Raw genomic sequence first — 63,203 nt, 5'->3', positions numbered from 1 at the left:
AAAAAGGTGGTCGAGCAGTTTCAGGGCCGAAGAGATTACGAGAGAGTTGCAGTGGGAGAGAGATCCCTTGAGGTTTGTCCGGAGGGAGGAGGGTAACTTCTTCAGGTTAGGCATCCTTAGAAGAGGCTTCGCAGTGGGGTTACATGGAGCTTATTTTTTAAAAGATTCCCAAGGCCGTAGGATTCCTTAAATGTTGTCAGAACAGGTCATGCCTTTCTCTTTCTGCCTCTGAATTGATTACATTGAACTGCAAAAAACCAGTCCAGCTCGTCCCCGCCTCCCTAACCTGTTCTTCCTCCCACCTATCCCCTCCTCCCACCTCAAGCCGCACCCCCACCTCCTACCGACCAACCTCATCCTGGAAGGAATGGTAAAACTGTGCAAATAAGTGTTTTAAAAAAACTTTTATCCACAACTTTGGCTGAATTTCCCCTTTTCAATATCTTTGTTGTTGCCCAACTTTTGTAATTGGAGTAATAAATGACATTTTTTATTTCCTTTAGAACTCAAGCGTTAGCGTCCATTGTGAACAATCAATACATCCTCCTCAATTCAGAATAATTGTTCGATGTTTCATCATCAGTAATAAAAAATATTGCAAAAAATTCACATGGAATGTTAGCCTAATCCCAAGAATATGCATGCTATGAGGAATAAATGTTAGTAGTAATTCCTAGCAGAATCTCTCTTGAAATATAGGTAGTCTATTCTGCCAATATGGTTAATAGAGCAAAGGTCTTAGTGGACTTAAATCCAATTTTAAAACATGCTGTTTTGCACGATAGTAAGTTCCAGCTGATTTCAAACCTTTTCCCTATTTCTTTAAAGGTGACAAAGAAATTTTAAGTCACACAGCATCATTAAAACAAATGTTTTGAACTAGTTGAATTCACACCTGGACAGCTGCTATCACTGTTCTCAGACTGTTTTGTGTCAAATGTCACACTCAGCAAGCAGAAATACAAGCTGAGCTATTTAAAAAAAAAATGTGAAGTTGAAAAACCAAAAGCATTGCTCCAAAATGATCATAGACTCCTAAAAGTTAGTAGTACTGTCAAAAATCTTAATGTTATTTCCACCAGATGACATTAATCAAAAGGTCACATTTTATTTGCCGATGACAACTGTATTATCCTTCTCTCACTTGTGTTGGCATATTGCCTGACCAATGTATTTATGAATTTGAATTTTCTCCAGTTGAACAATGGGAAAACTGATCGGACCATGCTTTAAAGGGTACTACAAAGCTGCAATAATGTTGGGGAGACTGAGGAAATTTATTTTTGTTTCACAGAGAGCAAACTGTTCCTGTCCAGACGCCTCGTTCTGTACTTCCAAGATGTTTTGTTCTTAATGCAAGATTATGTAATCAGAGTCTCTGTAAGAACACTACAACGAAGAAAGTTTATAAATATTGTTGAGTGTGCAGTTTAAGTATCTTTTTGAATTTAAAATGGTTAAAATTTCAGACTGGCCTCAGACTTCAGTGATTGAACATGTATTGTTGCCACACTGCCTCAAAACTAGGTACAGACAAATTTAGGTATTTTCCAAACAACCTGTTCATAGATGTTATTACACACCTCTGGAGTAGATGGGACATGAACCTGGGCCTCCTGGCTCAGAAAGGAGGACACTACGATTGTGCCAAAACAGCCCTTGTATGTTCGCCTCTGCGCTCATGCTTCAACTATCACCAGCCCACACCCTTATCCATATTTGCCACTTTATTGTATTAATAATATTACACCATACTTGATAATCATTGAGAATAAAACATAATTTGTAAGTGTACCTTTCATTGACCATGATAAATAATAAAGGCTTTTAGGTTCTGAGTGACAGCTTGATCCCATTAATTGAATGTGTTCTGGCCAATGACATGGCTGTTCCTACGCCGGGCAAAATTACAGACTGGTAGTCGACTAGGTTCAAACTAAAATTTCAACTAATTCAGCAAATCAATTCTATGTTTGAATTTAATGCCACTAAAAGTTTACATTTATTCAAAACATTCCCTATTACCAGAAGGGTCAAAAAGGTTACTTATGATTCTGAAACAAAATTTACCAAGGGCTGAATTGTTTTTTTTTTGGCTTTGTCCAAGTTGTGTCAAGTTTTTTTTGAGAATTTTCCACCACAAGCACTACCCTTTTTCTCCTCACGGTCTCTTAAACTTGCCCCATCGCTACCAGCCTACCCCTATGATATCCCTTACGGACAATTCTTGCTCCGTCTTACCACATGTTGCTCTCAGAACAACTCACCACTCGGTGGATATCCCAGAATTCACTGGAATGTTGTGTACACACTATTTTGAAAATGCTGTTGTGCACCTAGCTAAGTAGTGTCAGTCTAGAACTGCTCAGCTTGCTCTACCACTTTCACTAATGCCTGCAACATCTTGCCCCACTTGCTGTCATCCACCACAGCTTTAAATCACTCAGGATACCTCTCCACCTACAAATATTAACAGCTGTCACCCATTTTCATTTCCCTTCATACATTTTCATAGAGCACAGAAACAGAGCCTTTGGTCCAACCAGTCTATGCTGAATATAATCCCAAACTAAACTAGTCCCATGTGCCTGCTCCTGGCCAATATCCCTCCAAACCTTTCCTATTCATGTACTTATCCAAATATCTTTTGAATGTTGTAACTGTACCCACATCCACCACTTCTTCAGGAAGATCATCACACACACAAACCACCGTGTAAAAAAAATTGCCCCTCGTCTTTTTTTTAAATCTCTCTACTCTCACCTTCGAAATGTGTCCCCTCGTCTTGAAATCCCCTATTCTAGGGAAAAGACAACTACCAATAACTCTATTTACACCCCTCATTATTTTATAAACTGCTATCAAGTCGCCTTTCAACCTCCTACAGTCCAGTGGGAAAAAAAGTCCCAGCCTATCCAGCCTTTCTTTATAACTCAAATCTTCCATTCTAAGCAACATCCTGGTAAATCTCTTCTGAACCCTCTCCGGCTTAATAATATCCTTCCTATTCTGGGTGACCAGAACTGGACACAGTACTCCAGAAGAGGCCTCATCAATGTCCTGTACAACATCAACATGACTTCCCAACTCCTCATTCCAGGAGGAAAACAGCTCCCAGTAAGGCAGAAAGAGTCAAGGTAGATGGTGGGCTGTCCAACATTCAGGTCCTCACCCCTGAAATGAAAAGAATCATAACTGACTGCCATGAATGGCTTACTGACCATTTCTAAGCCCGTTATGGAATCAGAGGCTGCCCTTGATTTAGTGTTCCAGGATCCTCTGAATGAAGGCTATTCCTATTTGCTTGACTGAGGCTTGATGACAGCTTTCAGCCAGCACAAAACAGCAAGGGGAGGCAGAAATGCTCTTTACATCGAAAGCGGCTCAGATAAGTAAACATGACAGTAAGCAAATATCCAGGAGGTGTAGACTGGTCCAGTCTATGAGCTGATGATTTTTGCTGCTGTACCCGAGATGCAGCACTGAAGTGCAAAGCATTCTGTAAGTGGATCAGAGATGTGCCATGAGGGCTTAGAAGCTCACAAATATCAAATTCCAAAGAAATTATGTATGGATGTGTGGCCAGTGCCCATGGAGCAAGCCCCAGGACGCTGGTGTCCAACATGGAGCTCTTTCACAGCAAGCAGCGAGCTTACTTCACCATTTCCATGTCGAGATTTTTCAAGGCCCAGTTTGTTTGGCAAGATGGAAATTAATGAGGCAGGTTGGTGCATCAAAAAAGTGTTTAACAGGCTTTAATGACCAATTGGCAAATCATCACTGCTTTGCAAGGACCTTGCCACTCCATTTGTGAAAAGCAAAAAAGTTGGAGCAAAATGTTCTAGATAAAAATGGGTTTTGCCGGACCTTGTCTGATTCTGCCACAAATCTCACCATCGCCCACATCACCCAGACCTATTCTGCCAAGTTTCGGATCATTGAATTCCTGGCTGAAAATACATGTACTTGTTTGGTACCAAATGAGGAACACACATCAATAAGTACATATCCCTGATTATATCTTGAGTTATATTTAATAATAGCCAACAATCAAACTTAGCAAAACTCCTCAATGTTACATGACTTAAAAATAAACATCAGTAGCATACATCAAGACGGATGCAAAGCTGGTATCTCAAAATACAACAGAATTCAATGTCAAACCATAATGCCACAATCAAAAAAGGCTTTAGTACCATTGAAAGTAAGTTATTTTTCAAAGAGGATTTCAGTTACAATTTCACAGTAAGTCCTTAAAAATATCATCTGGAACATTTGTCTGTCTATCACAAAGGGACGATAATCCGAAGTACTAAAATATTTACATATATGGAAAATAAAATTCCAGTAAAACATAAGGATCAGGGAAACTACTAACTGCTGCATTTGTATGGCAGCTTCATTTGGGAGATTGAGTATTTTATCTTTTGCCCCACTAACAATGTTGTTTTGAACTCACTATTGTATGTAAAAATCATATAGCAATAATCCATTTTTACAAGCAATAACAAAATAAACAATGCTTTGAACCAGCTGAAGGAACTAGTCAGCAAACTATTAGCACGGATTGCCTTCTTTACAAATGATGAAAAATTACAACGTGTTTCAGTTTGGAATGAAATCTTAAACTGGAACATTAAAAATGTCTCCAAGATTTTGCAACAAGAAGAGAGAGGAAATCTTGCCCTGAGCTCCATTTTATTTACAGCTATGCCCCATTAATGGAAGATGTAAATATTCAGAAGTATTGTTAGGATTCAATCAAAATAGGACCACATACTCCGTAATCCTAATGACATGGAAGTTTGCTATTTGGTGGATATGCGCTAACAAAAACTACATGTTGAAAGGGAGATTGGCTGCATGTATGAACAGCTGAAGAATTCATTCATTAAATGCTACTCCTATACGTCAGAGACATGCTCATATTACCAATCTGGTTAACCAATTCAATGTCATTAGGAATTGATCTATATTTCATGTCAATGAAGATCCAAGTTAACATATACTGATGTGTTTTCTAGAAAAAACTCCCAATAATGGCAACTGATGATAAGTTAAAGCAGCTGCCCATGATTAGAAATACATTAGTATTTGTGAAATACAAAAAAAATTTACGTTAGATGGTAGATGAAATTTCATATTTATTAATTTGTATCATCACACTTTGCATGTTACTTCTAGTTTAAATAACTGGCATCATCACTTTGTCATACTCGAAAGCCACCCTAGTTTAAAGAGGGATGATGAAGACGACGACGACGACACATCATCATCTTGAAAAGCTGCCAGTTGTCGGAATAAGGAGCCAGGTCCCTGACTTGCATCTTCTATGACAGACAAGGGAAGAATCTGTATCAACAAAGACAAAAAGGTTTCAGCAGTACAACCTGGATACATTTACTGTTCAATTTGCACATTATAGCAAGACAGCAGAGCTACCATTAAGCTGTATTATTCGCAAAGCAACAATGTGGTTGCAATAATTATATCAAATCAAGTAGCTCAATTAGCAAATGCACAAACACTCAAGCGCCCATTCTCAATCTTCAATCCTCAAAAACCATGGAAGAAATTCAGCATTACCAATATACTCCCTTTCTATCCTTGTAGAAAGGATACTGAATCCTCTGAGCAAATTTTCTGTAAACAGCAAATGATTTGTTTAGAGTTCAGATGGCTCATATGTTTCAAAGCTCGTTATTTTATGCACACTTTCTTTTGTGAACAGGAAGATTAAATAATCTAATGTCACTAACATGCAAATCAGAAATTAAGCTGATTTGTTACGATTCAGTACCCTTATTTTTGGAGTAATATAAATTATGGAAATAGGTAGATGACATCAATGAGACAATTCCTTGTATTAATTACAGCAAAATGATAGCATCTCCAGAATCCAAGAGTGAAAGACTTCAAGTACTAAGAACTTTGGATTAGTTCTGGTTAGTCACACAGCTGTTCACCCGACAGAGTAAACTAGATCTATGAGACCAGTTTTGGCTCCAAATAAAATTTCCATTGGCTCAGGGTACTGAACAGAGAATAGCTCATCCTTGGAGTCAAACCATTTTCTACGTTTGGTTTTAACAGCATTCAAATTTCCCCAACCATCTTCTCATTCCTAGCAAGTTCGTAAAATGTGAGACACACAGTATTAACACCAATAGCCACATAAAAGTAAAAACTGAAAGAACTAAGGATGCTGTAAATCAGGAACAAAAACAGAAGGTACTGGAAAAGTTCAGCAGGTCTGGCAGCATCTCTGAAGAGAAATCAAAGTTAACGTTACAGGTCCGGTGACCCTTCCACAGAACAGTCCTGCTGAGCTTTTCCAGCGACTTCAGTTTTTGAGCCACATAATGTGCTCAGTTTTTCAACAGTGCCAAGAGTAACCTATCAAAAGATTACACACAGGAAACAAATATGAAGCATTGGCAATCATTCGTGGCAAAATCACTCATTTAAACAAAATGACGACTGTTAACAGCTCACATCATAAACATCTTGTGTGCATCATGAGTAGTAAAAGTAACAAGCAAATAGGGCACTCCAGAGTGTATCAGTCATCTATGCTGTGTTAACTAACCAGTGTTATAATAATTAAACAGCATTTTGATGAAGCTATTTCCTGCCTTGTTGATGCGTTGGAATTAGAAAAACAGAAGAACCTTTTAAATGAAGAACTTCCATCTCATTGAGGAGTCAGGCCAATCCCCATAAAACAACATGATATAGAAACTTTGCTCACACTTCAACAACTGTAACAAATTCCACTGCAGCAGCTGAGGCAGTCCATGACATTGTAAATAAAGCAACATTATTATTAAGAAAAATTAATGGATCATTTAACAAATTTCAGTTTCTGAATCAGAGTTGGCATTAAAAACTAAACAGTTCTTCCTTCCACCATATGGTGTATACCAGATTTTGTTGAAATTTGTCCTTTTTTTTTTGAGATAAATTGTCTACAGGCAAACTAGGAGGTGAAAACAGTATCTCTCCCCAACTTCAGCAGCAGATGTAATTAGCAGTGCCCAATACTGAGATGGGTCACTCTCATCTCAGACAACAGATAGAAGAAAAAAAGATTTGAACTTAGTACAGTCCTTATCTAGGTTCACTACATGGATTCCAGCGATGAAGGGTTTGTCTTATGGGGAGCACGTGCTAGCAAGAGCGCGGGCACAAATGAGAAAGACAGACAGAGACAGAGAAAGAGACAGAGTGCGCGAGCACACATTGTCTATACTGCTCAATAAAGTTCAGAAGAAGAGAATGAGGGGACATCTAATTGAGGTACAAAAGTTCTGAAGGGAATTGACAAAGTAGATTTAGAAAGGATATTTCCTCACGTGGGACAATCTACAGCAAGAGGCCATATAGTTTCAGGATAAAGGGTAGCAGATTTAAAACAAATACGAGAAGAAAATACTTCTCTCGAAGGGCTGTGAATCTCTGGAATTCGCTATTCCAGAATATGGTGGATGCCAGATCATTGAGTAAATTTGAGGAGGAGACAGACCACCTTTTAATTAATAATGGATTGAAGGATTATGGAGCGCACGCAGGCAAGTGCAGTTGAGACCAAGGTAAGATTAATCATGATTGTATTAAATGGCAGAACAACCTGCAGGGACTGAATTGTCCACTCCTGCTCCTCGTTCTTATGATCTCGTCTAAAATCTTCCCTTTGCACAGCCAACAGCTGAATGGACTTCATCACTAACAACATGCATTGATAAAATGGCTGTGCGTGATATCAATGTAGATTCTTGTTTGGTTTCAGTTAAAAATCACTTTCATACCTCTCACATGCACTGAAACAAGCTGAAGGCAAAATAACAGCCAGCAGAAACTCTTTCAAAAGAACAAATGCACTCCAGTACAAACATTTTCCACAGCAGTAAATTAAACCAATTAACTTGGATCAGAAACATCTAGGCTGTGTGGTGAAGATCACACCACGGAAATATTTTACACTAGAGTGTTCAGCTGAATGTCAACTTTAGAATACAAGTAGTAATTTTGTGGTTCTTGAAATTTTAATCTTTGGCACAATACCAGATGTTACTTTTTTTTGGATACAATGCTGCATGAGAGACATGTGCAATTTGTAAACTAGTTTAAAAAAAAAACACTCCTCAAAAGGATTTAGCACACTCAATCATAGGCAAATATTAAAGTCTCAACCCTTCTACAGGAAGAGGGGGGAAAAGATTGCCCCTTGCACCAAGCCTGACTAATTCTATAAAACATGAGTAATCAATTGATGACAAGTTAACCTTGCGAATCAGTTAATTATTCACAAGTTCAGCTAAAGAGCTCAATCGATACACACTAAAATAGTACACGAACAAACAGCAGAAAAGCATCACCAAGGATACATTATTATATTCAGGCAACGATAACACCAGTGCATTTAAATTTAGCAGAATATCAACTTCAGTTTGTCCAAAAGCTTAAAGCTATCAGATTATGATACATTAAATGTGTTCATGGTTAATTGAATGGCATTTTCTTGGATTTATTACACATGGCAGAAATTGGACTATTAGACTGCATTTAAATCCATGGCACTTGTGTTTCTCAAGTCTAAACTGTGCTCATGGAATCGAATCATGAGTTTAGACAAAATACTTATACGTTTTTGTCCAATTTGGAGTAGCATCTGATTTAATTTTGAAGAAGGTTTTTGTTAATCACAAAATCTGCAGAGTTAACCAAGGATTAAGAGAGAGTTCCATAAAATCAGGCTCTGCGACAGTTTTATACGTTAGGAAATACGAGGATCATCTTTCACCAACTTTCCCAAATACACTGTGGAAACCAAGATAAATAAAAATGATATAAATAGGAATGTTTTCAAGTTAGGAAATGACTGAAAATTTTTAGAAATGATAGATCAAGAAAAAAAATACAGATTTAAAATTTTGAAATGCAGCAGAGAATGTGAAAAGCAGGAATTGGGGTAGAGAACAAAGTGGAACTTTTTTTAAAACATTAAACTGTTTAAATAAGCAAGTCAGGATGACTGCTATAGCAAAGGATTTATTCTGATACTTTTAATGTTATGCTCACTTCATGTTATGGTTTGAGCTGAAAACTGAATGTGAGTCTACCAGAGAAACAGGAATCTCTGGGTTTTAAAACATTGAAACTTACACTTTGGTTGATTGGAAAAGTTGAGGCTTCTTAGCGGTTTACAATGAAAATTTAATTCAAAGTAGGATATAGTTTTAATTTAGCAAATTTACTCTTAAACAGGCTTTTATTTTTACAGCTTCACACTAACACTGTGCAATCACTCACCACAAATACACTGCTATTGATTGTTACCTGACAATAATACTGTCTACTGTATAGTTACTGAAACTGCAATGCAAAGCTAAGTACACTGCACACAGGGTGATTAAATACCCAATGAAGCTTCAAGAAAGTTGCAGCTGTGACCGCTCAATATGTCAACTGAAACTCAATTTACAGAAAGGCATTAAATTAAATAACACTCACTTTATAAAGCATAATTTTTACTTAAATGTCATACTTGTAAGACTATGTACTGTAGAATCAACAATAAAAACAAAATACTGTAACAATTTAGCAATCAAAATTGCCCATGTTTTATGTGGATCAAGAGAAGAGTCAAAGATTGTATCTGTCAATATGACACACTTTTCCAATAAATCAATATCTGGTCTGTACAAAAAAAATGGTTTGCCACCTTTTCTGAATATCTATCAATTTAAACATTAGTATATTGTTATGTTACTATGGCTTTAAGAGGTTGTTTTGTCCTGTTTTTTTATGGACGAGAGGTTTTAAGATAAAGGCGATGAGCAGTCTACTACAGCCACTGGAATAAACAGCTTGTGAGGCCTTGGGGTTTGGAACAATAGAAGCAGCCTGAATGGGTGTGGCCACACACACTCAGAACCAGAATTTTTAGCTTTAGTTTTCAGCAGTTGCTGTTGGGGTCTTGAGGTGGAAAGTTCACTTTATGCTGCAGGAGTTGCATGCCAGACAATCTGTTTTCTGAATGTGCCTTTTGCCAAGGGTACATTTATGGGATGTGACTATATTGGAACAATTAATTAGCAAAAGTTACTATCTATTATTCTGTTAAATTTTCCAATAGAGTTAAGTTATTCCAATTTCTTCTTTCTTTTGTTGTGTTTTAACTATAGTGGATGAATAAAGCAAGTTTTGCTCTAAATCTGGTAGTTTGACCAATCGAATTGCATCTGGAACACAACACTTTACATTTACCTTTAAAAGAAGAAAAAAAGTTGGGGTCTAGGCTACCTTCTTAATATATTTTGGGGGTGGGGTTTCTGCAAACAATCTGGCAGAGTCTGCAATGCCATAGTGCAGCTCCTAAGCTCCACATCAGGCCATGTTTAAAGGAGTTAAACACCAGGGCGCAAACCATCATCTTCCACAACAGAAGGATGCTAAGAATTTGTCAGAATATCAGCTTGTTATCTCAGAGGAAAAGCAGGTCAAGCTACTAAATGCAAACAAACTTCAATAAAGGCATCCGAACATATTTTATAGAAGCTGAAGATTTAGACTAATACTCTGAACCACAAGTCTATATTTTCGCTTTTATGTATATTTATAAATAATACATAACATTAAAAGAAACAAAACAATTAAAACTTGACCTGATTCTTAACTTCATTTCCCTGGACAGATGATTTAGGCTTCCGTGAACTTGACATACTAAGTGGTAACAAACCAAATCTGGAAACAAAGATTTATAGTATTGACATCACACACAAATTAGTTTACCTCTAAAGACAAACAATTATTGATCACAGCAAGTGAGAAAACTAATATGCATTAACTTAGCTGAATTGCTGGCCTGCTAATTTGTTCAGTGTCAAAGCAGAAATTGAGAGCTTATTTTTGTTTCAGCTACACATTTCACTTTTACCAAAGTCAGTTGACAAGCAGGCACATAGGGGATAGAATTTCTCACCAAAACCACTATGTAAAGTATAAACCCAGTGGTCGATGCGTACTAGCAGCATTATTCATCAAAATGTCATGTTCTTATTCTACTGGACCACTTAAAAAGGAACATTTTTCTGATACATTGGGACGACTTAATTTGAGAACTTCAGTTCGTGCCATCGACAATCAATATGATGCTTGTATAGTGCTGAAAGAGAACTTTAAAAATCAAGCAAAATTGATTTAGTGCAGATCCTATATTTACACGGCACATTTAACAATGTAAAATATCCCCAGGCATTTCACAGATGTGCTATCAAACAAAATCTAATCAGTAATCCTTCAGGGCAGACATCTGCTAGTTTCCAAATTGTTAAATTGTTACTGTCAAAGCCAATTTGTATTCATATATAAAGCAATACAGTTTCACTTTTTTGACATTCAGATTAAAATCAGATCAATCATACATATTTAACAACCTTAAAATTTATTGCAATTCTCAGCAGGAAACATGAAAATCTGCCGAAGTGTTCCACAGAACAACCCATTCGTGCCATACAAATGCAATGAATTCATTTACCTGATCTGACTGGAAGCCAGTGGTAAGATGTTATGAGGTTCTTGTGAGTTAAATGGTACACTTCTACTGGTGTATTGTTTCTCTGTGCCGGTTAATAACCCAAATAACACCTAAACAGAAAAATGTCTATTTACACAGTACTTTTCCACATCAATACAACATCTTCATGTCAGACACTCGAGGTCACTGAAGTTTTGGTGCATCACAGCACTGCTTTGGAAAGTTTTATATTTCTAACATGGTTATAGAGCTCAGGTATTCAATTTTGGGAAAAGACTTCCGGCCAATAAAATACATTTTCTGGAATTAGGGATTTAAGAGGACACTTAGGATACTGAAGGACAAGGAACCAACTTTGATCAGAGAGATTCGGGGAATGCAGAAGTAAGACTTGATACAGCAAAAATCAACAGATCCTTCTTCCATGCCAGATTTCTTAAAGTGAACTAGTTTCACTTGCCTGCATATCCGTCTAAACCTTTCTTATTCATATGCCTGTCCAAATGTCTTTTAAAATGTTGTACTTATACTCGCCTCTACCACTTCCTCTGGCAGCTCCCTCTGTATACGCACCATCCTCTGTGTGAGAAAGTTGCCCCTCAGGTCCCTTTTAAACCTTCCTCCTTTCACCGTAAACCTACGCCCTCTAGTTTTGAACTCCCCTACCCTTGGCTATTCATCCTATCTACACCTCTCATGATTTTGTAACATGAGCCCTCAGCTTTCTACACTGTAGGGAAAAAAGTTCCAGCCTAGTCTAGAGTCTCTCTCAGAAAATAAATAGTGGTAGAATATAAATAATAACATTTGCAAAATTTAAATCAGGTAATGCGAAATATAGTGCAAAACCTGAAGGAGCGAAATGAGCAATTACAATAGCTTTTCCACTTATCATAGCATTCATGTATATTTTCTGATAAAGTATGCATTTTAATTCTACTTTCTGTACCGTACCTCAGAAGGGAAACAAAAGCATGTAACTCCATTCCTTTATCATACAGTCAACCCTGTGCTTTTGGGACCAGTCAAACACAAATTATGGCAATGGCATGGCAATGAACTTACCCTTCCTCAAATTTGCTCATCAATTCAGATTAATTAAGAAACTGACCCAATAGTCCAGCCAAATTTGAAAAAGACAAGAAAAAGTTATCCTGAACTTGGCTACTCTCTACTTACTGAGGTTCTTTGCGAAAGTTTGTTCAGATTGTTGTTAAGGTGTGGAGTAAAAACATCCAAATCAAATGGATCAATATAGCTTTCCAATGTATCAGCTACTTTCTGAACCCTGATTCAGAAAACAAAGAAGCATATCGACCTTAATACCTGAATTGTCCAATATCACAAGCATATAAAAGTAAGAATATTAAGTGGAATAACTTTGCTACTTAAAAGGAGGTTCAGTACCTCGGGTCCTGCTGGATCCTACTGCTTTTTACCTCTTCATTTCTGGCCGTTAAAATTGAACCAAGATACCGAAGATCAAAAAGCAACTGCAGAGCTCTATTCTGGGTTAAAGGGAATGCAGAATCACCCTGAAACAGAACAGGAGAAAAAAAAATTAAAAAAAAAAAAAAAGAGTGCTGCCAAAGTAAGCAGGATCTTTGGGTGTAATCAGGAACTAGCAATTTTGAAACAGCATTCACCTTACTATAAATCAAACAAAAGAAGAATTATTTGGGGCTGTACAGAGTTTTATAAAAAAAGTGTGTTGTACTTCACATAAGGCTCGGAGTGAACTAGATGCGTTTAGAGAAAGTTTAAGATATTCTGATTCTGTGTCAGGATTACATACTTTATCCCAAAAAAATGGAGATTAGAAGGGTGCAGTAGTGATTGTAACAAGGTCAGCCAGATGGAACTCACTGAATGAGTTCCTCAACTGGGGCTGTTAATGCGGTCCAGTCAGGGGGCCCTGGCTGACAGATAAGGAGTGTCAGAGGTTCTCTTCACTCAGAGCTGGCTCAGAAGGATTTGGATCAGTGTCAAGGACTCTCCATGTGTAAAATGAAGGGTGACTTGGTGATGGAATAATGGCCCCTGAGGAGTTAGTTGAGGTGGCATATAAAGCTTTGGAAATATCATAAGTTTAATCTTTTGTTGCAGTAAATTTCTGAAAATAATACTTTGGAATATTCTTAAGAATTATTCCCACACCACTAATGTGACTTTAGCAAAAATAATACCAGTAGGATAATGGTCAACATCACAATCTCTTATATTTGAATTTAAATGACAAAATAAAGACAATGGTCTGTTGTGTGGATGCAAGATCTGCAAAGTTAAAGTAGTCTGTTTTTAAATATATTTTCATGGGATGTGGATGTTGCTGACAAGACAATGCCCATCCCCAACTGCCCATGAATGGGTAGCTTGTTAATTAATTTCAGACAGCAGCTAATAAGTCAACTGGGTTGGAGTCACAGTGGTCAGAATGGCAGATACCCTTCTCTAAAAGGCATGCATGCATGCATGCAGCTTTTTTTGAAGGACAACCGGTAATATTTTAAAATTATTTTCGCTCCAAATCTTATTAATGGAATTTAAAATTCTACCAATTGTTATCGCTGGATTTGAACCCACGTTTCAGCTGGGCCTCTGATTACCAGTTTTATATAAACAATTGCAGAGAAATCAGCAACTAATCCTATACAAAACATACAGCAAGTTGATGTGAGAATTGCTATCACCACCGTGAACATAATCAGTGTTGGGTAAGAATGGCTACACATTCAGTCCCTGGGGAATAGCGAGACAAAAGGAAAGTAAGTTGCACTATCCCACTGAAATTAAAGATAGTGTAGTTTTTTTTTCACACGTTATCAATCAATAAATGAGGATTGGGCTGTTTCCTATTAATAAAGTGAAGGACCCAATTCTTCGTGTTTACTCATAGAATCTCTACAGTGCGAAAGCAGGCCATTCGGGCCATCTGGTCCACACTGACCTGCAAGAGCATCCCAAACAGTCCCCTACCCTATCCCTGTAACCCTGCATTCACCGTGGCTAAACCGCCTAATCTACACATCTCTGGACACTATGGGACAATTCAGCATGGCTAATCCACCCTAACCTGCGCATCTATAGACTGTGGGAGTAAACCCACGCAGACAAGGGGACAATGTGCAAACTCCATAGACAATCCCCCGTGGGCGACTCACCAAACTGATCTGAATAAAAAGCAAAAGGATGGACTAAAAAAGGAATTGCAGACAATGACACATACCGAAGTTCAAAAAACTAAGAATCACAAATCTCACTGAAGAGCATTTTACCTCTTAGGATTTTGCCCTAATACTTTGTGTAGTTATATTGCAGTTAAACTACTAATTAGAGCAATACCAACAATGACCTGGTAAGGTTTTTTAAAAAAAATACGCACCTTATCTAACTTTGCAGAACACAATGTTTCATAACCAGTAAGCACCTCATCCAAACAAGTCTTCAGCAACTCCTGAAGCGTAACCTTAGGAAGAGCGTGACCTCCAACCCGGTTTACTTCTTGGCATAACTGAAAGAGCAGCGACTGTACATACCAAGACGGCTGGCAAACAAAAACCAAAAGACACAAAGCTAATTCAGTGTCAGAATAATAGTTGATTGTTCTTGAAAAGTTAAATTACTGAAGATAATCAACATCCCAAGTGGTATAGTGATTATAGGTAGTTCTCGTATAGGTAGTACGATAGTTGCGTTCTTGTGCAACCTTGCGCTATAGAAAATCGCATCATAAAGGAACTTGCTTTACTGTACAGTAAAAAGTTCACATTATCCAAACAACGTTCACTATTCATCAATCGCGTTACAGCCAATTCGCGTTAACGAAACACACGTTATAGCGGAAATACCTGCACTGGAAAAGTAAACATGGCAACCAAAAATTTTCACTTCTCACCTCTCAACACATTTCTTGAAATTAAAATGCAAGGAAGAAAAATACGCATATCGTTTGCAAGTTTACAAAAGACCAAACTGCAAAGAACTGTCATTTTGACAGACCATCTATAAAACTTTCCAAATAAGCTTTTAGAAAATTATTATTACTTGGAGCAGTTTTATCATTGAAGAAGGTGTCTCAGAGAAGTTACTAAGTTTGATAGGAGGAAGATGAGATGAGTGAACTCCAACAACAGTGGTTTGATCTGACGTATCTTAACAATACAATCATATCAATTATAATTAATTCAGTTCCTTTAGTTAAGCCTTGCAACAGTTGGAAATTTCATTAAAAGCTCAGCAGTACTTGTGAAATACTTGGAAACAGACACAAAATGTCAAAACAAATTACAATTCTTTGATACAACTGATTTTTAAAAATGGTGTTCCAATAAAGGGATGGAGTGGTACTATAAATTAAGACATTGATTTTTACTTCCAGCACCTGGAGGCAAATCCACGAAGACTGAACTGCCATTTATGCCAACCTGAATACAAATCAGGTGGAGCAGTGGAACTCGAGGCAACGGCTCAGAACGTATAAAATGATAAGCATACAGGCAAAACAAAAGGTAGATCAGCTAATATAGACAATTATGGAATGTTGGACATAGGAAGGAGAAACACAATGTGCATATCTCACAAATAGATATGGATGAAGGGGAAATAACCTAGGAGTGTGAATAGACTTGACATTAACTATGTCCTATGAATGTTGAACAGCCGTCAACAAAGCCAAAAAGGATATTGAACTACAGAACCAGAATAAAGATTGAACCTTGAGGCATGTAATTGTAAAACGTGGATAAGATTGTTAAGGATATAGAGAAAATCAAGCCAGAATACTACTTTAGATTAAGGCATGGCTACCAAAGTGAAGAAAACTAATCACACCAAAATCCATCAATTTCAGGAGAGTTCATTTTCTCAAGGAACAGCTTAGACTATGAAGGGTGCATCCAAACAACTAACAGCTGTGAAGTCAGCATGCAGTAAGCAGTCACATACAAGACCAAAATTCTTTCAGATAGTAAACTAGGGAAGTTAAAATACATTGATTATCCTTTGTTTTTAATTTACATTTTCAAGTAGTGAAATAAGTGATTGGATTAAGATTAGATTTAAAATATTGAAAGTTTTGAAGTATATAACTTTACATGTTGTCATTATGAAGGAATATAATATTCCACAAATATAAAACTAGTTTTTCCAAAACAGCAAGTTTGTAACAGTAATTATGAACTAGCAACACATGAAAAACCCGTCAGATTTCATTCAATGAAGTTTAATTTTTTTTCATAGGTTTTTATGCCAACAGCATTAAAGGAGTCAATTCATTATTTTGGGATTACATATAACAGGGACCTAAACAGCATACTGTGGAACGAATAACAGCCTTTAGACTGTGTTCATCAGTGGATATACCCTGTGTTAGAAAGGGTTCCTCAAATATGGGAGCATGATTAACCTTTCTGTACAGACTTGGATATTCAAGAGTTACAAGTGGTGAAGTGAACAGAAGACCAAGCGTTCACAAGCCCTTCTTTTCTTTCCCAACTCTGGCTATTTCATTAAACTCACAACCGGACCGATCAAGTCTCATGGGAGGAAGAGAAAGAACCAGGCTGAATGGAACTGTTGTCCATCAGTAAGGCATGTTTTCAAGCAAGGTTAAAAAAAAAAAAAATCATGTCACGTATCCTAAAATAACTCATATTTGTAATCTACCTTCTTCATATCAGGGCCCCATTTGCTCCCAGCTTTAAAAATCAGTAAAGATGCAAAAGGCTCCTTCTTAAATGTAATGCCCAATTCACAATCATCAGATTGAACAGTTCAATCTTAGTGTAATAATTATTTATATAATTTTACATTTCAATCCTGTATTGCGCATATTGTCAGGGTTTATGTTCTCGTTCATCTACAGTACCGATAGATTAGATTACAGACATCTGTGGTTTCACATTACTTTGAGCACTACTTTTATTGCCTCAGAAATAGCCCAGCAAATTCCAGCAGCAGTCAAGCAACAGTTGTACTTTACTATAAATAACAGTAGGGATCATTAATTGTGAACTAATGAACATCTCACACTTCGTGCTACTTTCTGCAATTATTCTAAATTCTACCCTAATCATCATCAGAAATAAAGAATGTGCGTCATTGGTTAAAATTCTCTCCAGTTTACAAAAGATGAATGACTCAACTCAACAGTATTGGAATAAAACAAAGAACCATGGATAATGAAAATCTGAAACAATAGTATTGGAAACTGGGGTCAATTTCTACCCATCTCGAAAAAATGTTGGGATTTAATTCATCGTACATACAACAAAATCCTTATGAGAAAATAATAATTATTCATCCTAGTAATTGTGGCTACCATCATCAACCCAACTTCCGCCCACCTTGGCAACAAATTCAGTTAATTTTGAAATGACCCTTTACATTTTTTTTTTGGGGGGGGAGCGGATGGAGGTGGAATGAGGGAAAGAGCAGCGAGACAAAAAGAGAGTGAAAAAAATAAGTAAGTGCCAGAAGAGAAGTCAACATTTAGAAACTAACCTCTCAGTCTTACTGGTAAAGTTATCAGAATAATTAAATGGAGGCTTTATCAAAATAAAGTCAAAAATCAGAAAATGCAGGTATTAAGAAAGGCCATAAAAGTAACTACAAGTCTGTTGTGTTTTAAATATAGAGAAGAAAAAGAGATCTCTAACGAGTTCCAACACAGAAAAATGAACAATTATTCAAACCTGTACAGGAAGACGAATTTTGGATGTAACACTATTTCCAGCTTCTGTTTCCTCCTGAATTTCAATTTCATCCCAGTTGGTGGCTGTAGATAAAATGGCTCCAGCTGTATGAGAGAGCAACGTTCGAGTGAAATGGTAAACAAGAGCCTTAAAGAAAGAAATCAAATTTAAGTGTTATAAAGGAACAAGACAACCAGGAAATACAAAGATTCATTCTTACATCAATTTTAAAGTAAAAACTGGTGTTTGTATTCAGTTGTAACAATCAAAATGTACCATGATTTGCAAAACACAATATTAAATCTCAGTATAAATGTGCCCATAATTCTAGAATTTCACTATTTAAGAATTACTAAATACTACAATCTTCACATTTCTAAATATTTATCTAATCCAGTGAAGAATAACACAATCATCAATCCAAACATTTTGCAGACAGCTGTATTTAAAAGTCCTCCATTCATGACATGTGGCCTTCAGTTATTATAAACATTTACAGCCAAGCCACTAACACCTCTCAAGACAGTTCATTTCATAAATGTTGCTCAGGCTGAACTATAATTAATCAACACCCCTATAATGGCAGAGCCCTTAGGTGCAACCAACTCTCCTGCATGATCATTAAGCCACATGAAGTCATAGCAATCACTTCGTATCGGGTGAAGATTGTAGAAACCAGATGCTGTTAGTAGCGTACTAATTGCAAGATCACGCTGATTTTAAACTGATCACTCAGCAAAATTCTCCTTGTTTTACTCAGCATTCACTAATGAAATCAAAATTTTACTTGAGTGACAGTACCATTGCTCTCAGAAGTGTTTACCTTCCAAATCCTGTAAATTATTCAATTATTTGACAGTTTTGAAAGTTGAAAGTTAACATTATGATTCTCAAAAGCCAGTTTATTACACTACCTTTTTCATTATGATGCAAAAAGCTTTAATTTCAGTAATCTAAAAGATAATAGGATAAAACTTTATCATTGGAATAGGATTCCTTCATGTAAAGCTTAATGCGACAATGTGGATATATTGATGAGTATATTATTAGAATAAAATACGTTACGAAGGTTTGAGTTCCCAAATTCCTGTTAAAATGATCTTTTACATTGCAACATGATTTTGATAAACAAGATGGAAGATGCAATAAAAGGAAAGCAAGCAGCTGCCAGCCCATACAACAGAAACCTTCCTCCTTTTGTTCTCTGTCTCGAGCATTCAGTTACACAGAGACTCCTCGGTAATGGGAAGTGACTGGATCGGTGTTTCAGATTTTTTTTTATAAAATTCCTTCCAACAGTGTTGGCAATCACTGACTCGTCTATGTCGGGACACCGTGAACTTCACTATTGATTTATATCGTTATAAAAGCGGAATGAAATCAGCAGCAATAAAACCACATTTCTAATACAGATCCATCACTTGTTAATAAGCATTGATACAGCAGCAGATGTGGACAATGGACTCATTATAAAACACACTTTCTGCTGCAAAAAGAAGAATTCCAGGCAGACTCTTGAAAGAATGATCAGTATCTCTCACAATGAGATAACAAATAGAACAGATTAGGTGCTAGTGGAATTGTTCAAAGTGAACAAAAACCATGAATATATATGTTTTAGATGATGAAAATAAGTCAGACTAAAGAAGAAATTGACCATTGTTGTCTGAGATTTGCACAACCATAAATTTAACAGAAATGGCTTATGATAAATTTTAAAAATGTACTATATGCAATCCATTCTTCCAATTAATATTTAATTGCCAATTTTTCACTCAATCTCCAGTCTGACGCTTCCACTGCATCTATTTTCCTAGGTACATTTAATTCAAAATCACCAACTTAGACAAAGGAAAGCCAATGGACTTGATCTACTTGGATTTACAGAAGGCCTTTGACAAGGTGCCTTACATTAGGCTGCTAAGAGCCTATGGTGTTAGTGACAAAGTACTGGCATGGATAAAAGATTGCCTTTTGCCAGTCAACCAGAGGATAGGGATAAATGGGATCTTTTTCAGGACGGCTGGCAGACTGGTGGAGTTCCACAGGTGTCAGTTTTGGTACCACAACTATTCGTGTCACACATTAACGATCTGGATGAAGAACCTGAGGGCATTGTTGCTAAGTTTGCAAATAATATAAAAGTAGGTGGAGGGACAGGTAGGTGTTGCGAAAGTGGGAGGCTGCAGAAGGACTTGCACAGGGTAGGAGAGTGGGCAAAGAAGTGGCAGGTGGAATACAAAGTGGGAAAGAATAAGGTTATGCACTTTGAGAATAGAGGTGTAGGCTATTTTCTAAATGGGGAAAGGCTTCAGAAATCTGAAGCACAAAGGGACTTGGGAGTTTTCACTCAGGATTATCTCAAGGTAAATATGCAGGTTCTGTTGGCAGTTAGGAAAGCAAATGCAACATCAGCATTCATTTTAAGAAGGCTAGAATACAGCAGCAGAAATGAAATGCTGAGGCCATATTAGGCTCTGGTCAGACCATATTAGGAATATTTTGAGCAGTTATGGGTCCCAGATCTAAGGAAGGATGTGCTGGCCTTGGGAGGGGTCCAGTGAAGGTTCACAAGAACGATCCTGGGGATGAAGGGCTTGTCATATGAGAGGCAGTTGAGGACTCTGGGTCTGTACTCCATAGAGTATACTCTAGCAGAAATATTAGTAAATGTTCATACTGCCTTCCTGCCCCACTCTTTCTAAACTTCGGTTACACTTTTGAGCAGAAATATGAAAATCTGAATTCAAATAACTATTTTCTTAAAAGGGTTTCTAATGAATAAAAGCAAAAAAAAACTACCAAAGAAAATAGGTAAAAGTAGTCACTTACCTTTGATATGGTAACATTCCAAATCCTGTAAGCACTAGTGCTCTGTTGCAACAGCTGATCCTTTACTTCCTGCCACTTGGCCTGTGCTGGTTTCACTTCTTGTGCCTTCCCCTTGCCCAGCTTCTTGACTGGACGGGGTTCACGTACAAGCTGATCATTACTACTCGACCTACCCCAAATACACTGCTTTAGGTGAGGGCAGAGTTCTCCTATGGATTGACATAACCGTGCCATGAAAAGAACAGCATTGAGATTGCAATCCTTCGGAGAGTATACGCAATTTTGCAATCCTTCTTCTGCAGTTTTAAGCTCCACTTTCACACAGTCCAGGATATATTGTACACAAGAAAGGCAATGTGTCCGTAGCATTTCTTCAACCTTAGCTGTATCAGCGTACCTATCAAATGCGGAATTCTGTAGCTGCAAGGATGAGTGGTCATTTGAATTGTCCTTAACAGTAGAAGAATCTGGCGGAAGGTACATGACTAAATCATCCAATTTAACTTTTAATTTGGAGTCAAGTGCAGAACAGAAACTTTGAATGCAAAGTGTGAGAGCTTGGGCCTTCATGGAGAGTCCACTCTTTACAAACTGGCTACGATTTGCAATGCTGACCCAGGCAGTGTCTGATAAAAGGTCATTACTGCTCTCTGACCAAAGAAATGCAGCAACATTGTACTCAAACTCAACAGCTTTATTCAGAAGAACATCGAAGTTCTTAACATGAAGATCCTGCAGAGCTGAAACTAACAGCTGCTTGGAACTGTTCGAGATGGAATCCAGACCTTCTTTTGTCAATGCCTATTAACAAAAAAAATTGAAAAGGGTTTCATTATGTGTCTAGTAGAACCAAGATCCCCAATGCCACCCACAACAACCATTTTGTTAATGTTACTTAAACTTAGAATTTTACAAACTAAGATACAGTGTTCCTTTATTTTGATCTCACTTTGACACTAAGTATTTTAAATACAATTTTAACAAACTTACACACTTAAGCCTTAAATGAACACCAAACTAAAGAAGGCGCCACTGCAGCAGCCACCAAAAGCTTGTCAAAAGATGTAAGTTTCACAAGTGATCTTCATGGAGGAGAGGAAGTTAAAGAGGCAAAGAATTTTAACAGAGTTCCAGATCATGGGAGACAACAAGGTGCAGAGCCGGATGAACACAGCAGGCCAAGCAGCATCATAGGAGCAGAAAGGCTGATGTTTCGGGCCTAGACCCTTCATCAGAAATGGGGGAGGGGAAGGGGGTTCTGAAATAAATAGGGAGAGAGGGGGAGGTGGATAGAAGATGGATAGAGGAGAGGATAGGTGGAGAGGAAACAGACAGGTCAAAGAGGCGGGGATGGAGCCAGTAAAAGGTGAGTGTAGGTGGGGAGTTAGGGAGGGGATAGGTCAGGCCAGGGAGGACGGACAGGTCAAGGGGGCGGGATGAGGTTAGTAGGTAGGAGATGGGGGTGCAGCTTGAGGTGGGAGGAGGGGATAGGTGGGAGGAAGGACAGATTAGGGAGGCGGGGACGAGCTGGACTGGTTTTGGGATGCGGTAGGGGGAGGGGAGATTTTGAAGCTTGTGAAATCCACATCAAGTAGATGTTCACCTGCACATCTGCCAATGTGGTATACTGCATCCGCTGTACCCGTTGTGGCCTCCTCTACACCGGGGAAACCAAGCGGAGGCTCGGGGACCGCTTTGCAGAACACCTACGCTCGGTTCACAATAAACAACTGCACTTCCCAGTCGCGAACCGTTTCAACTCCCCCTCCCATTCCTCAGACGACATGTCCATCCTGGGCCTCCTGCAGTGCCACAACGATGCCACCCGAAGGTTGCAGGAACAGCAACTCATATTCCGCTTGGGAACCCTGCAGCCCAATGGTATCAATGTGGATTTCACAAGCTTCAAAATCTCCCCTGCCCCTACTGCATCCCAAAACCAGTCCAGCTCGTCCCCGCCTCCCTAACCTGTTCTTCCTCCCACCTATCCCGTCCTCCCACCTCTAGCCGCACCCCCATGTCCTACCTACTAACCTCATCCCACCCCCTTGACCTGTCCGTCCTCCCTGGACTGACCTATCCCCTCCCTAACTCCCCACCTACACTCACCTTTACTGGCTCCATCCCCGCCTCTTCGACCTATCTGTTTCCTCTCCACCTATCCTCTCCTCTATCCATCTTCTATCCACCTCCCCCTCTCTCCCTATTTATTTCAGAACCCCCTTCCCCTCCCCCATTTCCGATGAAGGGTCTAGGCCGAAACATCAGCCTTTCTGCTCCTATGATGCTGCTTGGCCTGCTGTGTTCATCCAGCTCTGCACTTTGTTGTCTCGGATTCTCCAGCATCTGCAGTTCCTACTATCTCCAGATCATGGGGCTTGGATGTAGCAGACAAAAGGTACTGCTGATGAGACAATGGCAGGGGGTTCATAAAAGAGCAGTTCCTGAAGAACCGCGTCTGGGAGAGACAGCGGTTGGAGGAGGAGGAGAGTTGCAACATTAAAGGAGGGGAAATAATAGTGATCGGGTGGTGGGAGTTCATGCATGGAATTTTAGCGCAAGGATAAGAATTTAAAATTTGATTTCTTGAACAGACTGGGAGCTAATTTAGATTGGTGCAGACAGAAGTGAGGGAAGAGCAAGTGCTGGCGCAAAAGACATAATATAGTTACAGATGAAGTAAGTTTTACAGAAGGAAAAGTATAGATGGGTAGGTGGGAAAACTTTGGGATGGGGTATGGAAGTCAGAAGGTTGGATGCTTTTCAACAGTGGATAGGTTAAAGCAGAAATGGTTAAAATTACAGGTGTGGATGCACTTGTTCTTCATGATGGAGAATGTAAATTTGGAAGCACAGCTTAATCTCAAGTAGGACATCAACATGGCAAACAACCTGGATCAGCCCAAGAAAGTGACATCTCTGCAGAAATAAAGATAACAACCTTGCTCCTATCTTAAACACGAAGTGGCTTTGTTCATTAACTTCAGAAAATGTGAAGAGTCATCCCTGGATGAATCAGATACTCTGCATCTCTTTGTTATGCTAAATTGGACAGTCCAGTGGTTGGCACTCCAACAGTCCAGATGGGAAGGTTAGGAAGATTGGCCATACGAAATTGCCTATAGTGGCCAGGTATGTGCAGCTGGGTAAATGCAGGGTTACAGGGATTTTGGATGGGTGGGGAGCTCTTCACAGGATCGGTGCAGACCTGAAGGGCTGAATGGGGATTCTAAATTGCTGGCAAATGAAAAATAAAACATAACTTCTTGAACATTTTAGAAATTGTAATGTAGACTAATGCAGATGTAAATTAATTCTCTCAACAATGAAACCAACTTCTGTGATTATTACAAGGGCCACAAAGAAAGTGGATCATATCCTTTCCTAAATACACAGATCCAAGCATAGATTTATAGCATGAGCCAATGTACATCAGTGATTTGAACAGTGAAAATAAAATATAGTAACATTATTGCAAAATTAAGCAGCCAGACATTCAGCCCACCAAGTCTGCATTGATTCCACAGGATCATGGTTGATCCGCCACCTCAATATCATACTCCCATTCTCTCCCCATATCCCTCGACACCTTTAGTGTCCATAAAACTATTCTTTCTTAAATACATTCAGTGACTTGGCCTTCAAAATTTTGTGGCAAAGTATTCCACAGGTTCCCCACTGAAAGAAGGAACTTATCCTCTACATAACACTGAATGGCATTTCCAGTAACCTGAGACAGTGACGCCTTGTTCTAGTACATGCATGGAATTTTAGCACAAGGATAAGAATTTAAAATTTGATTTCTTGAAAATTTTGTAAATTTCTGAGATCTCCTACCATGCTTCTGAACTTCGGTGAAGATAAGCACAGTTAACATAATTTCTTCTCATACTCAGTGAGAGAAAGAACCTAAATCTCTAAAAAGCACAACGCTTGCTTGCATTTGATAGGAGACGTCTTGATGTTAACTACCTGTAACCTGTCAAGGAAGAGCTGCTGAAGGAAGTCCTCCCAGAACGAGAAAGGTTTCTCTAATAGTCGGCTGCACAGAGTTTCCCAATTCTGACTTATTGATTCACTAGTTAGGAGTTCCCACACTGCATCTCGAATTCCAGCAAGACCCTTCAGACTTTTCACATAGATCAGCAGGTTCCCAATTCCAATCTTTATATCATCCTTACACCTTTATTTAAAAAAAATGAAAGAAAGTCTAGATCAGGTGTAGAAAGTTAATTGCATGTAATCTAAATATTATAATTAAACATAGCATATAGAACAAACATTTTGTTTTTAAAAACTACCTCCTATTTGCAAGATCTAAACTTATATACTTCTGTTAACAACTAGCTTTTGAAATTGCAATATTGGTATCCTGCATTCAGTTTTGCTGTTAAGTCTCAACATTTGTGTCTTTGCAATTTGAAAATTTGCTTATCCACACAAAACGTTCTGTACACCATTTCATCACAACCCAATGTTTGTTTAAATACAGTTGTCATAGAAAAAAATTTTGCAGAAAATGACAGATTATTTAAATGAATGGAACAAAACGAAGACATGGAAGATATGCACGTGCACTGTCTGTAATGTTGCTTATTTGAGAGTGTTTGCATGTAGGTTTTCGTTGTCATGGGGTTGGTTAGCTCAGTTGATGGACTGCTGATTTGAAACGTATAGTGACTCTACCAATGCTGATTTAATTCCCATACTGGCTGAGGTTACCATGGAAGTCCCGCCTTCTCAATGTCTCCCCTTGCCCAAGGTGTGATGCTCCTCAGGTTAAATCATCACCAGTCATCTGTTCGCTAATGAGCGCGCAACCCTATGGTCCAGGACGATGGCAACTTTACTCACATTCTCATTGCTATGGCAATTTCATTTGTAATTTAATAAGGGCAAGTGTAACATATTTTATGTTTGTTTTATTTAAAGTAAATTCCAACAGGGCATCTCTGTTTTTTAAAAGCACTGTTTTATCGTCTATCTTCTGTAGAAGAACTTAACACCAGTGAATGGCAACATTTTTCTGTACTGGCTATCATAATGGAGATTTCAAGATGGGGGCATGTTTTTAAGGTGAGAGGAGAGATTCAAAAAAGACATGAGGAGCAAATTTCTTACACAGAAGGTGGTTCACATGTGGAATGAACTTCCGGAAGAAGTGGTGGATGTGGTACAATTACCATGTTTAAAGACACTTAGATAAGTACACGAATAGAAAAGGTTTGGAAGAATATGGGCCAGGTGCAGGCAGGTGGGACTATTTTAGATTGGGATTATGTTCAGCATGGACAGCTTGGACTGAAGGGTCTGTTTCCATGCTGTATGACTTTATAATGCAAAAACATGATCTAACTACTAGATAGCTCTGTAGAGCAAAATTCTAAAATCCTTGCCATTCCATTACCAACTTGTACATAAAACAATTTATACACAACACTAATGGCATGGAAATTTGTGATAATGAAAACGATGCTCTTATCCAAGATAGGTGCTAAAGCAGATGCCAAGAACAAGCTAAGCATGTCATTATTATAATCCTATACCGGTGGTAAAAAAGTGTGTCTGTAAATAAAATTTCCAATCTAGTTTATTGCTGTGTACATTTCTCTCTTACAACAGAATTAGTTCACATCAGTTTGACTCAATGGCAGCACACTTGATAGGTGAGGTGCCATGGGCTTAAGATAAAAGGACAATATAGCATGCATTGTGAGGAGGAAAGTTTCAATTTTCAATTTGAATGAACTGTACTCCTTATATCAGAGGATCCCTACAGTGTAGAAACAGGCCACTCAGCCCAACAAGTCCACACCACCCCCTCCAAAGAGCATCCCACCCAGACCCACCCTTTCCCTGTAATCCTGCATTTCCCATGTCTAATCCACCTAATTTACACACCCTTGGACACTATGGACATTTTAGCATGGCCAATCCACCTGACCTGCACACCTTTGGACTGTGGGAGGAAACCAGAGCACCCGGCGGAAACCCACGCAGACACAGGGAGAATGTGCAAACTCCACATAGACCGTCGCCCAAGGGTGGAATTGAACCCAGGTCCCAGCTGCTGTGAGGCAGCAGTACTAATCACTGAGCCACCGTGCCGCCCTAAGCTGGTTTGATATATACATATCAATCCAATGAAATGAACTAATTGCCAATTTCCTTTCATAAATAAATGCAGTTTGATCTCAGATCATATTCAGAAAATAGTAGTTTAACTCCATAGGTAAACGCAGTTTGATTTCACTGGAGAAAAGAGAGCATTTTGAATTTACACATAACTAAAGGATTATTGTATGTATGATGCTCATTCTAAATTTTGTTTGCATTGGAAGGGCTACAAACTACTCTGTACAGTTCATTTGTCAAAAGTCACAGCTAACATAACCCTGCAATTTCTCCTAAAGACCTGCACAGCTTATGTATTTCAGTTACGATGCTTTCTGGTTTGATGCATGGCTGCGCATCCATAGGGAACCAACAGAGTTATGTAATAAGCAGTCTAGCACACCCCAAGCAGATCTCTGCTCACTTTAAACAGGTATGTCTACGCACAGAAATGTGGGCATCTCTTTGGTTTAAAAAGCACATCTGGATAAAGTTTGTGAAATTTCTACACAAACTTCTCATAAATAATTTTGAAAATGACCAGACACTGCTAAAGGCTCAAAATAGGAGAAACAAGCACACAAAGGGGAAAAATGGGAATGAGGTAAATAGCAAGTAGTAAAAACATCCAAACAGCCTTCATTTTCAAATTGAAAAAATAATTTCTGGGCTCTTTGGATTTGCTATTATTGCTAAATTCTGCAGTTAATCCACAAACTTTCTTATTCCAATCCCACTGGTTTTCTGCTCTTCAGTGTACAACATGCAAATAAAATTCAGTGGATTACATGTTGATCCATTGCTGAAGAGTGTCTCTCAGGTAGTCATGATTTATTGGATGAGCAAGAGTTCGCAGTGAAGGCTGAAAATCCACAATAGATGGTGGCAAGTACTTGAACCAGGACTCAGATTTCATCTCCTCTTTTAACACTGTGATTCCTTTATCTGTAAATGTGAAAGACAAAGATGTGCTTAATTGCTTGTGAACACAACCAAAAGATTCTCACCAACATTTCCAAATGACCACTGTAAATGAAAGTAATGATTTCTATCTCAGAAAACTGCATTTAAGACTACAGCTCTCATACAAGTGATTTTAACATGATAGAATGCAATGCTGGTGCTAGTGTTTTTTTCTTCCAGTGTAGCAGGATCAATTAGTTTCAAATTATACTACAGACACTTCTAAATCCTGGTGTACTCATTAGCACAAACTCATGCTGAAGCATCTTTCCTTGATTGCTTCTATCCTTTGCATTCTAGTATCTCATGCAAGCAATCATGTAGATTAAGACAGAAACCAAACAAGTAGATCACAAGTGGCCCCAAGAAGACTTTCCACATCAAGCAGATGTTCACCTGCACATCTGCCAATGTGGTATACTGCATCCGCTGTGGCTTCCTCTACATCGGGGAAACCAAGCGGAGGCTCGGGGACCGCTTTGCAGAACACCTACGCTCGGTTCGCAATAAACAACTGTACCTCCCAGCCGCGAACCGTTTCAACTCCCCCTCCCATTCCTCAGACAACATGTCCATCCTGGGCCTCCTGCAGTGCCACAACGATGCCACCCGAAGGTTGCAGGAACAGCAACTCATATTCCGCTTGGGAACCCTGCAGCCCAATGGTATCAATGTGGATTTCACAAGCTTCAAAATCTCCCCTGCCCCTACTGCATCCCAAAACCAGTCCAGCTCGTCCCCGCCTCCCTAACCTGTTCTTCCTCCCACCTATCCCCTCCTCCCACCTCAAGCCACACCCCCATCTCCTACCAACTAACCTCATCCTGCCCCCTTGACCTGTCCGTCCTCCCTGGACTGACCTATCCCCTCCCTAACTCCCCACCTACACTCACTTTTACTGGCTCCATCCCCGCCTCTTCGACCTGTTTGTTTCCTCTCCACCTATCCTCTCCTCTATCCATCTTCTATCCGCCTCCCACTCTCTCCCTATTTATTTCAGAACCCCCTTCCCCTGCCCCTTTTCTGATGAAGGGTCTAGGCCTGAAACGTCAGCCTTTCTGCTCCTATGATGCTGCTTGGTCTGCTGTGTTCATCCAGCCCTGCACCTTGTCTCGGATTCTCCAGCATCTGCAGTTCCTACTATCTCTCTCCACCCCCCCCGCTTCTTGTGTGAAGTGACAGATAATCTCCCAGTAGCTGGTCTCACTCACTATCTCCTTGTAAACTGCTCTCTCTACAAACTATTTATTGAAAAAAAAAAGAAAGGGGACAAACCTCAGTCTTTGAAAGAGGCAAATTCTCAACCAGTGGAAGACAGCATCGGAATGCAAACAATCTCACCTCATCAGCAAATAACCGACAGCGAACGGACAGGACCAAACAACTCCAACTCATGTGGTCCAAACTGGAGCTATCAAATTCTTTCTTCTTGATTGTTTCAAACCCTTAATATTTTGACTCTTTAGCGAGTCTGTATATCAATGTAATTTTTAAAAAGTGGTACAGTTTAAATTCATACATTATAAGTTAGCAAGTTGCTTTCTTGCCACTGGTTAAAAGCAGTTTAATTACAAGAAACGGGTATTTTCTAGTGAACGGAGAAACCCAGTGTGCAGCTTCCTTTAACTAGAATTACAGAGATGCCAAATTGGGCAATTCCGTGGCTTAATCAAATTTTCACATTTGGGACAACTCCAGAAAGGCTAGGGCTTGATTTCCACAACCCCACTGAGTTGTGACACCTGTTTTAAGCAAAGTGATTCACAGGCAAGCTTTTTCAATAAATGCATTAGATTGTAATCAGGAGCTAGAATCAAATTCATACTTTTCCTTCCAAGGGTAAATAATACAACTCACTTTCATCCTCATCTCCCATTCTGCCAGGATCAACTAATTCAGCTCGGAACCTCATCCAACCAGTAGAGTTCATTCGACCCAATGTTACCTCTACTTCATTGGGAAAACAGATTCATACTTTTAATTTGGCTAGACAGCTAAACACATTGAGGGAATTTTACATTAAAAGAAGTACCCTTAAATATTATTTAAATTTAAAAAGAGAAAATAGTATGGAGCAGAACAGAAAATGCTATTAACCACTCTTGAACCAGAATTTATTTTCTTTGTCACTAACTTATAATTTCAACTGACAAACAATTGTCATTTCATTAAGCTAGCAAAAATAATAGTTCTAGAATAATTTCCGTGGATATTTTACAAGCTTTTAATAGAAATTGACATCAATAAACCCATACATACCTGCTGGAGACTCACTTGTGATGGATGCCAAAGTAGTGAAGAGAAGGCCACAAGTCAGTTTGGTATCTGGCACTTTTCCTTCAGTCGATGTATAAAACACAGCTTGAGCCTGATACAATGTGGCAGCTAACAGCTCAACCAGTGAGCATACCTGTGCCTTAATGCCAGCACCTTAAGACATAACGAAAAATTAATTTAGGCAAATTTCTAAATATAAAGTAGCTTTTGTATCCTTAAGAGTACCATTGAGATAGAACAGACTCAACTCATTAGAATCTAATAACTGGCTACTGGCTAATTAGTTTTCATTACAGTTTTTCTTTTTAATTTTTCTGAAGACCAGATTCAAACACTTTCTCCTTTTCCTACAGAATTAGGTCTAAGCCTGGTGCTCACCATGGTGCGGTTGGTTAAGTAACTGCTGAATTGCTGATTTCCTAGCTAAAAGGAAATCAGCGAGAGCTTGGCGTGGTGAACTATCTTCCAGGAGCATTATGGCACATAGAGCTTCTGCAATAGCTTGATCTGATATTGCTCGTCCCTTCAGCAGTGTTTTACTCTCTTGTAAAATGGATGCTCTAGAGGAAAAAAAAACCCAACATAAATTTAGAAACTTCATGACTGTTCCTTAATTTCACAAATAATTAATGCTAGGCCTCGAACAGATATTTCATTCTTCAAGATTCATTGAAAAACCAAGAATTTTATGGCCTGAATTTTATGGTTTTCTGATAAAGGGCAAGTCACATCCGTTTTGGTGGAGCAATGTGCATCAAGACACTGAGTGAATTTCTCGCTGAATACTCACTAATACTCCCCGTGAAGACAGACAGCTGAATAGTTAAGAGCAATGAAATGTAAATAGCCGTGGTAAGCCTGGATTCAAGTGCCACATACTCCAGAGGTGTGTCATAGCACATCTGAACAGATTGCCACAAGAGTCCAAATACATTTAACCAGGAGTGGTGTCCCTACCTCTGAACCACGAGACCTGGGTTTCAATCCCATCTGCTCCAGAGGTGTGGAATAACATCTCTGAACAAGCTATTTAGAAAATATCCAAGAATGAGAGTGTAGGCTGTTGTGGTGCAGTAGAGAAGTGTCCCAAAGTCTGGGCCAAGAGACCACAAATTCAAGTCCCATCTGCTCCAGACGTGAGTTGCAACATCGGTGAACTGGGTGAGGAAAAAGCAGTAACGAGAACATGCACACTTCTGTTTATCTAAAGAACCTGATAGAATTTATGTTATTTATGTACAATTTGAGTAATTTATTCCATGATTTGGCTGTCAGCCCTGGTATAATTGTTGAACATAGATTGAATATTTACAGTATAACTATATTCACGGCTTCTTATTTTTCTATTCAGGTGATGGTAACGGTATAGTGGTATTTTCAATAGATTAGTAACCCATAGCCCCATCTTAATAATGTGGAGACATGGATTTGACATGGCAAATGCTGAAATTCGAATTCAGTTAATAAGTCCGGAATCATAAAAGCTAGACTAATGGTAATCAGAAACCACTGCCGTTGAAACCCATCCAGTTCATTAATGTTTTTGAGGGAAGAAAAATCTGCTATCCTCATCTGATCTGGCCCACGTGACTTCAGACCCAGTCATACATTTGACTCTCAATTGCTCTCTGAAATGGCCCAGCAAGTCACTCTGTTTAAGGGCAGCTGATCAAATGCCAGGTTTGCCAGAAGCACACATATCGCATGAAAGAAAAAAAGAGCCTCGGAAATCTCAAAAAAATAGCTGTCAGAAGACTAGGTAAGGAGTGTAGCCATACCTAGTATCAGTTAGTTCTGCAGAAACTTGGATCAAACCTCAAGCATGGGTTAGTCTTTTTTTTCCTCCCAAAATGTCTGGCACTTGCAATCAAGCGCATTAAGGATAACTGGACCCAAAAACTTGAAAAAGAAAAGAAAAGAAAGCATTCTGGACAATTATTCACTGTTAATGTCTGAATGCTTTTTTTTTCTTCCACCCAACTATAAAATCCCAGCAACAAATCAGATCATCTAAATCAAGATGAACAATTCTTTAATGAATAACTGGGAACCATAGAGGAATAAACCAACAAAGTCGTACACTCTGCTGTAAAAAATTATGCTAATTCATTCTCTTATCAGAAGTAAAATCTACTTAGATCCAAGGTTGGCTAGGTTTCCAACCTCCTGAAAGCACTCAGTATTTGGCACATCTGACTTACATCCATGCAATCATCTGTTGACATATTTACAAGTTTACCAAGCATGACGTTTGGCTGTAATACAAAAAAGGTACAGTCCCATTCAGGAAACTGCTGCCTCTGGCTGGTGCCCCATCGATCACTCAATAGAACCAATATAAAGACAAATTTGAGCTCGGAATAGCTCGATCCTATCACATGCAGCACAGCACAGCACTACATCTTCTCAAACAAGTTACAGTTTGGCTCTGTCTTACAGTCCTGATTCACTGCAGTGTTGGCAATTCAGTAAATCAACAAGGAGATGGAGAAACCTTGGTGATGACTTTTCAATATAAAATTATGTCAGTCACCTCGAAAAGTGTCACATTACAGAGACGTTACAGACACCAAGAACAACAAAATGGGTACAGGGCCTTTAATGGGACAAACATGTCCCTGGAAAATTGAAAATAATATGATACTACATTCCATAACATTTGAAACTGAAGCAACCAAAATATTGCAAGTACACTTAGAAACTAGATGCAGTGGAAAAATTACAGTATTTTCAATGTTGGATAATACTGTTGAGAACTACGGTAACATTGCACACCTGCCCACAAGGGTACCCTGCTCTTTTCAGTTACAATATTGAATGCTTGATAATGTGTCTTAAATACAATCAACTAAAATCACTCCAGCTGAAAAGTGACACCATGAATCAGTCACCCATTACAGAAAAATCTCAATTTTTGAGACATTGATTCACAGAGTTTTTATAGCATGGAAGAATGTCCTTTGGCCCATCATGTCCACATCTGTCATCAAGCATCTATCTATTCTAACCACACGTCTAGCACTTTTGGTCCATAGTCTATGTCATGGCATTTCAATGCTCTTTTTAATAGTTTTTAAATTTCTTGATGCTACCTACCTCAACCACCCTGTTAGGCAGACGGTTACACATACTCAATGACCTCTTGGTGAGAAATCCTCAAATCCCAGACCATCCACAACCACATCACTTCAGGTGACCTCTGACCCACAGCCTCCAATCTCATTGTTCCCCAACCCCACACCGCCCGTTTCTATCTCCTTCCCAAAATCCACAAAACTGACTGCCCTGGTCAACCCATTGTATCCGCCTGCTCCTGCCCAATTGAACTTATCTCTATTTTCGCCCCCTTGGTCCAGGAACTGCCCACCTACGTCCGTGACACCATCCACGCCCTCCACCTCCTCCAAAACTTCCGATTCCCTGAGCGCCAACACCTCATCTTTACCTTGGACGTCCAATCCCCATACACTTGCATTCCCTATGCAGATGGTCTAAAGGCCCTTTGTTTCTTCCTGTCCCGCAGGCCCAACCAGTCCCCTTATCCACTTAGCTGAACTCGTCCTCATCCTTAACAACTTCTCCTTCAATTCCTCCCACTTCCTACAGACAAAGGGGGTGGCCACGGATACCCACATGGGCCCAAGCTATGCCTGCCTCTTTGTAGGATACGTGGAACAATCCCTCTTCCAAAGCTGCACTGGCCCTATCCCCCAACTCTTCCTCCGTTACATCAATGACTGTATTGGCACCGCCTCGTGCTCCCACGAGGAGCTCGAACAGTTCATCCACTTCCTTAACACCTTCCACCCAAACCTTAAGTTCACCTGGACCATCTCTGATACCTCTCTCTCCTTCCTGGACCTCTGTTTCCACCTCTGGCAACCACCTGGAAACCAATATCCATTTCGAGCCTACCAACTCCCACAGTTACCTAGAATACACCTCCCTGCAAAAATGCCATCCCCTTTTGCCAATTCCTTCACCTCCGCCGCATCTGCTCCCAAGATGAGGCATTCCACTCCTGGACATCCCAGATGTCCTCGTTTTTCAACGACCGCAACTTTGCCTCCACAGCGGCTGAAAACACCCTCGACCGCGTCTGTCGCGTTTTCCGCAACTCATCCTTCACACCCCCTCCCCACAATAACAACCAAAACAGAAATCCCATCATCCTCACATACCACCCCACCAACCTCGGGGTCCAACGCATCATCCTCCGGCACTTCTGCCATCTGCAATCTGACCCCAAAGACATTTTTCCCTCCCCACCCTTATCGGCCTTCCAAGGGAACACTCTCTCCGTGACTCCCTTGTCCGCTCCATACTCCCCACCATCGCCAGCACTTTTCCCTGCAACCGCAGGAAGTGCTACACCTGCCCCTACACCTCCCCCCTCACCCCCATCCCAGGCCCCAAGAAAACCTTCCACATCAAACAGATGTTCACCTACACATCTGCTAATGTGGTATGCTGTATCCGCTGTTCCCGATGTAGCCTCCTCTACATCAGGGAAACCAAGCAGAGGTTTGGAGACCGCTTTGTGGAACACCTATGCTCGGTTCGCGACAAACGACCGCACCTCCCAGTGATAAACCATTTCAACTCCCCCTCCCACTCCTTGGACGACATATCCATCCTGGGCCTCCTCCAGTGCCACAACGACGCCACCCGAAGGTTGCAGGATCAGCATCTCATTTCGCTTGGGAACCCTGCAGCCCAATGGTATCAATGTGGACTTCACAAGCTTCAAAATCTCCCCGCTCCCGACCGCATTCCAAAACAAGCCCAGCTCGTTCCCCCCTCTCCAACCTGTCCATCTTTACTCCCACCTATCCACTCCTCCCACTTGAACTTCAAACCCCACCCCCACCTCCTACCTACCAGCCTCATCCCCGCCTCCTTGACCTGTCCATCTTCCCTGGACTGACCAATCCCCACCCTAACTCCCCAACTACACTCACCTTTACTGGCTCCATCCCCCCCTCCTCTCCACCTATCTGCTCCTTTATCCATCTTCCATCTGCCTCCCCCCCCCCTCCCTTTATTCCCCCCTCCCCCATTTCTGAAGAAGGATCCAGACCCGAAACGTCAGCTTTCCTGCTCCTCTGATGCTGCTTGGCCTGCTGTGTTCATCCAGCTCTACACCTTGTTATCTCAGATTCTCCAGCATTGACAGTTCCTATTATCTCTCAAATCACCACCTGTTCCTTCCTTTAAACTGTGCCCCTACTTATTTACCCCTGTAAATGGAAACATTTCTCCCTATGTGCACCCCTCAGAACTCTGTATACCTCAGGTACCCCCCTCAGACTTCTCCGTTCTAAAGGCAACAATGCATCCTACCCACTCTTTCTTCATAGTTGAATCACTTGAGCCCGAGGATCTCTTCTGCGTGCCCTTATGTGCAATCATATACTTCCTATGATGTAGCAACCAGAACTTTATTCCAGCTGTGACCTGTTTTATGGAGCTCCATCCAAACCTCCTTGCTCGTGTTCAATGCCTTTACTAATAAAGGCGAGTATACCAACGTCTTCTTAACTACCTGTCCTCTCGTCTTCAAGGATTCAAGGACACGCACACCAAAATCCCTCTAATCCTTTGTACTTCGTAGGGTCCAATCATTAAACACACATTCTCCCACCTGTTAGTCCTCCCAAAATAAATCATCTCATCTTTCAATTAAATCCCATTTGTCACTGTTCAGCTCATCAGACTAGCCCATCAGACTAGCCCATCTATATCATTCTGTAATCTGAGGCCTTCCTCCTTGCCTTTCATTACACCATTAATTTTCGCATCATCTGCAAACTCCCTGATCATTTTGCACACATTCATGACTAATAATTAATGTACAACACAAATGCAAGAGACCCTGCAATATACTACCGGGACGCAGCCAAAAAACACCCTTCAACTACCACCTTCTGCTTACTTTCACTAAACCAATTTTGAATCCAATTTTCCATATCACCATCCATTCCATGGGCTCTTAGTTCCTCAACCAACCTGCTTATGAGAACTTGTCAAAAACCTTACTAACATCCATGTAAGGGTTGGCACTGCTGCATCACAGCATCGGGGACCCAGGTTCGATTTCCGCCTTGGGTGACTGTCTGTGTGAAGTTCGTATATTCGCACCTTCTACACACAGGTTTCCTCTGGTTGCTTAGATTTCCTCCCAGTCCAAAGATGTGCGGGTTAGGTCGATTGGCCATTCTAAATTGCCCATAGTGTCCAGAGATGTGCAGGTAGGTGGACTGGCAGTAAATGCAGGCTTATGGGAATAGAGTGGGAGGGGCTGGGTCTGAGAGGGATGCTCTTTGGAGGGTCAGTGCAGACTTGAAGGGCTGAATGGCCTCTTGCCATGGAATATGGATTCTATGAAACAAAATCAACAACACGACCCTCACCTACACATCAGGTCACGACCTCGAAAAATTCAATCACCCAAAATGACAAAACCTTGCTGACTGTCCATGATCTCCAAGCGGAGATTAATTCTGTCCCTCAGATTTCTTTTCCAATAGCTCCCCTGCCACTGATGCTAGAAACACTGGAGGCCTTACTGCTTCCTGATTTATTCCTTCTTGAATAATGGCACTGCTCCTGTGTTCAAAGAAGCTTTGAAAATTGATGTCAGAGTCCCTGAAATCTCCTTCCTTGCCTCCCACAGCAGCCTAAAATATATTGTGCCTAAAACTGCTGATAGGTCCTCCCTCTCAAAGCTAGTTTGCTCAAGTCCTCAATTCCTGTACCTGCATCATCCTTCGCAATAATGAATACAAATGCAAAATACTCATTTAAAACGTCAGCTATGTCTCCCTGGCTCACCATACAGGTTGCTGATTTGGTCCCTAATGGGCTCCAACCTGCTTATGATTCGCTTGCCCCTAACGTATTTATAAAACACCTCTGGATTTTCATTAATTTTACTCACCAATGTTTTTCTCATGGCCCTTCTCTCCCAATTTTTAAGAAACCCCTCCCTCCCCAGAATTACTATATGCCTCTAGGGCATCCATTGATCTGAGCCTGCAGCATCTGCCATAAACTTTCTTTTCTTCCTATCCAATCCTGTGCGACCCCTGACATCCAAGGTCCTCTGAAGTTGTTGATTCCCCCTCCCTTCACGGGAACACATTGATCCTGCACTCTTACTATGACCCTATTGAATGATTCCCACTACTCTGATGTGGAATTTCCTGCAAACAGCTGCTCCCAGTCCACTTTGACCAGATGCTGTCTTAAGATACTACAACTGGCCTTCCAATTCAGAACATTTCTGGTCCAGCTTTGCCATTATCTATAATTAGCTTAAAATCTATGAATTATGGTTACTTTCACAGAAATGCACCCCCATTCCCTAAAATTAGGTCCAGCACACTACTCCCCCCACCGCCAAAAGTGTCAGAGACTCAACAGGTGTTTAACAACTGAAAAGCTAACCCTCTTCTTCGACATCATAACCAGAGCTCAGTTGCTCACCAGAGTTGCTGGTGGCTCTTCAATTTGTATTCACGCTTACTTTCAAGAGACAAAGCTACGTTTCCATCTCTATGAATTAGATAGTAACAAATGATCATATTTCCTGTTTTATGGAAGCTTTGCTTATGCCAGGACTGAAACTCTGCCTCTTGATCAATCAAGTCCAAGCACAGACTTTCTCATTATCTTTCAACAAGATCATTGGAATTAGATGTTCACCTGTGAGAAACTTGGGAATTGGGAAACTTGCTGCCATACCTCTAAAAATTTCCTAATCTTCTAATACGTTATGCCATACTTTTTGTCATTTATCAAACCTGACTTTAAAATCATGATAATCTATAAAGGGAAACAATTTCACTGGTGTAGTGCCAAAACTGGAAACCACGTGTGAAAGTCTGCAACCAGCACTCTTACTCAAGTCACCGAAATTGGTATTAAACATGATTTGATAAAGAAAAGTTTTTTATTTATAACTAACCTGAAATGACCTGCTGCTGCTACTTGTCGAACAAGGATGGGAAAACGGGCCAGGACAGGAGTGTAATAGGAACCCGAAGAGTCCAACTGAAGGATACTATGAATGTGGCAGCACAGCAGATACATTTGAGTAGCTTGGAGATACTGGGATGATTCTAAGGCACTCCAAATTTTCTCTGGCATATTCAGAAGTAGCTTGATCTGTGCTGCCATACTGTAGAATTTCTCCTGGGATTGTTGCTGAGCCTGAAGCAGAAATATAAAATCACTATTTTACATCACTGGTGCTCACACCTCAGTAACGTAATTTAAAGATCAATTCAGCCAGGGTCATGAGACCTTTATCATTAAAGATGCTGACTGATCTTTCACTTTTTCTCGGTTTTACCCAAATTTGTCCCATCATCAGAACGTCCCCTACAATCACGTTTCATCAAAGTCTGATCAAAGTCCCGTGTCTCAGGGTGCTACTTTTGCTCCCCAAACTTGGAGATATGCTGTCCACAACAGTACTAATTATGATGACAGAATTGGTTTCAATTTGCAAGAGTTTTTTCCAATTAAACACAGTCAAACAGGTCTTTGTAGCTCCAGACATAACACATGCCTCTTTGGTCCCAAATCCATCCTTTCCTTCAGGTTTAATACTGAACTCAAAGTAAGCAACATTGATGACCTAATTCATAAACAAACTTCAAATCATACATAATACAATGCAAGATGGTTCCCTAACTAGATCCCTCTCTTTTGCAATTTAGTTCTGTCAACACCCTCGTGTGTTGAAGTCGAGCACCCGACCCCACTTTAATCACTCCCATAAAAGTGTACATAACGTCACCCACTTCTGGTCCAAGCTCATGCAATCTGGGTCTAAAACCATCATCTGAGCCTCCACTGTTTCTAGACTCAAATGTTTCAACACTTTCTTCATTAATTTACCAAGCAACCCATAAATTAACATCAACTCACCTAAAACTCAGCTATCCACAGCCCTTCCATGTTTGAATCCTTCCAATCTCTAATATTTTCTAGGCACACAACAGCCCTTCAGACAACGTCTATTCCTTTGATGACAGTTCCATACCGATCTTTGCCTTCCCATCAATCTTGTACTAGTGCCTAAGCCTTCAGTGACCTAAGCAATGCAATAGAATTCCCTTCACAAGTCCTTCCATTTCATTACCAAAGCACTTTCTTACCACTTTTGATATCTTATTTGGTACAGAATTTATTTTTCAAAAAGATATATTGCTTGGATTTTTTTTCTACATTAAAAAGGTGCCATATAAATACAAGCTTGTGTACTATCAACACTTTTCACTTCAAACATCATCTTTTTCTGTCAATAGCAGCTGCTCAAATCCACATCAATATTTGCAGCATCTTTCAAGTCAACTACTACTGCCCACATTCTAATCCACACTTACTTTCAAGCATTTATTTCAGCATTCTTTACATAAATAATCTAAAAGTTTCTCTGAACTCCACTGCTATTGATATATCTTTTCGACTTTCCAAAATATCCCAAGAATTAACACATTGCCAAAGAGATTAGTTTAAGATATTTTCTCTGACAACTAATGCCAAGTATTGATGTCACACCCCATACAAACAATTATAAAAAATCTGAATGTTAAAAAGAGACCAATGGAAAGGAAGGTGGACAGAATATAAACAGCAGCAAGAGAAAGCCAAACAAATCCGTGAGCTTGCTCCAACCTTCAACAACATGATTTGATTTTTGATCTCATTGTCACTCTCCTGCTCTATCCCCTATCCCCTATCCCTCAATTCGCTTAGTATCTAAAAATATACATAATACATGAATGCCCATAGTTCTCTGGGGTACATATTTCCAAAGATTCACAGCCCCTCCGATTGAAGAAATGACCTGGGGCAGTCCAAAGTGATCTAGCCCTAATCCTGAGACTGTGTCCCCCGAGAACTAACGAAAGGCCTGAAACAGGAACTTCTCTCATTGATACTGCTGGACCAAAAAAGCATTTTGTTTTCACTTCAGGTTTCCACTTTTCGCAGCGTTTTGCCTTTTGCAGCCAGGGGTTGGGGAGGGGTAGCAGCCCATTGGACAAAACTCCAAAGGGAGAAAACAAGCTGCTGTAAGGTGTTGGCACTGTGCAAGCCATAGGGCTGTGTGGAGGTTGTTGCTCCGGATCCTGGGTGCTGTGCACAGGCGAAGCGAGGCGAGCGCACACCTTGTTACGCTTGGCGGGGACAGCAGCCACTCTGCCGGGCCCGGATGGTTTGATGCGGGTGCAGTACTCATACATGTCCCGCACCGAGGTGACCACCTTCTCGGAGCACAGCCTCATGTCGGTGATGGTGTCGGCCGCCTCGATCAGGTCGCGGTACCTCTCGCCCACCATCTGGCGCAGCTCCTCCTTCTTGTGCTCGATCTCAGCGCGGACCCTCCGCTCCACCTGCCGGATCTCCTCGGTGCCGTAGCGCTCAAACAGGGAGCCGGGGTCCTGGATGTCGCTCACCCGCAGGTTCCTGGCGGCCACCGCCATGGTCCCCGTACCGATCCTGTCCCCTCCCACGGGACTGTGAAGGTGGCACAGTCCCTCCTACGCAAAGGGCAGTCGTCAGGCCCAACCCTAGGCCTCAGCCGGTTGAACCTCCCGCTTGAAAAGCCTTTAGTGGCGGCTCTCTCCTTCGGATGGACCGTTCTCCCTAAACAGACGTGGCCCTCCGAGAGCAATACTGCGCAAGCGCGGAAGGGTGGGGACGCGATAGCGAGCCGGTGCATGCGCATTAGTTCAAGTGGGCGGACGCATCAACGCATGAGCATTTGGTCCAAGCGCCCCGGCGACGCAAGCGCACTTGGTAGAGGAGGGACGGAGCCGAGCACACGAATGGAAACGGATACTGCCGGCCGACGCATGCGCAGTCGGCTGCGATTTGGCAGCGCCTGCGGTCTTCCTTTGCTCCTGGCTGGTGTTGGGGGGGGCGGGGCTGCTGTCTCCGGGCGGAAGTTTACAGGTGAGTGGGTGAGTGATCGATCGATCGTGTGGTGTGTCAGTTCCCGGACCGGAATGCGGGAGCGAAGGGCTTGAAGCGACGACGACAACGCTAGATCGGTGAGTATCACCAGCTTTGTCACCGCTTTCTCGATTTCGCACCCCCCCCCACTTCCCCCCGATAATCGGCGGGAAACAAGAGGGAGAAGATTGGGTATCGCGGCACCTCTTCCCCCTTCCCCAGCCGGCGTTGCCAAGGGCAATGGGAGTAAGGTTCACCTCCACACCCGGGGCACCCAGCACATGCCCTGCTGCATTTATCAGGAAGTTCAGCTGCAAATTAAAAAAAAACTGTCAGTGCTGTACGGAGATCGGGTTAAAAGCACAAAATCGCAGGAATATGAGGTGATACATCAAAGCAGGGCAATCTGATTATCAGTGGTTATTTTCTCCCTCTCATTTTGCAAATTTGTGCCATGGATTTGTACCCAATCGTACACTGCTTGAGAGAAACTTCCTACACACCCAATATATCCTGCAGTCTTTATGCAACTCGTGTCTTCCCTTTGGCATTTAATGAGAGTACGATATTATTCAGTCATTGTACCTATGTATTCTTTTCAACTGGAAATTAAGACGGGTATGTGCTACAACCAGAATAGGATCCATTTCCTTCAGGACTGAGTTGCAAGCTTTGGGCATGTGTTTGCAAATGTAAAATCTTTCACATTGTGGTTCTGTCGTCATAGCCCCACAGGTTTACATATATTTAAAAGTACAGAAATTTACAACACATAAGTATAAAATTAAAACTGATGACGACAATGACGAGTGGCTATCTAATTGATAAACCTCACTGCTTTATGGTTTTGGACTGTGGGTGCCACTGACAAAGTTCATTTGTTTGCCAACCTCTTGTGGCCTGTGGGAGTGTTGGTGGCCTTTTTAGCCTGGTAATTACTGATTTACTTTACTGACAGCAGGCTTGGTTTATGTTGGCCGTCGAATCTCGACAAAGCTATTTCTTTCTGTCTTCATCGTTCCCTATCCCTCCCCAGTCAGGGGAATGCTCATCAAATGTAGAGCTATAATTTGGTGCCAATAAACTTTGACAAGTCGAAATTTATCCTAGGAGGGGGTACAAAACAAACAGTTTTCTATTTCATTGCATGCTGTGGAACTAATCATTTAGCATTGTGTATAATAGGTTGGCATGGCTCTTGTGGTGCAATGGTAGTCCCCAACCTCTGGGTCAGATATCAGAAGTCCTGGGCTCAAGACTGACTTGCTGTAGAGGTGTGTCATAACACGTCTGAACAAGTTGATTAAAAATATCTGTAACAGGCAGTCATTTGGATATTCGTTGGTTTACAATGCCAACCAAGATGAATTTGAACTCCTTGAATAATGAGGTCACTAGCAGAAATATTGCTATGCTTGAAACAAAAACAGAAATTGCTGGAAAAATTCAATAGGCCTGACAGAATCTGTGGAGAAAAGGCAGAGTTAACGTTTCAGGTCCAGTGATCCTTTTTCTATTGAGTTTTGATATTTGTTCCTGATTTGCAACATCCAGAGTTTTTGTTTTTATTATTTAGTATTTAATTAAACATGTTTCTTCCTTGAAGAAATTCTGTTCCTTGCTCCAACAGGGCTTCCGTTCTAATCTATTTTGTTCGCCATCATTCATTTACTTAAGTTTACTAAGCCAGCCTATACCATGACATTTCAATTAAGCTTGATACACAGCTCAGTCTGCTGTATGCAATGCCAAACCTGAGTTTTAGATAGCTAAGAGGTTACACATTACTTATTGATGTTTAAGTTGGATCAGGACTTAAATCTAAATCTGCAGCAGAGCAAAGTGAAAAAACAATTGATAGGATATTTATGGCACTATTGCAAAACATTGCAAGTTTAACTCCGCATCTATAAGGATCCTGAAATTATAACATTTCTCAATAAAGCATATGGATACATTTAATTTCTACCTAATACAAAATGATCATGTTAACTTACACCTATTCCTGCCTTCCTCCCTCATTGGGGAAGACATAAGTGGAACTTCACAGCGGATTGCCAATTTTCTTGCTCAGATTTCATCAGTAATCTATTGCAGTTTAAATGTCTATTACATGTCCATTAGTAAAAAGATGATTGTTATTCATTTTATAGCAGGGAGTTAAAACGAGATTTTGATATGATTGTAGTGCTTCATCAATTGGTTTATAGATATTTTCTAATCAACCTGCTTTGAGATGTTATTGCACACCACTGGAGTAGGTGGAACTTGAACCCAGGTTTCCTGGCTCAAATGCAGGGACGCTACTACTGTACACAAAAGCCCCCCCTCAAGAAAACACTTCTAACAGTGCAGCACTCCCTCAATACTACACTGGAATATCTGCTTTGGCTTTTGCTCTCACATCTGGAGTAGGACTTGAATGTAGAATCTAGTGCTACCAACAGAGACGTGGCTAAATTTAGGTCTTTGGAGCCTGACTTTGGGGTTTGGGGCTGTGTATTATTGGCAATAGGAACTGCCAAATTTTTTTCCACTCATTCACCTGTTTATTATTCCTTTCAAATTCTTTGTGTCCTCCACACCACTGGCATTACCATCGATCTTTGAACGTCGGACTCTTCAGAGCGTCAATGTGGATTCTAAGTAGATCAGTTCCCAGTAGTGATTCCTTTTGCACCCACTTTTTGCAATCAGCCAGCTTCAAAATTGCCCATTTAGTCTGATTTTCTGTTTCCTGTTAGTTAATAGCTTCTTACCCCATACTTCTATATCACCCCCAACAACGTGAGCTGTTATGTTGAATAGTAACTCTCTGTGACACAACATTGAATAGTTTTTGGAAATCCAGGTGCACACCTACTGCTTCCACTTTATCCATCCTACCTGTTGCATCCTGAGAGAACATTAATCAAGTTTCCAAACACTGTTTCCTTTTCATAAAACGCATTGACTCAGCTTGATTAGATGTTTTTTAAATGTCCTATTATTTAATAATAGATTTAAAAAATGGAATGATAGACTATTGGCCTTCTTTTTTGCTTTCTGTCTCAATCCTTTCTTAAATAGCAACATTATTTGCTGTTTACCAAGCTACTGGGACCTTTCCAGGATGTAGGGACTTTTGGAAGATTGCAACATAGGATTCCACTGCCACTGCAGCTACTTCTTTTGAGATCCTAGAAACCTGACCATATCAGTTTGCCAAGTACTTTTTCTCCACTGGAAATTGTTTTTAGTTTCTACCTTTTGCGCAGATATTTTCCTATTATTAGCACCCCCTACTGCGAACACAAATGCAAAATGTTTGTTTAAAGTCTCTGCTATTCCCAATATTCCAATTTTAATTCCACATTCTCATCCTCCAAGGGATCAATGTTTACTTTACCTACTCTCTTCATTTTTATGTACTTGTAAAAGCTCTTACTATTTGATTTCTATATTTCTTGCTAATTTAATGTCAATTAATCTTTTCCCACCTTATAATGTTTTTAGTTATAGATGTAAAGAACTGGAGAAGTCCTCTTACACATTTTTTTGCAAAACGTTTCCTTCCCATTTCACAGCTAACTATGAGAATTTAATGGTAGGACCCAACCAGAATAAATCAGGTTTTTTGAGATCACTGATATAACCTACAGCAATGATATTATGCACATGTGCAGAGTCAGGCCCTGATTCAAAACTACTGAGTTGCTTTGTTTCTTGTGAAGACTGGGAACGTCTGGACAACTGTGAGCCTTTTACTCACAATGGACCCCATTGGCAGATGACATATAAACAAGTGGATAGAAACGCCAGTTTTTGTATATTTCACTAGCTCAATTCACTTAAGTAATTGGACAAATAGGAGATAGTGACTACTGCAGAAAATTAGATGTGCAGAACAAACTTGGAAAGACCTGACTGAATAGACTGGATGATGGAAATTATTTTTCATTCTTTAATAGAATGTGAGCTTCGCTGGTAAAGCCAGCATTTATTGTCCTTGAGAAAGTGGTGTAGGGCTGCTATCTTGAATTGCTTTAGTCCAAAATTTAGGGAAGGAGTTCTAAAATTGTAACCTAGTTACAATGCAGGAATTATAATATATTTTAAAATTATAATGTTATGTGACTCGGAGGAGGTGATGGTGTGCCTGCCTGCTGACCTTATTTTTATTAGCATTAGAGGTTTGGAAATTGCTGTCAAAAAAAGCTTTGGCAAGGTGCTGCAGTGTATCTTATAGTTGTCATGTGCTGCTGCTACATTTCATTGGTGATGGGTGGGATGCCAGTCAAGCTATAAGTATAGAAAGTATTGCAAAACCTGCAACTGATCCCAATCAGTCAGGCAGTATAGGAGTGAACATTTACAAGAAAAACCTGTTTGCAGGAAATGGGGTTTGTCTGCTCAATTCCATTTGAGGGCAATGGTTGCTGCTGACGTTTAGCGGGTCCTTGCTGTAAAACTTTATTTTATGACTTACTAACAGTCACATTAAAACAGTCCATTGTTGGTGAAACCCTTTGGTATATTTGAAAGGCTTGATGGAATGCTGTATTATGAAGTCTGTTCTTCATTTTGTAAATCATCCCATGGGACCTCTGTCATTCTTTGAATGTATCTGTAGCTAAGGACTACACCAGGCTTTTTTCCACAATTAATCCCATAGATAGAAGTCTGTAACATTTCATTAGGAAATTTATTAATTGCTTTGAAAATTGTGTTCCCTAATTTAAGAATCTACATTGAACTAAAACAGAAGTTGCTGGAAAAGCTCAGCAGACCTTCAACTTCTGTTTTTGTTTCTGATTTATAGCATCCTCTTTCGCTTTCTACAGTAAACTAAGTTACTTTGTGAATGCTTAGCCTTTTTACACCATTTTAATGGAGACATCAGTCCCTTGGAAATAAAATGTTAATGCTTCTCAAGATAGAGAGAGTCTTGTTTTGGAGTAAAATACAGTAACACTACAAATAGTGACTTCCAGGCTATGATTTCAGTAATACTTTTTCTCCAAAGTGCTTACTACGAACCAGCAATATCAAGCTATGATTGTAACATCATTGCAAGCTTTTGATTCAAGTAAGGACCCTCAACTGATAACTTTTTTTTAAAAAGTCTGAATCGACATGCAGAAACAGTTGATGCTGGAAATATGGAATACACACACCAAGTGATATATAGAGGGAGAAAGAGAATTAATGTTTCGGTGAAAGATCATGGAACCGAAGCATTAACTTTGTTCTTGTCTCTATGCAGATGCTACCTAATGTGCTGAGTTTTTTCTAGAATGTTCTGTTTCTTTTGATAAAGGGCTTTCTTTGCTTATATCTTAATATGTAATACGAGCAGAATGGTGACAATCCAACTCGTAATGATGAAATTAGCTGTAATTTCCTGTGTTGAATGTTGTATGATTGAACCAATAATGTAACTAGTAAATATATAATTCATTAGCTGGTTTTCTCTGAATAAACAGATTTTAGTAAATATGTACAACTGTAAATTCTAAAATTCAGTTGAAATAAAAATGCATATGTACACTATAATCTATAAGGTGCTTTGTGAACAGAAACAGAATGAAAGTTTGCTTATATGAACTTTGCAAAGTAAGTTTCTGACCAAATGTAAGGTAGAGGGAGAAGCATAGAGCTTACAACGAAAACATTATTTGGAAAAAGAAATAACATAAATATAAAGCAAGCTTCAGTTGCTGAAGCTGAAATCCTGCTGGAGTACTGAATAATGAGTTCTTTTATTACTTGTTTTTGAGCAAATGTGGTGTTTGAGAAATCTGTGTCTTATTTGTAGGCAGATATAGTCTGCTGAAGTGTGTTTTTTCAATAAGTTGAAACCCTCTGGCAAACAGCCACATATGGGTTCGATCTGTAGTTAGCTTGTTTAGATCTCAAGGCAATGCTTGTCTAAGCTGTATATGTCTCTGATTCTCAAGCCCCTTTAAATTTTTAGAAACTGGTGTCTTGAGTATATCAAGAACACATTATCGTAAATGCTGTTTTTCCTTCATGAATCCATCTGATGCCAAGACTAATTGGTCCAAGTTGAGTCATGATACTTATCTGTTGTGGCCCTGAATAGCCATGCAGAGTAATTAATGTAGCATTTCCTTCAGTTGTGAATTTATGTGAAACTATCATAAAACCATTTATCCTCAATAAATGGGGGAGCTATTGGTGAGGTTCTCCTGGGTCTCTAATCCTTAAAGCTGTTTCATTTTTCTAATTACACCAGAAATAGTTACACAACAGAACAAAAATCTGATAAGCTTAGCTTGTAAAAGAATGGAAACTTGACATCAACTCAAAAAGGCAAAGTGTTTTCTGTGTGCCAGGCCTAAACCTTTTGTGATTACTAGACAAAAGTAAATACTGCAATGCAATATTTTGATTAAATTATACAATCATTGTAACATATTTTAAATTAAAGTAATTGAACGTATTTTAGTGTTGTCTTCAACGTAATTGCTGGTTAGGGAGTAGACATAAATTACTCGATGTTCTACAGAACTTTTCCACAATTTACATGTATAATGGAAACATTTTGAAGTATACTTGGATCTTAGTGTGCTAACGCAGGATTACAAAGAATACATTGTGAAAAAGTAACAGCATAGCAGGTTTTACATGAATTGAAGTTGCAATAATTAAAAATTGTCAGTTGGCAGCATGAGGACCAAAGTTAATTGTCATGGCAATTTTAGTTAGCAGTTCTGATTTTTGATCAGCAGCACCATACCAGTGCCCTTCTGCCATTTTTGTCCTTTGCTTTCAATATTTTCCATCCCCCTATTCTTCATTAGCACCCAAGCAGAAGTGGAAATTGTGTGCCCAGCATTTCTAAAACATCCGTGAAAATGTTGATCTCCTTGTTATTCAAGACAATGGAGCACTTTAGTATTTCCTAATGTAGTCCACAATGAGATGTGACTTTAACCATACTTGGAAAAGGTTAAATGGCAAATTAAAGTTATTGCAGGGACCCCACCCAGAAGAATGTAAACTGTATTTACATATGCACTGTGAAGAAGTAGCTGGACAAGTTTGATTGGCTATAGTCATTGTGCAATTTATGACCTATGTCCTGTTCATGGAAGAGTGCATCAGCTGTAACATTCTTTACTTAAGGCAGATCTCTGAGTGATTAGATCAACAGTAATCCTAATATATAAATGTTGCCTTTGATAAACTAGTGAAAGTCAATGCTGCTCCTTTGGGCCAAAATGGGCTCAGGCACAATAAATAATGGATTAACAACAACCAATTGGTAAATGAAGTTGCCCTGATTAGAATGAAATAAGCTACAGAAATAATTATTCCATTAGATTGAGATCTTAATTTTGAATATAACTAGAACAGGATAGTTAATTATGATGAAACAACCTCACTTTGTTTTATTAATTCGTGGGAGGTGGGTGTTGCTGGCTGGCCAGCATTTCTTGCCCGTCCCTAGTTGCCCATGAGAAGATGGTAGTGAGCTGCCTTCTTGAACCGCTGCAATCCTCCTGTGGGTTGACACACAATGCCATTAGGGAGGGAATCCAGCATTTTGACCCAGCGACAGTGAAGGAACGGCGATATATTTCCAAGTCAGGATGGTGAGTGACTTGGAGGGGAACTTGAAGATGGTGGTGTTCCTATATGTCTGCTGCCCTTGTCCTTCTAGATGGAAGTGGTCCTGGGTTTGGAAGGTGCTATCTGAGGATTTTTGGTGAATTTTTGCAGTGCATCTTGTAGATATTACATACTGCTGCTACTGAGCATCGGTGATGATGGGAGTGGATGCTTGTAGTATAAATTAGGAATCCCATGTGGGTCAGTGGATGTTGGTCAATGCAATGACTATCTATCTTTAATCTATTTCTAAATGAACTGATCATAGTTTAAAAAAAGAGTATCATAGCACTGTATGACATGACCCTCCGAGCAATCAATTTTCACATAATTATATCAGAAACCCAATTACATCAGAAACCAGGTTCCAAGTTTATTATTTTAAAAGAATGAATTAGAATGGGTGAGTAAATAATTGAGATAAATGGATTTGGGGGGCTGAATTGTTAACATTTAAGTGAAAAGCAAATGGGACACTTTTTAATGAAATAATAGTTCACATTCAGCACAAGTATATAACTTTAGATCAATTAGCTCAGATGAAATAAGCATGATCCTAAATGGCTGACAAGCAAAGCAAAAATGAAATAGTGGAAAAAGTGACCTCTACAAATCCTTGAGTGAGAAATGAGAAGGCACAGACTGTGATGAACATAAATATATATAGAAACAAATTAAAAATTTGATCATAAGAATTAAGACATTGAAAAAAACACACACGGTAAATGTAGAACAAAATTTCACAGTACCACAGTAGCAAGAATGGAAGTAAAAGTTCTAAAAGATGCAAATTGACTTGAATCTGATAAGTGAGCGATATTGAGTATTCTGAATGGACTGCTTTCTCAAAGTATTCAAAGGAGACGTTATGAATAACAGTCTGCTGAAAAGAGTGTGTCTCAATATACATATTATGTGTCTTTTCATGGAATTTAAATCAAAATATTGAGACTAGCAAGAAGATTTACAATATGCCGACAGTCATTATGTTGAACTCAGTGGCCACTAGGAAAGTACTGGTAGATTATAATCAGGCTATCATAATGGCCATAATCAAAAAAGAGTAACAAAATAGATGCAAGCAACCAAACACCTAATAATCTTCCATGCAAAATAACTAAAACATTTTGTGGGAATGATTTGGGGATTATTGAATGCAACATTCAGGATTATGTACACAACAACTTAGTAAGTAGCTGTCCCAACTGACCAGATTTCATTTAATGACAATTTAGGGACCTAGGAAGTATTACCAAACAAAGGGTTGGAGGTATATAGTTCCTTGGAAGTCGAGTTGCAGGTAGACGTTGTGGTGAAGAAGGTGTTTGGCATGCTTGCCTTCATTGGTCAAAACATTGAGTATAGGAATTGGGACATCATGTTGCGGCTGTGCAGGACATTGGCGAGGCCACTTTTAGAATACTGTGTACAATTCTGGTCGCCCTTCTATAGGAAGGATATTGTTAAACATGAGAGGGTGTAGAAAAGATTGATAAGAGTGTTGCTGGGACTGGAGCTTTTGAGTTATAGGGTGAGGCTGAGTAGGCTGAGGGATTTTCTCTGGAGCATTAGAGGCTGAGGGGTGACCTTCTCGAGGTTAATAAAATCATGAGGATGTGAATAGGGTGTATAAACAAGGTCTTCTTCCTAGACAGGGTGAGTCCAAAACTAAAGGGCGTAAGATTTCGGTGAGAGGGGAAAGAGTTAACTTTTTCATGGTAACTTTTTCATGCAGAGGGTGGTGCCTGTATGAAATGAGCTACCAGATGAAGTTGTGAAGGCAGGTACAATTACAACAATTAAAGGGCAACTGAATGGGTATATGAATAGGAAGTGTTTAGAGAGATGTGGGCCAAATGCTGGCAAAAGGGACTAGGTAAAGATTGGGATGTCCAGTTGACGCATACAGTTTGGACCAATAGGTCTTTTTCCATGCTGTATGACCCTTTGACTCTATGAACTCCAGTTCACTGCAGTAAACTATACATGCATAGTAAAAGTACTTAAAATAATTTAATAACTTTTTTTCTTTATATCTTTAAATTTAAAGCACGGGTTCTCAGGGAAAGATTTGGTTATGAATAGGAAATTAGAGGAAAGAAGTGATCAGTGGGCTAATGTCATGGTGGGTTCAGAGTGAAGTACTGTCCTCTGTGTGTCCCAGAGCTCGGTTTCACTACCACTATCATTTATATGTGGAATAAACACAAAGGGGTGATGACGGTAATGCTATGGTCATTGAACTAGTAATCCAGAGACTCAGCTATTGTTCTGAGAACTTGCGTTCAATTTTTTAAAAAATCTAATCTTAAATGATGATTGTAAATTGATTATTGTAAAAACTCATTTGGTTCATTAATGTGCTTTAGGAAAGGAAAATTCAGTTGTATCAATCGCTAATAAGTCTCAAAAAGGAATGAAACCAGCCAGATTGCTTGGCATCAATTAAGGCACCAGAAATGGCAATGCAAACTAAGCCCTGTTGACCCTGTAATGTCCTCCCCACCAGCATCAGGGGCTGGTGCCAGAATTGGGAGCCGGCTCACAGATTAGTCTAGCACAGCCTGATGTAGTCATACTCAGGGAATCATACCTTCATACTCCACGTCCTGGTCAACCCCATCATCATCCTCAGGAATGATCTGCCCCACCAGCTGGACAGACTGAGCAGAGATGGCAGCACAGTGATGTTCATTTGGGAGGGAACAATCCTGGGAGTTCTCAACATTAACTCTGGACCCTATGACATCTCATGGCATCATGTCAAACAAATGCAAGGAAACATCCTGCTGGTTATCATTGATTACCTCCCCTCTGCTTGGTGGACCCTTCTGGCTGCTCAGGGTGCAGATTGTACTCTAATTGGGTAAATTCAGTGTCCATCAATAAGAATGGTATGGCAGCATTACTATTGACAGAGCTGGCTGAGACCTTGAGATGACTGCTGGACTTGATCTGCGGCAGCTGGCAAAGGATCCAACAAGGGGAAGGTACTTCTTTTGTCTATGTCAGTATCATTAAGAGTGATCACCACACAATCCTTGTGGATATAAAGTCCCATTTTCACACAGAGGATACTAGCCATTATGTTAATATAGCACAATCACCATGCTAAATGGGATAGACTTTGAACAAACCAAACTATTCGTCTAGGAGATGTTCCTTGGGGCAGTATCCTTGGCCCAACTAACTTCAGCTGCTTCATCAATGACCTTCCCTCCTCCATAAGGTCAGAAGTGGGATGTTCATGGATGATTGCACAATATTCACTATTCATAACTGAAGCAGTCAGAGTCCAAGTACAGCAAGACCTTAATAATCTCCAGATTTGGACTGTTGGTGCAAGTAACTTTCACGCCACTCAAATGCCAGGCAATGATCATCTCCAACAAGAGAAAATCTCAAAATAATGACATTCAATGACATCACCATTGATGAATCCCCAGAATCAACACTCTGGGGTTACTATTGACCAGGGCGGCACGATGGTTAGCACTGCTGCCTCACAGTGCTGGGGACCTGGGCTCGATTCCAGCCTTGGGTGACTGTCTCTGTTAGAGTTTGCACGTCTGCATCACCCGGGTGCTCCAGTTTCCTCCCACAGTACAAAGATGTGCAAGTTAGGTGGATTAACTATGGTGAAATGCAGGGTAATGGGGATAGGGTGGGGAGGTGGGATGCTCTTCAGAGGGTTGGTGCAGACTTGATGGGCCTCTTTCTGCACTGTAGGGATTGTATGAGAAACTGAACTGGACTGACCATATAAATACAATAGCTACAAGAGCAAGCCAGGAACTGGAAATCCTGCAGTGATATACTCACCTCCTGACTCCCAAAGCTTATACACAGTCAAGAGGCACAAGTCAGGAGTGTGATGGATTCGTCCCCATTTGACTGCATGAGTGCAGTTCCAACAACATTCAAGAAGCTTGACATCATTAAGGACAAAACAGCCAATTTGATTGGCACCACATCCACTGGCGTCAGCAGATTCATGGGAATACCACTACTTGCGTGTTCCCCTCCAAGCCACACTCCATCACTGTTCCTTCAGTGTCACTTGGACTAAATCCCGGAATTCTCTCCCCAAACATCAAATGACTGCAGCATTTCAAGAAGACAGCTCACCACCTTCTCAGGGGCAGCAAGGGGTGGGCAATAATGCTGACTCAGACAGTAATGCCCACATTGCATGAAATCAATATAAATTGTGCAAACAACTCAAGTGATGCATTCAATTTTGTTTTGTTGTGCCAAGTCAATAACCATGGGAGAAGGAATAAGCTGAACAAAAAGGAGTATGTTAAGCTAGTTTTATTAATCAAACTTTTGAGTGAATTTGTGGAAGGTCAGAGCTAAAACTCGAGCTAACTTTTCCATTTGAATAGTTTTTTTATGCTTTGCTTCAATTTCAACAAAACCTTGAAGCTTTTTAGGTTGCTTGAAATTCAGTGAAGAGATGCTCCCCCTTGGATTAACATTGTTTTATTGCCGACTTGCTTTAAGTGGTAAAGATCTGCACTTTGTGGTGTTGAGTCATGCCATTTATTGTAAAAGTGATGTGTTTGCAATGAAGTCACAATAATTATCAAATCAATGTCTCCTGTTTTTAAATTGATAGCATACATGTGCCAAAATGAAATAGAATTGTCACCTATAATAATCATTGTGCAGATAGTTTTTATTTTTGATTGTCTTTTCATTATGTGATTAAGAAGCTTTTCTGAATTTTGCTAAACCTTATTTTTCCTTCATATAGGTTTCTGCTTCTGCTGTAGCTTCATGTCGGTATATCTATATGGTTTATCCAATGGAAATGATTCTATGAGCTCCCTTCACATATCCATTGGTGGTCTTCCAGTTATAGCGTCCATGACCAAAACAAGAGATTCACGTTTTCACCTGAAATGGAAGACTATACTAGCAGCAATCATAGTTCTTTTCGTATTATACATGCTGTATTTTCACAAAAGTTCCCCAAATAGCCCTTATCCACGAAATATCCACAACTGGCCGATTGATAATTTTCCAAAGGACAGATACAATGACACGTACCCACTTTCACCCCCGCAGAAGACCCTGGAAGGCATCCGATACCGTATCGGGCTGATTGCTGACCTGGACACTAACTCAAAGAACGAATTGAACAGTGACACTTGGTTTAGTTACCTAAAGAAAGGCTACTTGATATTATCAAACAGTGGTGACAAAGTAACTCTCGAATGGGACAAAAATGAGTCCATTCTCAAAACTCATTTGTCAGAAAAAGGACGTGGCATGGAATTGTCGGAACTCATAGCATTTAATGGAAAGCTTTACACTGTGGATGATAGGACAGGTGTCGTGTATGATATTGATGGTGATAAGGCAGTCCCTTGGGTAATTCTATCAGATGGAGATGGAACTGTTGAGAAAGGTACCAAAGTAATTTATTCTATCTTTAATTTGCACAAATAATTTCTGCTAGTCTTGTGGATTGTTGTAGCTTGTCAATCACTATGAATCTCAATTAACATGGAGTCATAACAAATGTATTGAGATATGATGGGGGAGAAAGGTTATTCTTTCTGAAGAGGTTATTACTGTACTATTTAATCATGGATTTTTTTCAATTTTGATGAACTAAAATTATTAACATTTTTGTTCCTTCTGAGAGGATGGGAAGGTGATCTGCTCCCAGTTTATTGACATTGATGATACAACTAGCCCTTGACTTTGAAATGTTACCGTGAGTGTATGGAGGTGCTGTTTTTTTTTCCCCCTCATACTCTGGTTGCCTCCCAGAATTACTTACACAACATATTGGAGTTGTGTACACCATTGGTATCAAAATTATTTCTTATCCGAACATGAAAATAATATGGAGGGAGGAGGAGTTATTCTTCCATAGGTGCTTTATTGAACCACTGTTTGAGGCAGATTGGTTAAAAATACTGAAACCAAATCTTTCTCACTGCAGTTGTATAACAGTAATACCTTGATAACAGTGGTAGGAGGATTGCAGAACTCCACATATACTTGAAGTGGATAACATGAGCGTATCCTCTAACTCAGGATACCACCCCTGAATAATTGATGTTCTATTTTCAGTTAAATTCTGTTTTACTGAATTATATCAATAAAGTAATGTGTATATCTTACATAAAAATAACCGAATATACACAAGTCAGTCAGAATCTGTAAAGCAAAGGAAAAGCTGATGCTTCAGATGTATGCTCTTAATCCAGAACATTACTTGTGGAATACCTTTGCTATGACTCTACATTTGTTCTGCTATTCCTTAAGGTTTCAAAGCTGAATGGTTGGCAGTAAAAGACGAGCACCTTTATGTGGGTGGACTCGGTAAGGAATGGACTACCACCACAGGAGAGGTAGTCAATGAAAATCCAGAGTGGGTGAAAGTTATTGGTTACAAAGGTGATGTAAATCATGAAAATTGGGTGTCTCACTACAATGCACTCCGCACAGCTGCTGGAATTAAAGCCCCAGGTAAGAAACATTTGGAAAAGGAAAAGTGAATAAATGCATATACATGAAGAAAATTTGTCTTATACTTAGATATCCACGCTGTCTGCCTCCATGCGTAAATCCTTGGTCCCTAATCAGCCCTACCCTATCCCTTTTACGACCATTTTACTATTTAAGTGTCTACTGAAGACTTTGGGATTCCCCATTATGTTAGCTGCCAGTCTTTTTCCATATTCCCTCTTCGTGTTTCTAATTTACTTTTTCAATTCCCTTCTGAGCGCTTTGTATTTAGCCTGGCTGTCAGTTGTTTTTTTAACCTGACACTGTCATTAGCACATTTTCTTCTTTAGCTTAATTTCTATCTCCTTTTCATCCTGAGAGCTCTGGATTAGTTTGCCCTGCCTTACCTTTTGAGGAAATATAGTTTGAATGTATCCAAACTCTCTCTGAACACAGTCCATCGTTCAGCTACAGATTTTCCCGGCAACCTTTGGTGCTAGTCTCTGCAGTCCAGCTCCATTTTGGCTCCATTGAAGTCATCTCTTATCCCAGTTAATACTTCATACTCTGGATTGTTCAACCTTATGATATAATGATTAGTATTCACTAAATGTTCCTTTTATTTTGAAACTTCCTTTAAAACCTAGTGCTAAGCCAAGGTACACAAAATCTGGAGGAAAAAATTGTAAAAATATGATGGTTTAGTGTTCATGTCTTTATTTTCCAAAAATATCTTAGTTGCATTTCATATTTTGTAATATTGTCAAACTTAAATTTCTATCAATGTGGTGAAATATTCATTAGAACCCTCAAGATTACAACTTCCATCTTTAGATCGCTGGCATCCTATGTTGCCAAGGCCAATGGTTTCCCTCACAACCATTTGTTTTGTTTAATAAACTATTAGTCAATCCTATCCCTAACAACACATGACGTCTCTTTGATTGTGCTTTAAAATCAGATCATGATTTTCTCAAATTCTCACCTCCACTACAATTTGTTTTGTCGAGTAAAGCCCGTTGGCATTGCTTGCCCTGGAATTATTGTCACATACACTTTGGATACCAAATGCTTTGGCTTTACTTTACTGCTTCATACTGGAAATGTACACGTTAGAGTTGTGAAGACCCCCCCCAGTATTCCTGGAACTGATTAATACAATTAATAGAACAGGGTAACCAACTGGTAATTGCATTGATCAGTTAATTGATTGATCTCTTTGAAATTACACCAGTGAACCGAATAATCAAAAACATTTTCATTTTACTGATTACTACATTACTTTAAAAGCTGTAGCTTCAATTATTGGGTTTAAGAGCAGCCAAGTAATACAGGTGGTGGTTATCATCTTTCATTTGGTTATCGTCTTTCATGTTGTCAAATGCATCTTTCTCAATGCCATTCATTTGTGATCATGCTATATCTTCACCATGGAAGGGTATGCTACAGGAGCAGATTAACTCGATAATTTGAATTTACTGTATTAACACTGTAGCTTCAGTCTGCCTCAGAAGGGTCACTTAAACTATTAGGAGCCAATTACTTGATGCTGCCTTTGTCACCAGCATTAAACATCTACAGCACTCCAAATTAAGTCTATTAAGTAGAATTACAGTGTATTTTGTCTTTTTTATCTTTGGCTAACCAAAATTTGAAAATAGAATTTTTGGTAGTTTTGTTGCTTTTGGGCTGTCATCATATAGCTGAAGTCAGGAGGGTGCTTTTGAAAAAAAGTTGTTTATACCATGGTGTGTTTGCTTGTTGGTATTCCATGTGCTACTTCATTAATATGAGAAAATTTTTTATATACTGTCTGAAGTGCAGTTTTCATTTAAGTGCAGTTTGGCAAGTTCTTTATAAAAGTCATAGAGACGTACAACACGGAAACAGACCCTTTGGTCCAAATCGTTGTGCCAACCAGACGTCCCAAACAGGCCGAGTCCAACTTGCCAGCATTTGGCCCATATCCCTGTAAACCCTTCCCATTCATAGAACATAGAACATAGAACATAGAACAGTACAGCACAGTACAGGCCCTTCGGCCCACAATGTTGTGCCGAACTTTTACCCAAAACCTAAGGTCTATCTAACCTCCACCACTACCTTATTCTATCATCCATATGCCTATCTAATTTACCCATCCAGATGCCTTTTAAATGCTGTAGCTGGACCAGCCTCCACCACTTGCTCTGGCAGCTCATTCCATACACACACTACCCTCTGTGTGAAAGAATTGCCCCTTAGGTCCCTTTTAAATTTTTCCTCTCTCACCCTAAACCTATGCCCTGTAATTTTGGACTCCCCTACCCTGGGGAAAATACCCTTGCTATTCACCCTATCCATGCCCCTCATGATTTTATAAAGCTCTGTAAGGTCATCTTTCAGTCTCTGACACTCCAGGGAAAATAGCCCCAGCCCATTCAGCCTCTCCCTATAGCTCAAATCCTCCAACCTTGGCAACATCCTAGTAAATCTTTACTGAAACCTTTCAAGTTTCACAAAATCTTTCTTACAGCAGGGAGATGGCTTGAATGTAATTAAATATTCATGATGTGAATTACCATGTCTGATAATTAAATTTTTGTATTATTATTTAGGATACCTCATTCATGAATCTGCAGCCTGGAGTGATCGACTGCAGCGCTGGTTTTTCCTGCCACGGCGAGCAAGCAGTGAGCGCTATAATGAAAAAGACGATGAACACAAAGGAACAAATCTTATTATTAAATGTACTCAAGATTTTAAGGAGGTCTTGGTGAGCAAGATTGGAGTGGTTAACCCGACACATGGATTCTCCTCCTTTAAGTTCATTCCAGATACAGACGATCAAATCATTGTGTCGCTGAAATCGGAGGAAGATAATGGGAAAATAGCAACTTATATAATGGCTTTTACTTTAGATGGACGCTTTCTTTTAGAGGAAACAAAAGTAGGGGATATAAAATATGAAGGGATAGAATTTATATAAGTCGTTTCACAGTCAAGTGCACAGATCTGGATTAAAGTACTACTGTTTCCAAGAATTCTCAGAAGGGCAGTTTCCCAAATTGGTATCATCATTTAAAATCATTCTTGGTTGCCATTAATTGAAGTAGTGTTCTTTTGTAATACCCTCTTCTTTGTTTACATGTCAAAAACTGAATACAAGGTATTGCAAGAATTGCACTTTCCTTCTGCTTTTTTCTTCAAACAACTAATTTTGCTGAAATTATTGAACATTTACAGGGGATGTTACTCATGCTTATGAGGTGTAAAGTCTACAGTCAATCAAGAAATTGTGCATGTCCTTTTTTTTAAATTAAATCAATATTGGTTCAATTTGTGAACTTATTGACTTCGCAGTTACTGAATTTGCATAGCTTAGAACTTGAAAGTTCTAAGAGGGATAGGGATAGGATATTGAAGTCATTACCAGGATAGAATTTGGTCGATATCACTGACTTTTTAAAAGATATCCAAAACTTAACTGGCACAAGTGGTCTTTAAGCGGCAACTAATTCTGCTGTATGCATGAGTACTTCTTCCTCGGAGTACAACTGTGGAGCTTTGTTTTGAGGAGGCAGACAATTGCCAAGTACACTGGTGTATAATTCCTGCTGGGTTGCTCTGGTTTTTCCTGCACAATTCCCGCAAAATTGGACAAACTTGTACAAAGGATTGCTGAATTTCAAGCACAAGTTGCAAACAGCACAAATTGAATTTCCATGTTTTTTTTTTGCACTGTTTTAAAGTAAGCCACATTGGAAGTCATCCCTGACCACAAAGCTGGTATGAGTCCAGGATCAAATTAATCACAGTGGCAAGTTTCTGTGAACTGTGACCATTTTCAGCCCTATGAGGAGACCATATAAAGCAGTTGTTTTCTCGGCATGGGGTACTAATGTACATTATAAAACAATTTTAAAGATTAGATTGTTAATTTTCTAGAGTGTGCCAATGAAACTGGTAAATGCATCTGACTAGGTTTTTTTAAAGCCATTCTCACCTACTAAAATGAGTTTTATTTACAGATGATGAAATAAAAATGTACTTAAAATTCCCTTTTTTTTGATGAAGACATTTTCAGTCATGTTAATCAAACTGCACTATGTTACTACTCAAATATATAAAGGATTTGTTTAAATGTAAGGTTATATTTGTGATTATGCAACAAAGGAATGGATACCTGAACCTAACTTTACTTTGGAAATTAATGTATCTTTGAGTAAAATTTGCATCTGGATTACTGATTATACACAAAGTGTAAACTATATCCATATAAAATCTTCTTTCTCATATCCTTTGGGGAAGGTTAACCACTATGTGGCAGAAAAAGGCACAAAGAAAGTAGATTTTTAAAAAATCTGATATCTAGTATCATCTGCAGCTTGCATCAATGCTTAATTAGAAGTGGAGGAAGAAAAACATACCAAGGACAACAAAATAAACATTTAGTCACAGTGCCTGATTTGAGAAAATGAAGCATTTTGATCAGTCTGACTATCAATTGTAGTGAATCTCTTACATAATATTGTGGAGATTCATACATTTGGATATCTAAAGCCTTCAACAGAACTGCAAAGCTTCAAAATTTTATACATTGTTCATCTAAACAGGAAACTTGCAGAAGAATTTGATTTTGTAACTTCTTGTTCCATAATCCAGAAATTACATTGAGCTGTTGGAGATTAGTTTTGGAGGTAGTAGGAACTGCAGATGCTGGAGAATCTGAGATAACAAGGTTTAGAGCTGGATGAACACAGCAGGCCAAGCAGCATCAGAGGAGCAGGAAGGCTGACGTTTCGGGCCTAGACCCGTCTTCAGAAAAATTAGTTTTGGTCTAGTTTAAGCAACTACACTAGATATCTGTTCTGTAGTGTGTCAGTTCCATTCACTAGAAGCAAGATTGAATCTTATTTCTATTTCTTGACTCCAAAATACATTTTAAATCAGTAAATCAGAAAGTAAGAAAGGCAAGTAAATCAGTTATATATTTGAGCCCATCTTCTGAATGTTTTGAAATTTACTCTCTCGCTCCATTTTCATGTTAGTCTTTGCGATCTACATAATCATTTTTGTCATAAGAAGTTAATTCTATGTCTTTATTATGGAAAATGATTTAATTTAAAATATTATTCATTGTTGCTTTTCTTGATTCGATTTGATTTGAATAGACAGTAATTCTGGGCAGCCTGAACAACTTCTGTTGTCTTGGTTATTCCTTTTCATAATCCTTCATGTACTTGTTGAGAACCGACATGATTTACTGGTTGCTCTGTTTGTCTTTTGCATGTACCATCTGATGTCAGAAGCTTGAACATTCATCCACTGTACAGAGCATAGTTATGCTAGAATTTTACAGAACACAGAGGTCATTCAGCCATTATTCCACTGCCAACTCATCAAAAGAACTATTATTCTCTTTAACCGTAGCCCTACATAGTCATTTTCAAGTATATATCCAATTCCGTCTTTTAAGTTTATCGAATTTGCTTCAGCTAGTGCATTCAAGATCATAACATGCTGCACTGAAAAATAATCTCATCTCTCTCTTTGTAAATTATACCCACTTGCTGCTGATCAATCGAAAAAGTTTCTCCTTCCTTAGTGGAAACAGTTATAATTTTAACATCTCTCTTAAAGCTCTCTTTAAAAGAGAAACAAAAAAAATGCTAGAAATCTGAAATTAAAATTCAAAAATAATACTCCTGTCAAACTTCTTTATTCTAGGGATAATTACTCCAGTTTCTCTATTGTCTTGGAATGATTCGGTTTGTTATGGAATTACCTACTAAAATAAGTACAGTAATATTAGTGATTATGGTACTAGCATTTGTCCAGCTGCATGACCTACGTAGAATCCTGCTTACAGTTTCAAGATACAAGCCGGTAGAGATTTAACTAGCTATGATTCCCCATTATAACAGGTAGTGAGTAGCCTAACCTACAGTCCTTACAGGTCTGCTCAGAAAATGTTCACCTGGATGAACCAAAACAATTAAAAAGCTGTCAGCATTTTGAAGGACTCTCCACTACCCCCGCCAGGCTCTGACTTGTCAACTAGCCTGACTTGGGTACCAACTTAGTACCCCTCAGGGAGCATGGGAAATATCAGCTGGTCACTGTAGAGTGCACATTATACCTTTCCTTTAAATGATTTGGGCTTCCTCCTTACAAGAACAATAGCCGTGCTACACTGATAGTTAAGATCATGCTTCATGATTCAACTAAAAACATCCTTTGGACATCAAAAAGTACCTGTACTGATTCAGTTTGTAAGATATACAGTTTTGTAGTGCTGACCGAGCACAACCCTAATCATAACAGTTTATATATGCCTTGTAAAGTAATGAAATGTCCCATGATACTTCAGAAAAGCATTATAAGGTGCAACATCAAGCCACAGAAGGAGATATTAAATCAGATGACCAAAATGCTTGGTCAAAGAGAGAAGTTTTAATGGTGTGACTTTGAAAAAGGAGACAGAGAGATGGATGGGTGGAAATCCAGAGTCCAGGACCCATGCGTTGTTGTTTTTAATAGCAGAAGAGCATCTAGCATTTATTCATCCATCTAACGAATACGTCCACAGTTAAGAATTTACTAAATGTTTGAGATTTATATATGTCTAAATTTGCTGTCTTAAGACAACTACATAATCCAGCCTGAAGGTACCAATTACTGACCAAATCAAAATTTGCTAACAGCAGGATTACAGCCCAGGACTGACCTAACTGCAGCTTGACTCCTGCCAAAGGTTCCCAAGTTTATGATATGTTATTACCTACAATTGTAAGGATACATTCATGCCATCATAACATTGTGAAATTTTGTCTGAGTGGGTGGTATTGTAAATTAGAAACACCCACTGCTCCAGCATTAAAACCCAGGTTACTTCAATTCTGGGGCCTCATTTAAATTCCACTGGCTCATCTAGGTGGATCGTCAGCACAGAGCAGCACAAAATCTACCTGCAAGGAACTGGCTGACATGTGACAATTTGGATGACTTTGGGGCCCATTATTGTCCAATTGCCAGCTGTGGACATAGCAAATATGGTTAAAGTCACCCCTGTCATTTCAGTGGTTACGTCAAAGTGACATTGATTCTGAAAATCATCAGAATCCAAAATGTAAAACTAATTAGTTGCATGTGATATTAACCAGGTTCCACTTGTTAATGATATCAATGTAATATTGGATTTTCCAAAGTTAACCTATTCCCCCCGCCCCTACTGTCTGCAGTCACTTATGACCTAGGGTGCAGGTCTTCAAGTTCTGAAAGACCCGTAAGCCTCAACTCTCATTCATAGTCTCTTTTATTTTTGTGATAGTGATTGCTTTGAGTTCCTCTCTTTGATTTTTGTCTTTGTCTTTGATTTTGTGCACTGATTGGAGTGGCATTTTGTCTTCTACTCTGAAGGGAGATGTAAAATACTCAATGGCTACCTCTGCTATTTCCTCATCTCCCATGATTAATTCCTCAGTATTGGTTTCTCAGAAATCAGTGCTAGCGTTTGAAATATGCTACAATCCAGGTTCACCCACAGTGCTGTTGGGGGAAGGAATTTTGTGATTTTTGACCAAAGGCAGTAAAATTCATAGACTTTTTTCCAACTCAGAATGTTGTGTGACTTAAGTGGGCACTTGTAGGTTGTGGTGTTCCCATGCATTAGCTAGCTGCCCTTGTATGGTGGAACTGATGGCTTTAGAAGTAGCTATTGAAGGGGCCTTGGTAAGTTGCTGCTGTGCATC

The 63,203-nt window shown here is 39.5% G+C and overlaps 2 protein-coding genes across 4 annotated transcripts; one reads left to right on the top strand and one right to left on the bottom strand.

The window, feature by feature from the left end:
• Nucleotides 1-4,015: 4,015 nt before the first annotated feature.
• Nucleotides 4,016-41,152, bottom strand: cog1 (component of oligomeric golgi complex 1). Of its 3 annotated transcripts, none has more exons than XM_020530767.2 (14): nt 40,599-41,150; nt 38,387-38,631; nt 30,796-30,977; nt 30,400-30,570; nt 27,966-28,122; nt 25,036-25,246; nt 21,064-21,864; nt 18,232-18,378; nt 14,922-15,083; nt 12,947-13,074; nt 12,719-12,827; nt 11,540-11,649; nt 10,668-10,746; nt 4,016-5,352 (listed from the first exon to the last, which is right to left on the bottom strand). In XM_020530767.2, the coding sequence occupies exons 1-14, from the start codon at nt 40,911-40,913 to the stop codon at nt 5,203-5,205; spliced, it is 2,967 nt and encodes a 988-aa protein (XP_020386356.2). In that variant the 5' UTR covers nt 40,914-41,150; the 3' UTR covers nt 4,016-5,202. The 3 variants fall into 3 exon arrangements, with proteins under 3 accessions (XP_020386356.2, XP_048466659.1, XP_048466658.1); XM_048610702.1 differs by having other exon boundaries at nt 40,756-40,870; XM_048610701.1 differs by lacking the exon at nt 10,668-10,746 and having other exon boundaries at nt 40,599-41,152.
• Nucleotides 41,153-41,226: 74 nt separating this feature from the next.
• On the top strand, nt 41,227-59,034 carry LOC109931464 (soluble calcium-activated nucleotidase 1). Its single transcript, XM_020530766.2, has 4 exons — nt 41,227-41,483; nt 53,762-54,418; nt 55,288-55,491; nt 58,068-59,034. Exons 2-4 carry the CDS (start codon nt 53,785-53,787, stop codon nt 58,436-58,438), a joined length of 1,209 nt encoding a protein of 402 aa, XP_020386355.1. The 5' UTR covers nt 41,227-41,483; nt 53,762-53,784; the 3' UTR covers nt 58,439-59,034.
• Nucleotides 59,035-63,203: the final 4,169 nt, after the last annotated feature.

This window comes from Rhincodon typus, chromosome 23 (assembly GCF_021869965.1).
Source record: "Rhincodon typus isolate 14 chromosome 23, sRhiTyp1.1, whole genome shotgun sequence".
Classification (NCBI taxonomy): domain Eukaryota; kingdom Metazoa; phylum Chordata; class Chondrichthyes; order Orectolobiformes; family Rhincodontidae; genus Rhincodon; species Rhincodon typus.
The sequence above is the reverse complement of the archived record's forward strand: the minus strand, read 5'-3'. Positions and strand labels throughout refer to the sequence as shown.

What these genes read in the sequence shown, in the direction of transcription:
- LOC109931464 (XM_020530766.2), top strand. Translation starts at nt 53,785, where the DNA reads ATGTCGGTATATCTATATGGTTTATCCAATGGAAATGATTCTATGAGC. An exon ending in AGATGGAACTGTTGAGAAAG is followed by an intron (nt 54,419 to 55,287) that starts GTACCAAAGTAA and finishes CTATTCCTTAAG; the next exon opens with GTTTCAAAGCTGAATGGTTG. An exon ending in TGCTGGAATTAAAGCCCCAG is followed by an intron (nt 55,492 to 58,067) that starts GTAAGAAACATT and finishes ATTATTATTTAG; the next exon opens with GATACCTCATTCATGAATCT.
- cog1 (XM_020530767.2), bottom strand. Translation starts at nt 40,913, where the DNA reads ATGGCGGTGGCCGCCAGGAACCTGCGGGTGAGCGACATCCAGGACCCC. An exon ending in GCAGCAGCAGGTCATTTCAG is followed by an intron (nt 30,978 to 38,386) that starts GTTAGTTATAAA and finishes TTTTTCCTCTAG; the next exon opens with AGCATCCATTTTACAAGAGA. An exon ending in GGAATGTTACCATATCAAAG is followed by an intron (nt 18,379 to 21,063) that starts GTAAGTGACTAC and finishes TCTTTCTTTAAG; the next exon opens with GCTCTTGTTTACCATTTCAC.